This window comes from Lactuca serriola, chromosome 5 (genome assembly GCF_051521515.1).
Source record: "Lactuca serriola cultivar US96UC23 chromosome 5, Lser_US96UC23_V15, whole genome shotgun sequence".
In the NCBI taxonomy this organism is placed as follows: domain Eukaryota; kingdom Viridiplantae; phylum Streptophyta; class Magnoliopsida; order Asterales; family Asteraceae; genus Lactuca; species Lactuca serriola.
The window spans coordinates 213,551,474-213,623,562 of NC_136412.1; the positions used below are offsets into that span (position 1 = coordinate 213,551,474).

Consider the following 72,089-nt stretch of genomic DNA (forward strand, 5'->3'; position numbering starts at 1 on the left):
TTAAGTATTCTGTCAAATACAAATAATCAAAATCCCAAGATCATAAAAGCATTCTTCAGTGTGTATCGATCACGCCGGCGCCTTCCCACGGTCCTCGCTAGTACCTGAAATACATGCACATCAACTGTAAGCATAAATGCTTAGTGAGTTCCCCAATATACAACTTACGCACATACGCCTTTCCAGGCGCTGACCTTCCGGTCCATGTGTCTCAGGGGACTTCCGTCCCTGCTGGGTAAACCTTCCGGTCCTACCCACGCCGACCTTCCGGTCCATCACACGACATATCGCCTTCCGGCCCATAACATATTGCCTTCCGGCCCATAATATATTCGCCTTCCGGCCCATGACATACATAGAACATATAACAAATAACTTACCACATATAGCATACATATCACATATCATATCCGACCTTCCGGTCACACAGTCAAACCCTTCTGGGTACAGTATAGTGAGAAGACTCACCTCGTAAAAGCTGAAAGCTAGCAAATCCCGAAATGACTCGTGCACAATCCGACGAGCTACAACCTCCCTATAACATCACATATCTCATTAACACTTATATCTTCTAAGTGTGACTATCCCTAAGAAGTCAGACTTAGGTCAACTCTGGTCAACGGTCAACGGTCAACTCGACCGGACTCGGCGAGTGCCATGGCGACTCGGCGAGTCTAGACGTCCTCCAACTCTCTGAGATTCCCTATCTACTCGTCGAGTATCCTCCTCGACCCGACGAGTTACTCCTGGAAGAATCGCGGGGCCACCCCGACTCCACTCGCCGAGTCTGATGAACAACTCGGCGAGTCCCAGTGAATCTTCAAGCTACTCGCCGAGTCTGAAGAACAACTCGGCGAGTCCATGCCATGCAGACGAGCAACTGCTTCCTAAATTACGTATGGTCCCGAGATATACAATCATGGGACTTTCTGGACTTCTAAACATCTTATTACTGGGGGTATAAACGTCTGGGTAATAACATAATAACCCATCTAATCACTAAATGGGTTTCATAAACCCTAGATTCGTATACACATCAAAATAACAGAAATGGTCCGAGTATTACCTGAAAACGCACTCTCTGTGTCCCCCAAACCTCAGGACTCGATCCTCCTTGATATTCCTTTGGCCAAATTCTTCTTCTTCTTGCCTAACAAGTTCCTCCAAGTTCCAATAGCTTTCTCTCCTGCTCTAGACATCCACAACGATTAGGGTTCTTCTCAATCGACCAAAAGACGGGCAATGACGGCCTAAGAGGCGTTATATACGATCCAAAACTGAACGGTTAGGGTTTCTGCTGAATAGCATCGACTCGCCGAGTCCATATCTGGACTCGTCGAGTCCAGTCGCGAACCCGCGACCAAGTCTGCGATCCTACTCGGCGAGTCCAGGCTCCAACTCGCCGAGTCCCCTCTTAAATCACCCCCAAAAACATAATTTAATAATACCTGAGATTCCGGGCTGTTACAAGATTACTTACCAATTTGAAGCTTGAAAGGGGTGTTTTTTGATCAAAGTCAAGTTTCAGAGAGAGAGTAGTGAGAGAAAGTGTTTTAAGAGAGTGAAAAAGCTTCAAAATGTGGTCACTCAATCCCTTATATAGGGGTTGAGTTTATGGCCTGGAGGAAATCTACCCGATACTGACGTTAAACAAGGTTTATGGTCGTACCCGATTTAATTGTTGTAATTACAACATAGTCGTAACTAATTTTTTTTTCCAAATAAATAACAAGGGTATTTTTATACGTTGCTAATGGGTTTGGACACTCACGAGGTCATAACAAAAGTCTCAATTTAATTAACTTAACCCAAAAGTTAACGGAAAAAATTGAAATACAAACGGTTTTATTTAATGGGAACGGTTTACAATGACGGAATAATTTACGAGTTGTCACATTATCCCCCCGTTAGAGAGAATTTCGTCCCGAAATTCAAAATTAAGATACAATCATGGATTTGGAAAGAGATGCGGGTATTTCTGTTTCATCGCGTCTTCGTGCTCCCAAGTGAATTCGGGTCCCCGCTTGGCATTCCCGCGAACCTTTACTATCGGGATACGGCTTTGTTTCGTACGTTTGATCTCTCGATCCATGATTTTGATTGGTTCTTCCACAAAGTTCAGGTTCTCGTAATATCGATCTCATCAAGAGGGATTACTAGGGTTTCATCAGATAAGCACTTCTTAAGATTCGAAACGTGGAATACAGGATGGATGTTGCTAAGCTCTTGAGGTAATTGGAGTTTATAGGCTACAGGACCGATCCTAGCGAGGATCTCGAAGGATCCTATGTACCTCGGGTTAAGTTTTCCGCGCTTTCCAAAGCGTATCATGCCTTTCCAGGGCGAGACCTTCAACAGGACACGATCTCCAAACTGGAATTCCAAAGGTTTCCGTCGTTTATCGGCGTAACTCTTTTGTCGGTCTCGTGAAGCTTTCAGTCGTTCTCGGATTTGGATGATCTTCTCGGTTGTTTCGCCGATGATTTCAGGACCAGTGAGAGCACTGTCGGGGACTCGACTCTTGGCTAGCTGTGTGTCCCCTACCTCGGCCCAGCAAAGAGGGGATATGCACTTTCGATCGTAGAGGGCTTCGAACGGGACAGCCTTGATACTGGTATGGTAACTGTTGTTATACGAGAACTCGATCAAGGGTAGATGGGTATCCCACGACTTTCTAAAATCGATGACACTGCTCTCAGCATGTCTTCCAGGGTTTGGATAGTTCTCTCACTCTGTCTGTCAGTCTGAGGATGGTAAGTTGTACTCATATCCAGCTTGGTTCCAAGATATTTCTGAAGGGACTGCCAAAACCTTGAGGTAAACCTGCTATCTCGGTCAGAGATAATGGACACAGGTACACCATGCAATCGGACTATCTCTTGGATGTAGACTCCCGTGAGTCTTTCCGTCTTGAATGATTCTTTGATCGGAATGAAGTGAGCGGATTTTGTCAAACGATCAACAATTACCCAAATGGTGTCGTACCCACTCGGAGATTTGGGTAACTTTGTCACACCCCGAAAACCAAAGGCGGAAACGTTCCCGGGGTTGACTCCATGTTGTGTATCAAATCCAATGTACATAGTAATCACAGTAAACAACCATTACATTACATATATTTGAAAGTTTACATTTGGTTCAGAAGTAAGTTGTACAAAGTTATACATATATCATATGAACAAAAGAGACGAGTCTTCGGAGCACTCCATCTTCACCAAAAGATATCGCCGGGTACCTGTCTAACTTGGACCTGAGAATACAAGCGGTTTGAAAATCAGCATAAAGCTGGTGAGTTCATAAGCGGTTTTGTTTTGTGAAAATGTATCGATTTCCTTTAGTTTTCTGAAAAGATTTGATATCCAAGAAAATCCCATATTTTCTTATGTAAAGTAGTTAAGTTATCTTTCGTTACAGTTCTGTTATCAGATATAAGTTAACCCCAGGAAAATCCCATATTTTCCTAAATGCAAGATTGATAGAATAACACATAGTATAGTTTAATAAACAAAACTATAATTTAGAAGAACTGTAAATAGAAAGCATTTTGAAAACCTTGGGACTACATCCCGAACCAGTTATAAGATAATTCGATAAAAACCATGGGATCACTATCCCGAAAGTAGATATAAGATAGCTTGATAAACCATGGGATCACTATCCCGAAACTAGATATATGATAGATTAATAAAATCATGGGATTATCATGGGACTATCATCCCGAACGAGATATAGACTTAAAACCATGGGATTACCATCCCGAACGAGATATAGATTACAAAACCATGGGATTACCATCCCGAACAAGATATAGATTCTAAACGAAATCCTAACTGTGAATAAGTTTATATTAATACGTATTGTGAGTCGGGTAACCATACTGATACGACAACGAGACCTCCTTGACGTTAGTCAGACGTCGAATGATATCCAGAATTTGTCACCCCAGGCGTGCCCGCCCAACTGTAGCTAGCAGTTAAGGTGTGGGATTGTCAGTCCCGAATAGATCTATTCACAAACTCTTCGCTCTCCCTCCAGGAGACTCTGGTTACACTTCCGGAGAGGATTTACTTGATCATCCATAAAGGGTAGTGACTATCTCACAAGCTAGTATTAAACTATTCACAGGATTCACATACGATAACAAACATACAAAGACTTTAAGACATGATACAGTGAAAAATAGATACATACAATGAAACTATCTGGCAAAACATTCGAATGATACGGAGATAAACTGAATCAGACATAGTTTATCTAATAACTTAATACAGATATTAGTACACGATATAAAGAGAAACATAGAACCCCAAATTATTCCCATAATAATTTGATTAGTTTGGTTATTTTCTTAACTAAAATCCATTTAGTTGTAATTGATAAATCTTTCCTTATGCTCAACATAATACATAAGGAGTATAAGAATTTATAAGTTTGCCAGATATTATTTGAAACACATAAATGTTATGATTTGAAAACAGTTTTGGTTTGCTTGTATTCCCCCCCCCCCCCTGAAAACAGTTAAAAACAGTGAAAAAGGCGTAGGGGTATGAACTCACCGGACGAGAAGTATGACGATTTGGATGCTAAGAGTGGATCCGGGGCTTGTAAATACACGAGGTTCCTAATTATAATGTAAAGATACACATTTGTACCTAATTAGGACTTAGTTTATTCATTTGATAGGGACACTTGCTTCAAGTCGTGAAAACACTCCGATACGAGTGTTTGGAGGGACCCGGGTGGCGTTTAAGGATGAGAAATGACACTATGGACTTGGGACTCGAGTTTACTCCCCATGAGTAAACTTTTAAATGAGTTTACAACCACAAAACACACACATACATGAGTTTACGGCCGTAAACTCATGTGGGTGTGGTTTTGGGTGTTTAAATGGCTTAAATGGCTTACATGGACATGGGAAATGATTCTAGGCTTTGATCTAAATGCATGGAATGGATTAAAATCACCAAAATGATTAATTTATGGGAGTTTACGGCCTAGCATAGGCTCCTGGCCGTAAACTCCTTAATCCCTATGAAAATGATGCTAAATGGTGCTAGAACAAATCACATGTGATTCTAAAAATTCCCACAAGCCTAGAAATGAGTTTGCAAGGGATTTTTGGGGGATTTATGGAGTTTACGGCCCATGAAACCCCCTTCATGGCCGTAAACTCTTGTGGGTGGTGTTCCAAGGTGTTTCAAGGTCTAGAACATGCATGAAAGGACTTCTAAAATTCATCTAAGGGCCTTAGGGGTGTGTAGTTTGCATTCTAACACCAAAAATTTTAGAGTGTACGGCCCAAGAACAGGTCTTGGCCGTAAACTCTTAGAAATCCCATAAAAGATGTGTTTTAGGCCCTTAAAGTATTTTTGGTTGGTCCCTTGATTTATTCCAAGGCTTTTGGTGGTGTTGGATGGCTTTCTAACACCTTAGAATGAGATTTATGCCAAGTTTTGTGGAGTTTACGGCCCAAGAACTCTCCTTGGCTGTAAACTCATCTAAGTCCCTCAAAATTAATGTTTCAAGTGTCCAAATGCAAGAATCAAAGTCCTATAATTCATATCTAAGCTGTAGGGGTGATTCGGAAGGGTTTAAAGGCATGAAAAACACCATTTTCATGAGTTTACGGCCCAAGCTTATGCCTTGGCCGTAAACTCCTTCAAAGTCCACAAAATTATAGTTTTAGGTGTTCTAAGTCCATATCTTGAAGTCCCTTAGCCATATCTAAAGTCCAATTGAGTTAAGGAAGGAGTTTAAGGGCTAAAAACCCTTCAAAATGGTGTTTACGGCCTAGGCTGCCTCCTGGGCCGTAAACTCACATATATTGTCCAATTTCATGCTTAATTGTCTAATTTGGAAGCTAAACATGCTATAGATTAAGGCTAGGAAGGTACCTTAAGGATTTGAAGCCTTAAATTTGAGTTTTGGACACTTAATCCTTGGATTTAGGAGAGAGGTTAGAGAGAGAGTAGAGAGAGAAGGAAAAAGCTTCAAATGAGTGCTTAAACATGTTTATATAGTCCCTAAAACTTGGACACGGTGGAATTCTACCCGATACCGACCTTAAACGATGCTTTGGGTCGCACCCGATTGAGTTTTCGTCACCCGACGAGGATATTTCTAAACCTTCTGAAATAAATGTTTCGGGCTTAATTCATGAGTTCCTAAATGATTTGGACCCTCATTGACTGATAATAAACATATTATTTTAGTTAACTAAACCCAAAAACGATATCGGGACATTTCGATCTCCGACGAGTTATACGGGTAGAATGGGTTTTCGGCGATGAACAACTTCGGGTTGTTACAAACTTGGTGATGAAATCCATGGTAATCATCTCCCATTTCCATTCAGGTATCTCGGGCTGCTGGAGCAGACCCGAGGGCTTCGGATATTCAACTTTCACCTTGGCGCAAGTCAGACACTTGCCTATAAAGGTAGCGATCTCGGCCTTCATGTTTGGCCACCAATATTGCTTCTTGAGATCCAGGTACATCTTGTCCGAACCCGAGTGCATATAGTATTTGGTCTTATGAGCTTCGTTCATGACGGCATCTATGAAACCTCCGAACTTTGGAGTCCAGATTCGATCCATGAAAAAATAGACTCCATCACCTCTGATCTCAAGCTTCTTATCCATTCCCCTCAAGGCTTCGTTCGACACGTTCTCTGGTTTGAGGGCTTCTAACTAGGCTTCTCGGATCTGTGTGTATAAGTGGGAATGGATGGTCATCGTGAACGTCCTCACTTTGTTGCTTGAGCTTTCCTTTCGGCTGAGGGCATCTGCTACCACATTGGCCTTACCGGGATGGTAGAGGATTTCGCACTCGTAATCACTAAGCAGCTCTACCCATCGCCGTTGCCTCATGTTTAAGTCTTTCTGATCGAAGATGTGCTGCAGGCTCTTATGATCAGTGAAGATCGTGCACTTGGTTCCATAGAGATAATGTCTCCAAATCTTCAGTGCAAAGACTACTACTCCTAACTCCAAGTTGTGAGTGGTATAGTTAACTTCGTGTGCCTTCAGTTGTCTCGAACCATAAGCAATAACTTTTCCCCTTTGCATAAGCACACAGCCTAAGCCCTGATTGGACGCATCACAGTAGACAACGAAGTCCTCCGTCCCTTTGGGCAAGGACAGGATAGGTGTGCTGCACAAGGCTTGCTTTAACGTTTGGAACGCAGTTTCTTGCTTTTCACTCCAACAAAAGGGTACACCTTTCTGTGTTAAAGTGGTCAGGGGCTTCGTGATTCTGGAAAAATTTAGAATGAACCTGTGATAGTAGCCAGCGAGACCCAAGAATTGACGGATTTTTGTGGGTGTCTTCGGTGCTGACCAATTCTCTATCGCCTTGATTTTGGACGGGTCCACGTGTATACCCTCTTCGCTTACCACGTGACCAAGGAAAGCTACTTTCCGAATCCAGGATTCACACTTGGAGAATTTCGCGTACAACTTCTCCGTTCTAAGTGTTTCCAACACTAACTTCAAGTGTTGTTTGTGATCTTCTTCGCTTCGGGAATAGACAAGTATGTCATCAATGAACACGATGACGAACTTGTCCAGGAAGGGTGACACACTCGGTTCATCAGGTCCATGAACACAGCCGGTGCATTGGTTAGACCGAAGGGCATCACTACGAACTCGTAATGACCATACCGAGTCCTGAATGTTGTCTTGGAAACATACCCTTATCTGAGGTCTATCTTCGATAAGTAACTGGCTCCCTGAAGTTGATCGAAAAGGTCGTCTATTCGAGGGAGAGGATATCGGTTTTTGATGGTCAACTTATTCATCTCACGGTAGTCTATACACATCCGGAAGGATCCATCTTTCTTCTTTACAAACAATACCGGAGCTCCCCAGGGTGAGGAACTCGGTCTGATGAACCCTTTGTCGAGCAGCTCATTAAGCTGGCTAGATAACTCCAGCATTTCTGCTCGAGCTAAGGGATACGGAGACTTGGCTACAGGATTGGCTCCATGAATTAGGTCGATGCGAATATCGACTTGATGTTCGGGAGGAATTCCTGGAAGCTCTTCAGGAATGACATCGGGAAAGTTATAGACTTCGGGGATGCTCTCGAGGTATTTTACTTCCTGTTTCTCGTTGATTACATGGGCTAGGAATGCATGGCACTCCTTTCGCAGAAGCTTTTGAGATTTGATGCAGGAAATGATGCAAAGATTGGAGCTAAGCTTATCGCCATAGATCATGAGAGTCTGGCCAGAGGGGAGATTGAGACGGATGGCTTTTTCATAACAAAGGATATCAGCATGATTGGGACTCAGCCAATCCATGCCAATGATAACATCAAAGCTCTTTATGGAGACTGGCATAAGATCGATGGGAAAAGAATGGTCGTTCAAGGTAAGGATACAGCCTATGAATATATCGTTAGCGCTTTCTTTCTCACCGTTATCCATCTCGACAGTAAATGTTTCGATTAATGATTGGGGATTATGTTTAAGAAGGTCTTTGAATGAATGGCTAACAAAACTACGTTCAACACCAGAATCGAAAAGGATACTAGCATAAGAGTTGTCGAGAAGGAACGTACCCGAGACAACGGTGGGATCGTCGACTGCCTCCTCTCGTCCCAAAGCTAGGACTCTCCCAGTGTTACCAGTTGTTGCCGCCTTGGGGCAGTTCCTCTTAAAATGTCCAACTTCACCATATCCGTAGCAGGCCTGACCGACACCCGCTCCAGAAGTTTGAGTTGTTGATTGGGTTATATGCCCCTTTTTACCACAGTTGGAGCATGACAGTTCTCGGCATGGACCGGGGTTATGGTGGAAGTTACACTTGTCGCATCGGGGAAGGGTACCAGCATACCTACTGGTAGGTGCTTGTGCTGTAGAACCGACGACAGGAACAGCAGCAGGGGTAGTAGCAGCGCGGACTGCCACCGTTTGCCGCTTCTTCGAGGACTCCTGAGAAGGCTAACTCTTCTTCTTCTTCCAAAATTTTCTTTTCTCACCACTCCTCTTTGTCGGCTCAGGAGTGGTGGCTGCTTCCTCAAGGTCATCACTATGGTCAATCAAAGCTTGCACTAGGCATTTGGCGCTGTCGTAGGTATCCGGCTTCGCAACTAAAATGTTACCCTTGGTTGGCTGGGTCAACCCCCAGATGAAACTCTCAATCTTTTTACTCTCCGGGGTAACCATTCCCGGACAGAGTAGCGCCAAGTCATCAAATCTTGAAGTGTAAGTGGCGATATCGGAACCCTTCATCTTCAGGTTCCAGAGTTCATGCTCTAGCTTCTGCATTTCTCTCTGAGGACAGTACTCTGCAAGCAGAAGCTCCTTCATGACTTCCCAACCCATAGCATTGGCTACAGGTAGGGTTAGGGATTTGACTCGGCCGTTCCACCAAGTCAGGGCTTTATCGGTGAAGGTGCAGGCGGTGAACTTCACCTTATCAGATTCGGAGCAGGCACAGATTTCGAAAATAGATTCGATTTTCTCGAACCACCGAGTTAGGGTAATGACACCTCCAGTGCCATCGAAAGATGTGGGTTTCGCATTCATAAAGTCTTTATAGGAACACTATTTCCGATGTCCCTGGCTACCTTCCTGGTTTTGTGATTGGGTACCACCTCCTGAACCACCGGAGCCACCGGGGTTCGCTTGAGACATGGCGGCTGCCACTGTGGCAATAACAGCTGCCTGGAACATCACAGGATCAAATTGAGGAGGAGGTGGTGGTGGTGGAGGAGGATTGTTGTTCTTTGAGCTTAGTCTTTTCCTTGGAGGCATCTTGATCTAAAAATAGCCAAGAAGGAGAGGATCATAACTCCTCTGAATTGAATTAAGAGATATGGAACAAGAGATATCTCATTATGATAGATATAGGGTTCTATAAGCGATAAGCAGGAAAGAGTTATCAAAGCAGATAAACTATCTCTAAAGAAGGAACGAGTATCAATACTCGGAATGAATTTCTACAATGTATTCGGTTTTTGACTAAAATACTCCCATAGTATTTTATGTTTCGCTGCGACGACGACTCATTGTTTGGGTATTAGGTAAGTTTTAGGCATGCTGCACACCATAGTTACTCCCAAGCACATGTTGACCGTGTCTCGAATGAATATAGTTGATCAGGCTATATTGACCCTAGACACGACTACATAACTGCCCAGGTTTAACCGCAACGTACAACACCCAATTACTTATGTTTTGTTCTACTCGTAGTTACGGATTCCGGCGGTTAGGTATACTTGTATACTTTTGAAAAATACTTATATTTTAAAGTATACTTTTAGTTCAGAGAACTTCGGCCCCTTAGTGTTTATAGTCTTATACCATCTAAGGTTTGGTATACTTAGTTCACTATAAACAAGGGCTCTGATACCAATCTGTCACACCCCGAAACCGAAGGCGGAAACGTTCCGGGGCGGAGGTGACGTCATGTAGTATCACAACCAATGTACATAGTGAGCATAGTAAACACAACCATTACATTACATAGAAGTATTTACATTTGATTGAAAACAAAGTTATACATGTTTAAATATACATCCAAAATGAACAAAAGTTAAGACGTGACTTCTAAACGCTCCGTCTTCTCCAAAAGATTGCGAGGTACCTGTCTAATGCGAACCTGAGAATACAAGCAGTTTGAAAATCAGCATAAAGCTGGTGAGTTCATAAGCGGTTTGTTTTCTGAAAATGAACAAGTTTCCTTTGGTTTTCTGAAAAAGTTGTTATCCAAGAAAATCCCATATTTTCTTATAAGAAAAGTATAGTTATCCACTGGTTACACAACCTGATTAAGAAAGTCAAGTTATCCCAGGAAAAACCCTTATTTTCCTTAAAAGTTGGTTATCGATCCGGAATGAAGTGTACAAGTATCTACCATACTTGCAGTGTTAAGAGAAGTATTCTGAAAACCTGGTTATCCTTGTAAAGTACATTAGTTTTAACACGTATATAAAAACTAATAAGTAGGAAGTAAACTAGTTACTAGGTTCATTATTAGTAACAAGTAAATCTCTGTCATCCAAATTGCAAGTTCCATAACCATACGATAGACTAGATATGGCAATAAGAAGTCCAATATCATTTTATGACTTTTGTCACCCTTGGACCTTTTGATTCGACTGTAGCTAGCAGCCAGGTGCGGGGTAGTCAATCTCGTATAGATCTATACACTCAAGTCACGTTCTCCCTCCAGGAGATTCTGGTTTCAAGGGCGGTCCTCCACTCGCATATTGATGTGCACAAAAGTACTCACTAATTTTAATATTTATAACCTAACAAACTTAACTATCTATGCACTTATAGGCAGTGTACCTAGTCATATTACAGTATAGCTTGGGTAAGTCGGGTGTCGATCACAGGGAACGGTGTTCTAATTAATTTACTTACTATTAAATTAACCTAATTTATTAACAAATTTAATAAAGGGTTTTATCTGATTTTAAAAGATCAGATGAACTTAAATCCAATTCAATAAGTAAAAACACACACTCTTGTTTAGATTGAATCCACTTTTCCCTTATGGTTAGCTAACAATTACGGATTACTAAGTTGGTTTTTAATTATATTAGTAATTTAGTTCTATTTTACCAATATTTAACTAATTCATGTCAAACCATGTATGTTCACACATAATTAAACACAGAACTAATTATAGTTGTAAATATGCTATATAAGATTTGTTGTGTAAACGCAATTATGATCACAATTCTCGTTCTCTAGCACAGCTAAACTTTAATTTATTCTAATTACTAACTAAGATTGGTCAATCCTAGCTCTAACAATTCAATATTCACTAAATTATTAGGTAAACAGGTTCATGCAGTTTAATGGTCACCAAGCTACACAGAACATGTAATTAAGCAATTAGATAAACAAATATTAACATGCTAGGTCATGCAAATCAAACACAAGCAAATTTTCACCAACTAAGCTTAATCCATAATCATATAACTATTCATAAGTTCAAAGCTTCATCTAGCTAAACAAGAGTAGCTAGATTCAGCTGCTCATCTTAGTAATTAAACTAACACAGCTAAAACTAATGAAAGACATGTTCTAAAAAATAAACTTTTACTTCTTTTGGTGTTGAAAACCCTCTTCCAGAGCCTTTCTTTCGTTCTTATTCGTCTCCTGGAACTCTTTTTCTTCTGCCAAAAGTCTCTTTTTTCGTAATAACCAGGATAACTTATATAAGCCTTAAAAACTCGCGCCACGTCGTGGCCAGGTTGCGCCACGTCGTGGGCTTCAAGCAATCCGTATCCTTCAAGGAAATCCTCCGCGTCGCGGTGCTTGTCTTCTGGAACACCCATGCCACGTCGTGGGCTTCATCGCCACGTCGTGAATTTAGCTCTTATCATGAATTTATTATTTTCTTGTCTTCCAAGCCTCCCATGTTCCCCATTTTGTCACCTTTGGTCCCGAAAATCCTTTGTATTGACTGAAAATCGCAATTTAAACTCATAAGTATCATTATTCTAAACATATTATCAATTTATTAATAAAAATGTACTTAAATACTGCCTAAAAATAAGTGTAAATATGGCAATATCAAAATACCCCACACTTAGGCTTTGCTTGCCCTCAAGCAAATTTCAACTTAATTCTTAATTACTACAACTACACAGAACAATCCGACTCTAGTTCAGCCATTATGCCAAAACCTCAACGCATGCATTTGTGTCTAAAATTCTCCTAAAGTACCCCCCCATACTTTAAATACTCACAATCTTCATAAACACTCGCCCACTTTTTCCGAACAATGCTCATTTCATGCAACCCTCCGAATCCATCCGCAGAAAATCTCCTAACCTCAAGGTATTTTTAGTTGAGCAACCTAAGCATACATAATCTAGAATTACAATTTTCCGACACCACTATGGAGCTCTTTTGAATTCTTCATTTCTTTGACATTTTGATCTTTGATTTCTTTGAATTCACCCCCTTTGTTGATTTGATTTATGGTATCTTCAACTTTTTGGATTTCTTAAGAATTTTGATCTTTTGATCTTCACTTTATTTGCTCCAAAATTCTTCACACTTTTTTCGTAATTCTCTCTCTTTTTTTTCAAATCCCTTCATGCTTAAGCAGAGGCGCTCAACCTCAACCTTTATTGGTTAATGATAATAATTTTCCTGGATACATTTCAGGTTTAGGCTGCTAAACATATTGCATCCCTCAAACCAAGCGGGGTTATGTTTTTGTTCCATGATTTCACTAAAATAAGGGAGGCCACAAATGCATTATAACGTATATTGGCTCAACTAAACATTTGAACTTTCATCGGATCATTCCGCATAATACTAGCAATTATAGCTCAAATTATTATTACTAGATTCAATTAATTGTAATTTCAAGATTTTCTAGCAATTTACTTTTTCTACCCCTACCCCACACTTATTTCATACAATGCCCTCATTGTATGTATAAAACAAATCAAAATTAAAGACAAGGGAGAAAAAGGAACAGACTCCCCTGGGATAGTGGCGTGAGCATCTCCAAAAGCGTGGACAACGTACAATTGGACTTCCAAAAATAGAAACTCGGTGTAGAACTGGTTGAATACGTAAATAAACAACGAACCGAACTCGAAACGTTAATTCGTCAAAGTGTGTATTTGTAAGGAAAAATGTGGCAATGATAAACTGGATCACGTCGTGATATGGGTTGAAACCGCGAACACCAAAAAGCTAAACTACTATAAATTGCAAGAGCGCCACGACATGGCACAAGGAGTCCACGTCGTGGAAACTGAACCTCAGCAGAAAATGACTTGTTTGCTTTATTTACTCTAGCAGCTTGACCAATGGCTAACTGGTTTCTGACGCTTCTATGCAAATATATTTCCCAACTATAACCTCTCTCCTAATAGACCCCACACTTATCTTGAATTGTGGTTCCGACTCACGACTCTTAGCTTCTTTGACTAGACAAACACGACTCGAAAGTTAACCTTCTATGCTCCTTAGAATTCCAACGCTAAGCTGAAAAATTAGATCAACCCAAAAGAAAAATAAAGTAACATAATAGTCTGAATAAAGTTTTACATCACACACTAAAGTTAACATAAAAATACTCAAAAACAGAACAAAAGAAATAAAATCAATCATCATCTTGATCTTGTGCTCCACTCGGCCCCGCTCCATCATCTTGTGGGCGCCATAGCTCCTCCCATGTCGGAAAATAGGGATACTATGATGGCATAGAAGGTGGTCGGGTCACACCCAAATGTGAATAGATACCCTCAGTAAGTTGGGTATGGTAAATAGCATGACCTCGTAGATTATCCAAATACGTTCCCACCCGACTCTGAAAAGGGTCGGTGGGCACTCCCTGCACATACTGCGAAGCAGCACACTCTCGTTCGACCTCTCCTCTAGCCCGCACATTCCGACGCCTCGGCCTGGCTGGTGGCTGATGTCCCGGCTGCACTGCCTCCTGTTCGTCATCGATCGGTGGTATAACAAAGCGACCCCCGATATTCACCACCGCGCGCATCACACCCAAGACTTGAATGGTCAAGTCCGTGTCCGGGAATCGAGTGAGATTCCTCACAAAGTCATGGGTCAAAATTTGATATGACCTAGCCAGGCGAGTAACCAAATGCCCCCCAGTGATCGGGCTCCCAGGCCTAGAATTGGCCGCTTTCTTCCCCATAAACCTTGCCAACATATAAGGCAAATCACAACAAACCCCCGGGGTAATAAGTGTCCATAAATAAAATAGATTCTGGATGGGGACCTTATCACCATGATGCTTGTGATTGATTGAAAACGTGATAAGGCGGTGCAAAAATCGGAACACAGGATTCCGTATTTGTGACTCACTCGAGTCACGAGTGTTCTACTCATGGTTGGAAATGCCCCGCCAAAACTGCACATCCAAAGTACCCGGAGTAAAATCCCGCACACATCCAAGCAAGAAAGGAATAAAAAATGGAGATTGCGTCTCCACTTCCGTATAGAGCCCCATACGCCAAGCAAACTCCCGAAGACTACACTCACGATATACACCTCCAAGATGAAACACAAGTGCCCTATTGTAGGTGACATCAAGGGTGCGCTCTTCAAAACAAACGGTAGAGAAAAATTCTACCGACAATTCCCGGAACACGGGTTCTTGAATGGCGAATAAATTCCTCCACCCGTGACACGTGAACGAAAATTGATCTCCAACATAAGTCTTCGACCAATAATGGTCCAGCTCCACTACCATTCCCACTCTACCAAGCCATCCCCAATCACTCGAGTCACGAGTGTTTGGATGGGGACCTTATCACCATGATGCTTGTGATTGATTGAAAACGTGATAAGGCGGTGCAAAAATCGGAACACAGGATTCCGTATTTGTGACTCACTCGAGTCACGAGTGTTGTACTCATGGTTGGAAATGCCCCGCCAAAACTGCACATCCAAAGTACCCGGAGTAAAATCCCGCACACATCCAAGCAAGAAAGGAATAAAAAATGGAGATTGCGTCTCCACTTCCGTATAGAGCCCCATACGCCAAGCAAACTCCCGAAGACTACACTCACGATATACACCTCCAAGATGAAACACAAGTGCCCTATTGTAGGTGACATCAAGGGTGCGCTCTTCAAAACAAACGGTAGAGAAAAATTCTACCGACAATTCCCGGAACACGGGTTCTTGAATGGCGAATAAATTCCTCCACCCGTGACACGTGAACAAAAATTGATCTCCAACATAAGTCTTCGACCAATAACGGTCCAGCTCCACTACCATTCCCACTCTACCAAGCCATCCCCAATCAATAATTGGGGCTATTGCAAACTCCCTATTGTATAACCATCCAAGCCGATTCTCGTAGGTTGTTAGCAACGTTCGGGGAATGTTTTGAGGAAACTGGTATAGAGGATGTATGCTTGCTACATCTATCGGGTCCTCTTCCTGCTGGACAGCTCGTCGTGGTCCCATTCTGCAAACAAAAGCAAATCAAAGCAGCAAACAAATAACACATTAAAACTTATAAAAATTGTCTGCCAGAAGTCACGACGTGGCCAGGATGCGCCACGTTGTGGGTCACGTCGAACCCAGATTCTGAATCGGTCATGTTTATGTGCGGTTTCCACAAAAATAGTTCTTGGGGTTTGTTCCTATGGACTTTTAACTAACATGCAAACTAAAATCGGACACTAGATTCAACCAATTTCGTGAATCATTCAAACCCTAATCACGAAAACTTGAAATTGGAAGAAGTAATTGCAAAATAATGAGTAAAACACATACCAAATGGAGTAATTAGCAAGATCTTGCAATGAATTTGGAAGTATAATAAGAAATTGGCAGTAGGGTCGTGATGTTCCCGTGAGTGCGGCAGTCTTCCAAGTGGGGGATAAGGGGTTTCTCGGTCAAAGGGTTTTAAGCGATTGGTCCCCCCCTGATTTTTAAAGGCCACGACGTGGCGGGCGCTGCCCACGTCGTGGACCTTAAATTTCCTAAGATCACGAATTATAGTTAAGCCCACGACGTGGTTGGCTTTGCCCACGTCGTGGGAGCTGTCAGATGCCAAATTTTAATAATATTTATCTAATTAACTAATTTCTTTGCAAATCATTCATTATTTAAAGTCCCCTACAGCTATTTCTCTGCTTATTACCGGTTTTTAGATGATGAATTGATGTCTTTCCTAATTAAAAAGAAAATAAAAAGAAAAAATTGCAAACCAAACTCGGGTTGCCTCCCGAGAAGCGCTTCTTTTTCTTGGAGTCTTGAGCTGGACTCCGTGCCTTCTACATTGACTCTTCGGAAGAGTCTACCACCAGGATCTTTTGTTCCTTGAACCGCCGTTTATAAGCTTGAACTCTCCTTTTATACGCCTTCTTTGAATTTTCTTTTTTAGTTTTTCCATCTTCTTCATGCTTTCGTTTTGTGCCCTTTGTGTGTTCCTTGCTCTCCATAGCGTTCCCCTCTTCTTTCACCACCGGTCTTGTTACTTTTGAAGTGACTTCCTCTTCATCACTTGTCATTTCCTCGTCCTCTTTGCTCACCCAAGAAGGTGGGTTCTTGTAGGCTATGACTTCAATCAAATACGGAATAGATGCCCTTGGTTTTGTCCTCTTGTCTTGATGAACTACCTACATCTCTTCTTCCATAAGCTTTTCCAACTCTTCTAGTTCATTCTCTTCATTAATTGTGAACACCTCTTCTTTATCTTCTTGAAAGTCATTTCTTATCCCGAAGACTTCTTTCTCATCCCCAACCCTCAAAGTGAGCTTGGACTCGCGGATATCAACCAGGGCACCAACAGTGTTAAGCAATGGCCGACCAAGGATTATCGGAACATCCGTGTCTTCTTTCATGTCCAAGACTACAAAATCTATTGGAAAAACAAATTTTCCAATTTTCACCAAAATATCCTCCACTATGCCTCGGGGTTGTGTCACCGAACGGTTTGCCATGTGAATCTTCATTTTTGTAGCCTTCATCTTCTGAATCTCCAATTTTTGATAAAATGAAAAAGGCATTAGATTAATGCTAGCCCCGGAATCGGCTAAAGCATTAACCTACATTTTATTCCCAAACTCGCATGGAAGAGTGAGGCATCCAGGATCCCCCATCTTTTCTGGTGTTTCTCCCAGCACAACTTTTGAAATTTGCTCACTTAGAATCACTGTAGACTGTTTCTTTAATTGCCTTCGCGTATCTATCAAGTCTTGTAGTAATTTCTGGTTCTCGGAAGCTTTGGATAAGGACTCAACAAAGGGAGTATTAATTGGAATCCCTTTCACATGTTTCACAAACTCTAAATGTTCCTTCTCCAGTTGACTAAGTGCTGCACGGGTGGGAAATGGCATAGGTGGATGATAATCTGGAATAGGCTCAAAAGATTTTTGCTCAGACTTGCGCCATGTCGTGGCCAGAGGTGTGCCACGTCGTGGCGAGCCTGGTTCAGCATTCTCTCCATTTTCGATCCTTGATTTCTTGAGCTGTTGCGGTTCTTCTTCCAACGCCTCCAGGAACTCGGATATTGTATCTTCTTCAGTATCGATGGCCATTACATGAGATTGGGCTTTTACTTCGGGATTCTTCGGGGACAATTTTTCATGGACTAAAGTGGCTAGTTGACCAAATTGTACTTCAAGGTTATGGATGGAGGCTTGCTGTTTTTTTATCAATGTTTGTTGTTCCATGATAGCGGAATCCGTGGCATCATGTATCTTCTCCGAAGTCTCCATAAACTTCATCAAAATGGTCTCTAGGTCGGGTTTCTTCTCGATTGGTGGCTGCTCCTTTTGGTAAAAGCCTCGACCTGTCTGCCTATACTTCTCTTCTTTTTGCTTTTTATACTCTTCATGTGTGACAACCCGAAATTTCCATTGTACGAACCTCATCTATTCAATAGAAACTCGTTCAGTTTCAGTGATTTTCAAGCTTTTTCGAACAAGTTTGTGTACATTAGGATTATGTTTTAGATGATATCAGGAGAGTGGATACTCCTGGTTTTGTGAAACTTGGGCATTTCAAGTTTCATACTGTTACAGTCCAACATCAGGAATAAAAGTATTTTCTGTCAAAATATTCCAGGACTATAAATAGTTTTCTGAATTAAATTAATTCATTATTCACAATTCCAAATAGAGAAAAGCCATATTCTCTCTGACGGATCTTCGGGTTTTCATCCCAGATTGTGAGTCTACTTTTCTGTATGTGTTTCAATACTTGTTTAATGCTTGTTAACAACAATAAAATGTTTAGATTACAAGATCCGGGAGTTTACCGCCCAAGATCGTTCTTGGGGAGTAAACTCCAAAATGGAACATTATGGCTTCCTAGTCCCGATTCCTTGTTAGTCAACTTGTTTAGGAGATAGGGTATGATCTTTATAGGCCAAAAAGCATCCAAGAAACACAAGTTCTAGGAGTTTACGGCCAAGGAACTCCCTTGGGCCGTAAACCCCTTTTCAAGGGCAATTAGTGCCCTAAACTCCCCCTAATGCTTAAAGACCTTTACCCTAAATTGCTTATGCTTATTTTAGGCATCAAAAGACATCAAATACATAAGTTTCTAGGAGTTTACGGCCAAGGAACTCCCTTGGGCCGTAAACCCCTTTTCAAGGGCTTAAGTGCCCTAAAACTTTCCCCAAATGCTTAAGGACTTTAACTACTAGTACTTGTGCTTGTTTAGAACACAAAAAGCTCATCAAAATCACAAGTTAGTAGGAGTTTACGGCCAAGAACTCCTCTTGGGCCGTATACCCCTTTTTGTGGGACAAAAATCATTCCAATCACACCTAAGGCCTTAATACAATTTTCCTTGCACCCTTGGGACTAGAATGGAGAGTAGAACACATCTAAATCACTCCTTGGAAGGAGTTTACGGCCAAGGAACATGACTTGGGCCGTAAACTCCAAGTGAAGGCACCAAAGTGTGCCTCTTGTCCCCATTAGCCTTAGATAAATTCATGGATGCCATTCTTGATGTTTAAGTGCCTCAAATCAATTAAATTCCTAGAGTTTACGGTCGTAAACTCTAAGGTGAAGGACCTTAGGCCGTAAACTCCCTTATGGAGTGTTCTAAAGCCTTAAACTACTTCATGTGTTATTCCAACAAAGCTAGGAGTGTTCTAGATGCAAAATAACACCATAAAACACCCAAAAACACCATTTGAGGAGTTCACGGCCATAAACCTATGAGTTTACGGCCGTAAACTCCAAGGTGTGGGGTTTGTTGGTTGGTGAACTCCTATACAAGGCTATTTGATGTTTCAAACCCTTTTGCCTTGTCCCGTAGCAACTTAGATGCAACCATTTGAACCTTAAACACAACCATTTGAACCTTAAACACTCATAAGAGTGTTTAAATGTTTTCTAAGTGTCTTAACTTATTTATTTAAGTTATTATATGTCTAATTAGTTATATATATGTTTATTATATGATAACTAGGCTCGTGCGTGTAAACCCGTCTCCGTTTGCCACCTAACACGGTAGCCGACACTGCAATTCAAACGACTCACCACAAGTGATTTCATACCCCTTGAATCAACCTTTGAAATGATTTTAAGTGTTTTAAATACTTTATGGGGGGATGCAAGTCAAATACTTATAGTTATTGCTTCAATCACATGTGATTGCATTTAATCACATGTGATTAATAACTAGGAAAACAACGATTTTTACCACTGTTCAAACTGTTTTTCAAACTGCTTTACTATTGAAATGTTTTACAAACTGTTTTACTATCCGAACTTATTTATAGACTGTGATTCAACAAATGCTTCTTATACTTAAACTGTGTTATCAACTTATGCCTTTAAAATGTTTTATAGATCGACATCAAGTCGATTTTCTCTTGAAATTATATTACTGCTTCTAATGTTTTATGAAAACTTATTTATGCTTTTATATATCCAATTTCATGCCCATATATGTATAGATATATAAATAATGTTTAAAGGGCTTAGAAAGGCCATCCGCCCTATTTCCTTTTCCTCGATTTGGATGTGGTCTGGTGGGATTTCGGGTGACCATCCGAAGGTCGTTTCCATATTACTTATATATCATATATACATGTATAGACATAAAGGTACTTCCATATTCATATTCATCAGTACATCATTAGCTGGTTACCATCGGGGTAACGCAGGACAATACATATACAGAAATACGAGAAACAATACATATACAGAAATACTAGAAACAATACATATACAGAAATACGAGAAACAATACATATACAGAAATACTAGAAACAATACTTATACAGAATTACTAGAAACAATACATATACAGATATACTAGAAACAATACATATACAGATATACTAGAAACAATACATATACAGATATACGAGAAACAATACATATACAGATATACGAGAAACAATACATATACATGAACACTTAACAATTGTGATCCACTGTATCGGGCATGCCTTAAATGTCATGGCCCGAGTTGTAGCCAGAATTCTCTTGGAGGGAGAGCATGAGTTTGCGTATAGATCTATACTGGATTGACTATCCTACACCTTGCTGCTAGCTACAGCCGGACCTGCAGGTCTGCGGGTGCCAAACGTCATTTCTTATTACGACCGTTCAGTATGTCGTTGATTATTAGTCGATAGCATGGTGCAATTAATCACAATAAGCCTTAATATAAATCCGGTTTAAGGTAGTAGTATTTAGTACAGCAGTAGTCTTATTATACAAAGCTTCAGTACTACAATGATTCACCCATTACATATTTTAGTGATAACCTCACTTAAGCATAAATGTACAAAATATATTTTTAACAAATGATAGTTATATTTGGGTAATCACACATTTGAAAACAGACAAGTTTACAAAACAGCCTAGCCTTGGTAGAAGGTTACTTTTATAGAAAATATAGGATTTTCTGAGTGATTCAAACTTTTACAAACACTTTCAAACATTTACTTACATTTTTACAACTTATACATTGAGACAGGTTCCAACGTTTTTACAAGAAACATTGACACTAAAATACTTATGAACTCACCAGCTTAATGCTGATAAACTCTTTCAAAATAACTTGTATTCTCAGGTCATCAGTAGACAGGTACCGAGGCCAGCTTTTGAGAAGATGGAGTGCATTCAAGACTCAACTCATATTATTTTGTGTCTCATTATTTTTGGTGTCTATAACTGTACAGAACACGCTTGTATTGAAATTATATATTTAATGCAATGGATGATGTTGTTTGCTTATTTACATTTACGGTGTTGTGATACTGTACATGACGTCCTCCGCCCCGGAACGTTTCCGCCGTTCTTGGTTTTGGGGTGTGACAGATTGGTATCAGAGCATTGTTTAGAGTGAATCAAGTATATCAACCCATAAAAGATATACTAATCTATAAACCCAAAAGGGACTAAAACACTCTGACCAAGAGTCTATACTTTAAATAATAAAATATTTAATTAAGTATACTAGTCTACATTCATACTAAAATCAGTGTCACAATGACAAGAACAAAAGTATTACGATTGTTGAATATCACAGGTGAGCTCGGGGATGTATGGTCAGTCCTGGGAATGGCATAGCCTGATCAACTATGCTGGTCCTAGGAGTGATTAGCATATGCCCTAGAATGGTTGTGATATGTTAGCAAGTCTAAAAACTTACCAACAATACCACAAGAAGATTAGTAGAACTTAGAACTTAAAATACTATAGGAGTATTTTGTGCTACTAGTTACACGTATACTATATTCTTATACCTCTCTTCTCGCGTAGATCTAAATGGCTGGATTCCATCATGGCGACCCGTGCTTTCCCAATGAAGGCAATGCCGGGTGGATCGATGAAGAGCCCGAAGATGACCATCCAATCCCTTTGGATGATCACCTCGCGGAAGGCTTTTCAGATGGATCCGACTCCGAGCCTGAAGTCAACAACCTACTGATTGTAGGTCAAGCCCCGAACAACAACCCTCGACCAGCGTTTCCAGGTCCTACTCCCATGTGGGCAAACAATCTGAATCGCTGGAGTGATGAGCAGGGTCAGCCCTTGCCATACTTTGGGGACCGAACCTTTTACAACATTAGCGATGGTGGCTCTGCTGACAGAGCTCTGCCGGTAATCGTCCGCAGAATAGCTCGTAATGTCAAGCAAGGTCGAGCAGCCATCGACCGGGTCATGGAGATTGATGCCAATTCAGGCGTCAATACAGTCCGCATCCTCTGTCTTGAAGAAGACATGGAACGGACCCGGAGAACCAACGAAACTCTGCAGCAACAGCTGGCTGCCTCACGTGCTGAAGTCTTAGAACTTCGAGCTCGTCAAAGAGCTCAGGACCGACACCTTCAAGAGGTGTTTCGCCAAGTATCCAACCTCAGGGATCGCCCGAGGAATTCCCATCGCCATTAGATGATGTCTGGTACATCTCTGTCTTTTGATTTAGGGATAGCCTTGAACTTATGTGCTCTAAGTGGCACTTGTCTGTAAAATATTCCTAACTTTCGGCACTCTAATTAGGAATCTAGGACTGTCAGTATTGTCCTTATGGTATGATGTAAGACCTACTGTTAGGTCGGTTTTCCTTGAACTTATTACATCAGTAATACCTGTACTATTGAAATCTATCTAATCTGTGGGAAAAATTTGTACACTTGTGTATTCCTACTAATATTTCTTATTGTGATTTCAAACACTCATTCAAACGGTTGGGCTATGGTTATTTAGTCCATGGGTCACTCTCACTTTGCTTACAAATTGATTCTTATCATCCTTCTTGTTTTTATAAACTTATAGCTGAAGGATGCCTCCTCGCAAATCTCCCCGGAATAGGAATAATCCTGTACCTCCGCCGCCTCCACCACCTGCAGTCATCGATACTGCAGCCCTGAATGCTGCCGTAGCTGCAGCAGTGGCAACTGCCATGGCTCAGTATCACTCATCGGATGCTAGCAGAGGTGGAACCCCTGTTGAATCTATCCCAGTTGAAATCCCTGCGCGCTCGAGGGAGTGCTCTTACAAGGATTTTACAAACTGCAAGCCGAAGCCTTTCTATGGCACCGGCGGAGTCATTGCTCTCTCGCAATGGTTCGAGAAGACTGAATCGGTCTTCGAAATCTGTTCGTGCCCTGCAGCATTCAAAGTAAAATATGCCACGTGCACCTTCGAGGATAAAGCCCTAACGTGGTGGAACGGCCACGTCAAAGCCCTAACTCTCGTCGTGGCTAACGACATGGGCTGGGCAACGATGAAGGACCTCATGACTGAGGAGTACTGCCCTAGGGGCGAAGTCCAGAAGTTAGAACATGAACTCTGGAATCTGACTATGAAGGGCACCAACGTGATCGCTTACACTGCCCGCTTTAGCGAATTGGTGGCCCTATGCCCCAACATGGTTCCCACTGAAGGGAGAAAGATTGAACGGTATGTATGGGGGCTAGTGCCTCCGTACCAGGGGAACGTCTTAGCATCCAACCCTGCTACTTTCGACAGTGCCAAGCGATTGGCACAAAGACTTATTGACCATGGAGTCAAGACCCCTGCAACTACAACCACCCTGGCCATCCCAGAACCCTCCAAACCCGCTGGCAACAAGCGGAAGTTTTGGGATGAGAAGAAGAAGCAGCGTGCTTCAAAGAAACAGCAAATCGTAGCAGTACATGCTGCGGTAGCCCCTACTGTTGTTACTGCTCCGGGGAAGCAGTATTCTGGAAGTTTGCCAAAGTGCAATAAATGCAACTTCCACCACAACGGCGCCTGCCGTGAAATGCAGTGTACTAACTGCCATAGGAAAGGACACACCGCCCGATTCTGTAAGTTCCCGGCGCAACCGATCTCCCAAGTTCCTGGCTCAGGCGCGAGCCCAACTTGCTATGGATGTGGCGAACCGGGCCACTTTAAAAGGGACTGCCCTAAAGCGAGGAATACTGGAGGAGCAGGGAGGGTACTAGCAATAGGCCACGGGGAAGCAGTTGCTGACCCGACAGTGGTGACCGGTACGTTCCTCCTTGATAACTCCTATGCATGCATTCTGTTCGATAGTGGAGCGGAGCGAAGCTTCGTAAACCACAAATTTGCTCGCATGCTTAAGCAACAACAACACACACTTAATGAACAATTCACAGTAGAAATGGCCAATGGGAAGACTGAAAGTACTAATAGCATATACTTAGGTTGTCTTCTAACCTTAGATAACCATTCATTCCCAATCGACCTTATGCCGGTCTCAATAAAAAGTTTTGACGTTATTATCGGCATGGATTGGTTAAGTCTTCATCGCGCCGACATCATGTGCTACGAGAAAGCAGTCCGTTTAAACCTCCCATCTAACGAAACCCTTATAGTCTACGGCGACAAACCTGGCGCGAGTCTTCGCATTATTTCTAGTATTCAGGCACAGAAATATCTGCGCAAAGAATACCACGCATTCCTTGCTCACGTCGTCGACACGAACCTAGAAGCGAAAGAACTAAAGAACCTCCCAGTAGTGAGCGACTTTCCCGACATTTTCCCAGAAGAACTACCTGGGTTACCTCCGCAACGACAAGTCGAGTTCAGAATCGATTTGGTCCCAGGAGCTACCCCAGTAGCCAAGTCGCCCTACCGTTTAGCACCAGCCGAGATGCAAGAACTCTCTGGTCAACTTAACGAACTGCTCAACAAGGGCTTTATAAGACCAAGTTTCTCACCTTGGGGAGCACCGGTCTTGTTCGTTAAGAAGAAAGACGGATCATTCCGTATGTGTATTGACTACAGGGAACTCAACAAATTGACGATAAAGAATCGTTATCCTCTGCCACGCATAGATGATCTATTCGACCAACTGCAAGGGGCGAGCTATTTTTCCAAGATTGATCTGAGATCCAGATATCACCAGTTACGAGTGCTAGAAGAGGATGTCCCAAAGACAGCCTTCCGAACTCGTTACGGACACTACGAGTTCGTGGTGATGCCATTCGGATTGACCAATGCGCCCGCAGTCTTCATGGATCTGATGAATAGAGTATGCCGACCTTACTTAGATCAGTTCGTCGTCGTTTTCATTGACGACATCCTGATCTACTCCAGAAGCAAGAAAGAGCATAGTGATCATCTGCGACGAGTTCTAGAGATACTACGGAAAGAGAAACTTTATGCGAAGTTCTCGAAATGTGAATTTTGGATCCGCAGGGTCGAATTCTTAGGACACGTGGTGAGCGAAGAAGTAATCCACGTGGACCCATCCAAAATAAAAGCCATTGAGAACTGGTCAGCACCAAAGACACCTACAGAAATTCGCCAATTTCTAGGTCTCGCTGGCTACTACCGCAGGTTCATTCAGAACTTCTCCCGAATAGCAAAGCCTCTTACGACCCTGACCCAGAAAGGTGTGGCCTTTGACTGGGAAGAGAAGCAAGAAAGAGCGTTCCAAACGCTCAAACGAGCCTTGTGCACCGCACCAATACTATCCCTTCCGGAAGGAATAGAAGACTTTGTAGTCTATTGCGATGCATCCAATCAAGGACTCGGATGTGTTCTGATGCAGCGAGGTAAGGTCATCGCCTACGCCTCGAGACAGTTGAAGACACACGAGGTTAACTACACGACCCACGATCTTGAACTAGGAGCAGTAGTGTTTGCTCTGAAGATCTGGAGACATTACCTGTATGGACCGAAGAGCACTATCTTTACCGACCACAAGAGTTTACAGCACATTTTCGATCAGAAGGAACTCAACATGAGACAACGACGGTGGGTCGAACTACTCAGTGACTACGAATGCGATATTCGTTATCATCCGGGTAAAGCCAACGTAGTAGCAGACGCCCTAAGTCGGAAAGAATACTCTGGTCGCAAAGTCAAGTCATTATCAATAACCATCCATTCACACCTGACTAAACAAATTCAGGCGGCTCAACTTGAGGCCATGAAACCTGAAAATGTGTTGAGTGAATCCCTTAGGGGAATGGACAAGAACTTCGAAGCCAAGGGTGACGGAGCTTTATATTTCATGAACCGGATCTGGACACCGAAACACGGTGGTTTCCGAGACTTGGTCATGACCGAGGCTCACAACACTCGGTATTCCGTCCACCCAGGTTCAGATAAGATGTATCTGGATCTTAAAAAGCTATACTGGTGGCCTAATATGAAAGCAGAGGTTGCTACCTTTGTGAGTAAATGCCTTACTTGCGCGAAGGTTAAGGTCGAGTACCAGAAGCCCTCTGGTTTACTGCAACAACCAGAGATCCCGGAATGGAAGTGGGAGCGGATCACTATGGATTTCATAAACAAGTTGCCCAAGACGACGGGTGGACTTGACACCATATGGGTCATCATTGATAGACTGGCCAAGTCTGCACACTTCCTGCCTATCAAAGAAACCGACAAGATGGAGAAACTTACGAGAACATACATTAGGGAAATTGTACGGTTGCATGGTGTACCTATTTTCATTATATCCGATAGAGATAGTAGGTTCACTTCCAGATTTTGGTGATCCCTACAACATTCCCTAGGAACGAGGCTGGATATGAGCACAGCCTACCATCCACAGACCGACGGACAGAGTGAGAGGACCATCCAAACATTGGAAGATATGTTGCGGGCCTGTGTGATTGATTTTGGGAAGGCATGGGATACTCATTTACCCCTTGTCGAATTTTCCTATAATAACAGTTGTCACACGAGCATCAAGGCTGCTCCATTCGAAGCTCTCTACGGCCGCAAGTGCAGATCCCCTCTGTGCTAGGCTGAGGTTGGTGATACCCAATTAGCGAGAGGGCAAGCTTCCGACAGTACTCTCACTGGTCCAGAAATCATTCGGGAAACGACAGAGAAAATCATTCAAATCCATGAACGATTGAAAGCCTCTAGAGACCGACAGAAGAGCTACGCCGATAAACGAAGAAAACCTTTGGAATTTCAGGTAGGAGACCGAGTCCTTCTCAAAGTCTCACCCTGGAAAGGCTTGATACGCTTCGGCAAGCGTGGGAAGCTTAATCCGAGGTACATAGGGCCTTTCGAGATTCTTGCCAGAGTCGGCCCAGTAGCTTACAAACTTGATCTACCTGACACACTGCATAACGTACATTCTACATTCCACGTATCTAACTTGAAAAAGTGTCTGTCCGATGAGACTCTCGTAATCCCACTCGACGAGATCGTGATCAACGAGAGCCTCAACTTCGTGGAAGAACCTGTAGAAATCATGGACCGTGAGGTCAAGCAGACGAAACAAAGCCGTATCCCTATCGTGAAGGTTCGCTGGAACGCCAAGCGAGGACCGGAATTCACTTGGGAACGCGAGGATCAGATGAAGTTGAAATACCCTCATCTTTTCGCTTGATTGTTTGTAACTTTTATTTGCTTAAATTCTAATTTCGGGACGAAATTCCCTCTAACAGGGGGATGATGTGACAACCCGAAATTTCCATTGTACGAACCTCATCTATTCAATAGAAACTCGTTCAGTTTCAGTGATTTTCAAGCTTTTTCGAACAAGTTTGTGTACATTAGGATTATGTTTTAGATGATATCAGGAGAGTGGATACTCCTGGTTTTGTGAAACTTGGGCATTTCAAGTTTCATACTGTTACAGTCCAACATCAGGAATAAAAATATTTTCTGCCAAAATATTCCAGGACTATAAATAGTTTTCTGAATTAAATTAAATCATTATTCACAATTCCAAATAGAGAAAAGCCATATTCTCTCTGACGGATCTTCGGGTTTTCATCCCAGATTGTGAGTCTACTTTTTTGTATGTGTTTCAATACTTGTTTAATGCTTGTTAACAACAATAACATGTTTAGATTATAAGATCCGGGAGTTTACCGCCCAAGATCGTTCTTGGGGAGTAAACTCCAAAATGGAACATTATGGCTTCCTAGTCCCGATTCCTTGTTAGTCAACTTGTTTAGGAGACAGGGTATGATCTTTATAGGCCAAAAAGCATCCAAGAAACACAAGTTCTAGGAGTTTACGGCCAAGGAACTCCCTTGGGCCGTAAACCCCTTTTCAAGGGCAATTAGTGCCCTAAACTCCCCCTAATGCTTAAAGACCTTTACCCTAAATTGCTTGTGCTTATTTTAGGCATCAAAAGACATCAAATACATAAGTTTCTAGGAGTTTACGGCCAAGGAACTCCCTTGGGCCGTAAACCCCTTTTCAAGGGCTTAAGTGCCCTAAAACTTTCCCCAAATGCTTAAGGACTTTAACTACTAGTACTTGTGCTTGTTTAGAACACCAAAAGCTCATCAAAATCACAAGTTAGTAGGAGTTTACGGCCAAGAACTCCTCTTGGGCCGTAAACCCCTTTTTGTGGGACAAAAATCATTCCAATCACACCTAAGGCCTTAATACAATTTTCCTTGCACCCTTGGGACTAGAATGGAGAGTAGAACACATCTAAATCACTCCTTGGAAGGAGTTTACGGCCAAGGAACATGACTTGGGCCGTAAACTCCAAGTGAAGGCACCAAAGTGTGCCTCTTGTCCCCATTAGCCTTAGATAAATTCATGGATGCCATTCTTGATGTTTAAGTGCCTCAAATCAATTAAATTCCTAGAGTTTACGACCATAAACTCTAAGGTGAAGGAACTTAGGCCGTAAACTCCCTTATGGAGTGTTCTAAAGCCTTAAACTACTTCATGTGTTATTCCAACAAAGCTAGGAGTGTTCTAGATGCAAAATAACACCATAAAACACCCAAAAACACCATTTGAGGAGTTCACGGCCATAAACCTATGAGTTTACGGCCGTAAACTCCAAGGTGTGGGGTTTGTTGGTTGGTGAACTCCTATACAAGGCTATTTGATGTTTCAAACCCTTTTGCCTTGTCCCGTAGCAACTTAGATGCAACCATTTGAACCTTAAACACTCATAAGAGTGTTTAAATGTTTTCTAAGTGTCTTAACTTATTTATTTAAGTTATTATATGTCTAATTAGTTATATATATGTTTATTATATGATAACTAGGCTCATGCGTGTAAACCAGTCTCCGTTTGCCACCTAACACGGTAGCCGACACTGCAATTCAAACGACTCACCACAAGTGAGTTCATACCCCTTGAATCAACCTTTGAAATGATTTTAAGTGTTTTAAATACTTTATGGGGGGGGGGATGCAAGTCAAATACTTATAGTTATTGCTTCAATCACATGTGATTGTATTTAATCACATGTGATTAATAACTAGGAAGACAACGATTTTTACCACTGTTCAAACTGTTTTTCAAACTGCTTTACTATTGAAATGTTTTACAAACTGTTTTACTATCCGAACTTATTTATAGACTGTGATTCAACAAATGCTTCTTATACTTAAACTGTGTTATCAACTTATGCCTTCAAAATGTTTTATAGATCGACATCAAGTCGATTTTCTCTTGAAATTATATTACTGCTTCTAATGTTTTATGAAAACTTATTTATGCTTTTATATATCCAATTGCATGCCCATATATGTATAGATATATAAATAATGTTTAAAGGGCTTAGAAAGGCCATCCGCCCTATTTCCTTTTCCTCGATTTGGATGTGGTCTGGTGGGATTTCGGGTGACCATCCGAAGGTCGTTTCCATATTACTTATATATCATATATACATGTATAGACATAAAGGTACTTCCATATTCATATTCATCAGTACATCATTAGCTGGTTACCATCGGGGTAACGCAGGACAATACATATACAGAAATACGAGAAACAATACATATACAGAAATACTAGAAACAATACATATACAGAAATACGAGAAACAATACATATACAGAAATACTAGAAACAATACATATACATAAATACTAGAAACAATACATATACAGATATACTAGAAACAATACATATACAGATATACTAGAAACAATACATATATAGATATACGAGAAACAATACATATACAGATATACGAGAAACAATACATATACATGAACACTTAACAATTGTGATCCACTGTATCGGGCATGCCTTAAATGTCATGGCCCGAGTCGTAGCCAGAATTCTCTTGGAGGGAGAGCGTGAGTTTGCGTATAGATCTATACTGGATTGACTATCCTACACCTTGCTGCTAGCTACAGCCAGACCTGCAGGTCTGCGGGTGCCAAACGTCATTTCTTATTACGACCGTTCAGTATGTCGTTGATTATTAGTCGATAGCATGGTGCAATTAATCACAATAAGCCTTAATATAAATCCGGTTTAAGGTAGTAGTATTTAGTACAGCAGTAGTCTTATTATACAAAGCTTCAGTACTACAATGATTCACCCATTACATATTTTAGTGATAACCTCACTTAAGCATAAATGTACAAACTATATTTTTAACAAATGATAGTTATATTTGGGTAATCACACATTTTACAACAGACAAGTTTACAAAACAGCCTAGCCTTGGTAGAAGGTTACTTTTATAGAAAATATAGGATTTTCTGAGTGATTCAAACTTTTACAAACACTTTCAAACATTTACTTACATTTTTACAACTTATACATTGAGACAGGTTCCAACGTTTTTACAAGAAACATTGACACTAAAATACTTATGAACTCACCAGCTTAATGCTGATAAACTCTTTCAAAATAACTTGTATTCTCAGGTCATCAGTAGACAGGTACCGAGGCCAGCTTTTGAGAAGATGGAGTGCATTCAAGACTCAACTCATATTATTTTGTGTCTCATTATTTTTGGTGTCTATAACTGTACAGAACACGCTTGTATTGAAATTATATATTTAATGCAATGGATGATGTTGTTTGCTTATTTACATTTACTGTGTTGTGATACTGTACATGACGTCCTCCGCCCCGGAACGTTTCCGCCGTTCTTGGTTTTGGGGTGTGACATCATGTGGCAGCCACTCCCTCTTTGGTTTCCTCCAGTCGTCATCAAATTTATCCCCACTAGAGTAGCACACTTGAGCTTTTCTGTTCCCAAACTCATCCATATTGCAGTCCTTGGTCAAGTGTGGGCCACTGCATCGCTCGCACCCCACTCTTATGGCATGTATTGACTGGTCCATTTGTGTTATCCGGCGATCCGTGTTATTTAGCATGGCCATGACAGCTGCAATGTCTTCAGTTTGGGCTCCTCCACCGCCTTTACTTCCGTCTTGCCTCGGGTTATGGTATTCGCGGGAGTGTTTCGCGAATTCTTCGATGAGCTCCTTGACTTCCCTTGGATTTTTCTTTGTCAACGGTCCTTGAGAATCAAGGAGTTGTCTTGTCATTACATTGATCCCATCATAAAAGATTGACATCTCTTGCTGCACATTTAGGTCATGTTGAGGGCAATTTCTGAGTAAGCCCTTGTACCGCTCCCATGCTTCGTATAGTGACTCCCCCGGTTGTTGCTCAAAGTTAGCTATCGCCTTCTTGAGTTTGGCTATTTTGGATGGCGGGCAGAACTGGTCCAGTAATTGCTCACGCATTTGAGCCCATGTGGTGATTGTACCTGGTGGGAGTGCTTTTAACCACTCCTTAGCAGCTCCTTTGAAAGTGATGGGAAGCATCCTAAGCAAGACTGTATTCCTGGTGACATTTGGGACATTGAAGTAATCCGCAATGTCGTTGACTTCGTCTAGATGCTTAAAAGCATCCTCATGATCCTTCCCGAAAAATGGGATGTCCTTCAGTGCTGTCAATATGTGTCCCTTCAGCTCAAATGTGGCAGTGGCAGGAATTGCGGGTTGGACTAGCCCAGGACCCATATCATCTTGGATCCGCTTTTTGTATGCTCCCATGGACATTTCTTCAATCGCTGCCATCTCGTTCCTTGGCTCGTTCTCGGGTTCACTTGTCTGTTCTTCAAATTCTGGCTCGGTATCGCTTTCGGACTCGGTTTGCACGGGTGTGTGATCCAAATGCTCAAGATTGCTCTTGTGCTTCGCTGATGAGCTGGACTCTCCTGTCTTCTTTCCCGACTTCCTAGAAAAGGCTGACTTCAATTCTTGCAAGGGCGTCTTTTTCTTGTGAAGTGCAGATTCGGGGTCTTCCAGTGGTGGCACCAAGTGTGTGTTTGAGCTTTTGGTCATGAACTCCTGCAACTTGCTAAACTAAAACGTAAAACTGAACTAAAATAAGAAAAAATAACTACCAACTAAAAAAAAATTTAAAAATTTTTGCCTGTCCACGTCGTGGCAAGTATGTGGCCACGTCGTGGACTCTTTGAAAAAAAAAATTTGTTTTGCTGAAAAATTAACTTTTTTGTGGTTGTAACTCCACAAGAAGGATCGATTAATTTAATGCAAATAAATAAACTAAAAACTAAGCCGCTTCCCCGGCAACGGCGCCAAAAACTTGATGTGCACAAAAGTACTCACTAATTTTAATATTTATAACCTAACAAACTTAACTATCTATGCACTTATAGGCAGTATACCTAGTCATATTACAGTATAACTTGGGTAAGTCGGGTGTCGATCATAGGGAACGGTGTTCTAATTAATTTACTTACTATTAAATTAACCTAATTTATTAACAAATTTAATAAAGGGTTTTATCTGATTTTAAAAGATCAGATGAACTTAAATCCAATTCAATAAGTAAAAACACACACTCTTGTTTAGATTGAATCCACTTTTCCCTTATGGTTAGCTAACAATTACGGATTACTAAGTTGGTTTTTAATTATATTAGTAATTTAGTTCTATTTTACCAATATTTAACTAATTCATGTCAAACCATGTATGTTCACACATAATTAAACACAGAACTAATTATAGTTGTAAATATGCTATATAAGATTTGTTGTGTAAACGCAATTATGATCACAATTCTCGTTCTCTAACACAGCTAAACTTTAATTTATTCTAATTACTAACTAAGATTGGTCAATCCTAGCTCTAACAATTCAATATTCACTAAATTATTAGGTAAACAGGTTCATGCAGTTTAATGGTCACCAAGCTACACAGAACATGTAATTAAGCAATTAGATAAACAAATATAAACATGCTAGGTCATGCAAATCAAACACAAGCAAATTTTCACCAACTAAGCTTAATCCATAATCATATAACTATTCATAAGTTCAAAGCTTCATCTAGCTAAACAAGAGTAGCTAGATTCAGCTGCTCATCTTAGTAATTAAACTAACACAGCTAAAACTAATGAAAGACATGTTCTAAAAAATAAACCTTTACTTCTTTTGGTGTTGAAAACCCTCTTCCAGAGCCTTTCTTTCGTTCTTATTCGTCTCCTGGAACTCTTTTTCTTCTGCCAAAAGTCTCTTTTTTCGTAATAACCAGGATAACTTATATAAGCCTTAAAAACTCGCGCCACGTCGTGGCTAGGTTGCGCCATGTCGTGGGCTTCAAGCAATCTGTATCCTTCAAGGAAATCCTCCGCGTCGCGGTGCTTGTCTTCTGGAACACCCATGCCACGTCGTGGGCTTCATCGCCACGTCGTGAATTTAGCTCTTATCGTGAATTTATTATTTTCTTGTCTTCCAAGCCTCCCATGTTCCCCATTTTGTCACCTTTGGTCCTTTTCTTCGAAAATCCTTTGTATTGACTGAAAATCGCAATTTAAACTCATAAGTATCATTATTCTAAACATATTATCAATTTATTAATAAAAATGTACTTAAATACTGCCTAAAAATAAGTGTAAATATGGCAATATCAAAATACCCCACACTTAGGCTTTGCTTGCCCTCAAGCAAATTTCAACTTAATTCTTAATTACTACAACTACACAGAACAATCCGACTCTAGTTCAGCCATTATGCCAAAACCTCAACGCATGCATTTGTGTCTAAAATTCTCCTAAAGTACCCCCCCCCCCCCCCCCCATACTTTAAATACTCACAATCTTCATAAACACTCGCCCACTTTTTCCGAACAATGCTCATTTCATGCAACCCTCCGAATCCATCCGCAGAAAATCTCCTAACCTCAAGGTATTTTTAGTTGAGCAACCTAAGCATACATAATCTAGAATTACAATTTTCCGACACCACTATGGAGCTCTTTTGAATTCTTCATTTCTTTGACATTTTGATCTTTGATTTCTTTGAATTCACCCCCTTTGTTGATTTGATTTCTGGTATCTTCAACTTTTTGGATTTCTTAAGAATTTTGATCTTTTGATCTTCACTTTATTTGCTCCAAAATTCTTCACACTTTTTTCGTAATTCTCTCTCTTTTTTTTTCAAATCCCTTCATGCTTAAGCAGAGGCGCTCAACCTCAACCTTTATTGGTTAATGATAATAATTTTCCTGGATACATTTCAGGTTTAGGCTGCTAAACATATTGCATCCCTCAAACCAAGCGGGGTTATGTTTTTGTTCCATGATTTCACTAAAATAAGGGAGGCCACAAATGCATTATAACGTATATTGGCTCAACTAAACATTTGAACTTTCATCGGATCATTCCGCATAATACTAGCAATTATAGCTCAAATTATTATTACTAGATTCAATTAATTGTAATTTCAAAATTTTCTAGCAATTTACTTTTTCTACCCCTACCCCACACTTATTTCATACAATGCCCTCATTGTATGTATAAAACAAATCAAAATTAAAGACAAGGGAGAAAAAGGAACAGACTCCCCTGGGATAGTGGCGTGAGCATCTCCAAAAGCGTGGACAACGTACAATTGGACTTCCAAAAATAGAAACTCGGTGTAGAACTGGTTGAATACGTAAATAAACAACGAACCGAACTCGAAACGTTAATTCGTCAAAGTGTGTATTTGTAAGGAAAAATGTGGCAATGATAAACTGGATCACGTCGTGATATGGGTTGAAACCGCGAACACCAAAAAGCTAAACTACTATAAATTGCAAGAGCGCCATGACGTGGCACAAGGAGTCCACGTCGTGGAAACTGAACCTCAGCAGAAAATGACTTGTTTGCTTTATTTACTCTAGCAGCTTGACCAATGGCTAACTGGTTTCTGACGCTTCTATGCAAATATATTTCCCAACTATAACCTCTCTCCTAATAGACCCCACACTTATCTTGAATTGTGGTTCCGACTCACGACTCTTAGCTTCTTTGACTAGACAAACACGACTCGAAAGTTAACCTTCTATGCTCCTTAGAATTCCAACGCTAATCTGAAAAATTAGATCAACCCAAAAGAAAAATAAAGTAACATAATAGTCTTAATAAAGTTTTACATCACACACTAAAGTTAACATAAAAATACTCAAAAACAGAACAAAAGAAATAAAATCAATCATCATCTTGATCTTGTGCTCCACTCGGCCCCGCTCCATCATCTTGTGGGCGCCATAGCTCCTCCCATGTCGGAAAATAGGGATACTATGATGGCATAGAAGGTGGTCGGGTCACACCCAAATGTGAATAGATACCCTCAGTAAGTTGGGTATGGTAAATAGCATGACCTCGTAGATTATCCGAATACGTTCCCACCCGACTCTGAAAAGGGTCGGTGGGCACTCCCTGCACATACTGCGAAGCAGCACGCTCTCGTTCGACCTCTCCTCTAGCCCACACATTCCGACGCCTCGGCCTGGCTGGTGGCTGCTGTCCCGGCTGCACTGCCTCATGTTCGTCATCGATCGGTGGTATAACAAAGCGACCCCCGATATTCACCACCGCGCGCATCACACCCAAGACTTGAATGGTCAAGTCCGTGTCCGGGAATCGAGTGAGATTCCTCACAAAGTCATGGGTCAAAATTTGATATGACCTAGCCAGGCGAGTAACCAAATGCCCCCCAGTGATCGGGCTCCCAGGCCTAGAATTGGCCGCTTTCTTCCCCATAAACCTTGCCAACATATAAGGCAAATCACAACAAACCCCCGGGGTAATAAGTGTCCATAAATAAAATAGATTCTGGATGGGGACCTTATCACCATGATGCTTGTGATTGATTGAAAACGTGATAAGGCGGTGCAAAAATCGGAACACAGGATTCCGTATTTGTGACTCACTCGAGTCACGAGTGTTGTACTCATGGTTGGAAATGCCCCGCCAAAACTGCACATCCAAAGTACCCGGAGTAAAATCCCGCACACATCCAAGCAAGAAAGGAATAAAAAATGGAGATTGCGTCTCCACTTCCGTATAGAGCCCCATACGCCAAGCAAACTCCCGAAGACTACACTCACGATATACACCTCCAAGATGAAACACAAGTGCCCTATTGTAGGTGACATCAAGGGTGCGCTCTTCAAAACAAACGGTAGAGAAAAATTCTACCGACAATTCCCGGAACACGGGTTCTTGAATGGCGAATAAATTCCTCCACCCGTGACACGTGAACGAAAATTGATCTCCAACATAAGTCTTCGACCAATAACGGTCCAGCTCCACTACCATTCCCACTCTACCAAGCCATCCCCAATCAATAATTGGGGCTATTGCAAACTCCCTATTGTATAACCATCCAAGCCGATTCTCGTAGGTTGTTAGCAACGTTCGGGGAATGTTTTGAGGAAACTGGTATAGAGGATGTATGCTTGCTACATCTATCGGGTCCTCTTCCTGCTGGACAGCTCGTCGTGGTCCCATTCTGCAAACAAAAGCAAATCAAAGCAGCAAACAAATAACACATTAAAACTTATAAAAATTGTCTGCCAGAAGTCACGACGTGGCCAGGATGCGCCACGTTGTGGGTCACGTCGAACCCAGATTCTGAATCGGTCATGTTTACGTGCGGTTTCCACAAAAATAGTTCTTGGGGTTTGTTCCTATGGACTTTTAACTAACATGCAAACTAAAATCAGACACTAGATTCAACCAATTTCGTGAATCATTCAAACCCTAATCACGAAAACTTGAAATTGCAAGAAGTAATTGCAAAATAATGAGTAAAACACATACCAAATGGAGTAATTAGCAAGATCTTGCAATGAATTTGGAAGTATAATAAGAAATTGGCAGTAGGGTCGTGATGTTCCCGTGAGTGCGGCAGTCTTCCAAGTGGGGGATAAGGGGTTTCTCGGTCAAAGGGTTTTAAGCGATTGGTCCCCCCCTGATTTTTAAAGGCCACGACGTGGCGGGCGCTGCCCACGTCGTGGACCTTAAATTTCCTAAGATCACGAATTATAGTTAAGCCCACGACGTGGTTGGCTGTTCCCACGTCGTGGGAGCTGTCAAATGCCAAATTTTAATAATATTTATCTAATTAACTAATTTCTTTGCAAATCATTCATTATTTAAAGTCCCCTACAGCTATTTCTCTGCTTATTACCGGTTTTTAGATGATGAATTGATGTCTTTCCTAATTAAAAAGAAAATAAAAAGAAAAAATTGCAAACCAAACTCGGGTTGCCTCCCGAGAAGCGCTTCTTTTTCTTGGAGTCTTAAGCTGGACTCCGTGCCTTCTACGTTGACTCTTCGGAAGAGTCTACCACCAGGATCTTTTGTTCCTTGAACCGCCGTTTATAAGCTTGAACTCTCCTTTTATACGCCTTCTTTGAATTTTCTTTTTTAGTTTTTCCATCTTCTTCATGCTTTCGTTTTGTGCCCTTTGTGTGTTCCTTGCTCTCCATAGCGTTCCCCTCTTCTTTCACCACCGGTCTTGTTACTTTTGAAGTGACTTCCTCTTCATCACTTGTCATTTCCTCGTCCTCTTTGCTCACCCAAGAAGGTGGGTTCTTGTAGGCTATGACTTCAATCAAATACGGAATAGATGCCCTTGGTTTTGTCCTCTTGTCTTGATGAACTACCTACATCTCTTCTTCCATAAGCTTTTCCAACTCTTCTAGTTCATTCTCTTCATTAATTGTGAACACCTCTTCTTTATCTTCTTGAAAGTCATTTCTTATCCCGAAGACTTCTTTCTCATCCCCAACCCTCAAAGTGAGCTTGGACTCGCGGATATCAACCAGGGCACCAACAGTGTTAAGCAATGGCCGACCAAGGATTATCGGAACATCCGTGTCTTCTTTCATGTCCAAGACTACAAAATCTATTGGAAAAACAAATTTTCCAATTTTCACCAAAATATCCTCCACTATGCCTCGGGGTTGTGTCACCGAACGGTTTGCCATGTGAATCTTCATTTTTGTAGCCTTCATCTTCTGAATCTCCAATTTTTGATAAAATGAAAAAGGCATTAGATTAATGCTAGCCCCGGAATCGGCTAAAGCATTAACCTTCATTTTATTCCCAAACTCGCATGGAAGAGTGAGGCGTCCAGGATCCCCCATCTTTTCTGGTGTTTCTCCCAGCACAACTTTTGAAATTTGCTCACTTAGAATCACTGTAGACTGTTTCTTTAATTGCCTTCGCGTATCTATCAAGTCTTGCAGTAATTTCTGGTTCTCGGAAGCTTTGGATAAGGACTCAACAAAGGGAGTATTAATTGGAATCCCTTTCACATGTTTCACAAACTCTAAATGTTCCTTCTCCAGTTGACTAAGTGCTGCACGGGTGGGAAATGGCATAGGTGGATGATAATCTGGAATAGGCTCAAAAGATTTTTGCTCAAACTTGCGCCACATTGTGGCCAGAGGTGTGCCACGTCGTGGCGAGCCTGGTTCAGCATTCTCTCCATTTTCGATCCTTGATTTCTTGAGCTGCTGCGGTTCTTCTTCCAACGCCTCCAGGAACTCGGATATTGTATCTTCTTCAGTATCGATGGCCATTACATGAGATTGGGCTTTTACTTCGGGATTCTTCGGGGACAATTTTTCATGGACTAAAGTGGCTAGTTGACCAAATTGTACTTCAAGGTTATGGATGGAGGCTTGCTGTTTTTTTATCAATGTTTGTTGTTCCATGATAGCGGAATCCGTGGCATCATGTCTCTTCTCCGAAGTCTCCATAAACTTCATCAAAATGGTCTCTAGGTCGGGTTTCTTCTCGATTGGTGGCTGCTCCTTTTGGTAAAAGCCTCGACCTGTCTGCCTATACTTCTCTTCTTTTTGCTTTTTATACTCTTCATGTGGCAGCCACTCCCTCTTTGGTTTCCTCCAGTCGTCATCAAATTTATCCCCACTAGAGTAGCACACTTGAGCTTTTCTGTTCCCAAACTCATCCATATTGCAGTCCTTGGTCAAGTGTGGGCCACTGCATCGCTCGCACCCCACTCTTATGGCATGTATTGACTGGTCTATTTGTGTTATTCGGCGATCCATGTTATTTAGCATGGCCATGACAGCTGCAATGTCTTCATTTTGGGCTCCTCCACCGCCTTTACTTCCGTCTTGCCTCGGGTTATGGTATTCGCGGGAGTGTTTCGCGAATTCTTCGATGAGCTCCTTGACTTCCCTTGGATTTTTCTTTGTCAACGGTCCTTGAGAATCAAGGAGTTGTCTTGTCATTACATTGATCCCATCATAAAAGATTGACATCTCTTGCTGCACATTTAGGTCATGTTGAGGGCAATTTCTGAGTAAGCCCTTGTACCGCTCCCATGCTTCGTATAGTGACTCCCCCGGTTGTTGCTCAAAGTTAGCTATCGCCTTCTTGAGTTTGGCTATTTTGGATGGCGGGCAGAACTGGTCCAGTAATTGCTCACGCATTTGAGCCCATGTGGTGATTGTACCTGGTGGGAGTGCTTTTAACCACTCCTTAGCAGCTCCTTTGAAAGTGATGGGAAGCATCCTAAGCAAGACTGTATTCCTGGTGACATTTGGGACATTGAAGTAATCCGCAATGTCGTTGACTTCGTCTAGATGCTTAAAAGCATCCTCATGATCCTTCCCGAAAAATGGGATGTCCTTCAGTGCTGTCAATATGTGTCCCTTCAGCTCGAATGTGGAAGTGGCAGGAATTGCGGGTTGGACTAGCCCAGGACCCATATCATCTTGGATCCGCTTTTTGTATGCTCCCATGGACATTTCTTCAATCGCTGCCATCTCGTTCCTTGGCTCGTTCTCGGGTTCACTTGTGTGTTCTTCAAATTCTGGCTCGGTATCGCTTTCGGACTCGGTTTGCACGGGTGTGTGATCCAAATGCTCAAGATTGCTCTTGTGCTTCGCTGATGAGCTGGACTCTCCTGTCTTCTTTCCCGACTTCCTAGAAAAGGCTGACTTCAATTCTTGCAAGGGCGTCTTTTTCTTGTGAAGTGCAGATTCGGGGTCTTCCAGTGGTGGCACCAAGTGTGTGTTTGAGCTTTTGGTCATGAACTCCTGCAACTTGCTAAACTAAAACGTAAAACTGAACTAAAATAAGAAAAACTAACTACCAACTAAAAAAAATTTTAAAAATTTTTGCCTGTCCACGTCGTGGCAAGTATGTGGCCACGTCGTGGACTCTTTGAAAAAAAAAATTTGTTTTGCTGAAAAATTAACTTTTTTGTGGCTGTAACTCCACAAGAAGGATCGATTAATTTAATGCAAATAAATAAACTAAAAACTAAGCCGCTTCCCCGGCAACGGCGCCAAAAACTTGATGTGCACAAAAGTACTCACTAATTTTAATATTTATAACCTAACAAACTTAACTATCTATGCACTTATAGGCAGTGTACCTAGTCATATTACAGTATAGCTTGGGTAAGTCGGGTGTCGATCACAGGGAACGGTGTTCTAATTAATTTACTTACTATTAAATTAACCTAATTTATTAACAAATTTAATAAAGGGTTTTATCTGATTTTACAAGATCAGATGAACTTAAATCCAATTCAATAAGTAAAAACACACACTCTTGTTTAGATTGAATCCACTTTTCCCTTATGGTTAGCTAACAATTACGGATTACTAAGTTGGTTTTTAATTATATTAGTAATTTAGTTCTATTTTACCAATATTTAACTAACTCATGTCAAACCATGTATGTTCACACATAATTAAACACAGAACTAATTATAGTTGTAAATATGCTATATAAGATTTGTTGTGTAAACGCAATTATGATCACAATTCTCGTTCTCTAGCACAGCTAAACTTTAATTTATTCTAATTACTAACTAAGATTGGTCAATCCTAGCTCTAACAATTCAATATTCACTAAATTATTAGGTAAACATGTCCATGCAGTTTAATGGTCACCAAGCTACACAGAACATGTAATTAAGCAATTAGATAAACAAATATTAACATGTTAGGTCATGCAAATCAAACACAAGCAAATTTTCACCAACTAAGCTTAATCCATAATCATATAACTATTCATAAGTTCAAAGCTTCATCTAGCTAAACAAGAGTAGCTAGATTCAGCTGCTCATCTTAGTAATTAAACTAACACAGCTAAAACTAATGAAAGACATGTTCTAAAAAATAAACCTTTACTTCTTTTGGTGTTGAAAACCCTCTTCCAGAGCCTTTCTTTCGTTCTTATTCGTCTCCTGGAACTCTTTTTCTTCTGCCAAAAGTCTCTTTTTTCGTAATAACCAGGATAACTTATATAAGCCTTAAAAACTCGCGCCACGTCGTGGCCAGGTTGCGCCACGTTGTGGGCTTCAAGCAATCCGTATCCTTCAAGGAAATCCTCCGCATCGCGGTGCTTATCTTCTGGAACACCCATGCCACGTCGTGGGCTTCATCGCCACGTCGTGAATTTAGCTCTTATCGTGAATTTATTATTTTCTTGTCTTCCAAGCCTTCCATGTTCCCCATTTTGTCACCTTTGGTCCCTTTCTTCGAAAATCCTTTGTATTGACTGAAAATCGCAATTTAAACTCATAAGTATCATTATTCTAAACATATTATCAATTTATTAATAAAAATGTACTTAAATACTGCCTAAAAATAAGTGTAAATATGGCAATATCACGTATCTCTGTGGAGTGTTTCAAAGGACGTGTCTCCAATTTTTAAGAATAACAAATTTACAAGTAATAATGCAAAATTTTTGTTACAAAAGGTGGTCCTCTACTCGCGTATATTTGTGGAGTGTTACCGAGGACGAAATCAAAAGTACTAAGCTAATGCTTTTAACAGTAATGACATGGAAAAATCATTTGTGAAATATAAGATATGACATTTTATAACAAGTTTCACAAACAATTTGAAAACTAACTCTGCAAGTTAAACGGTTGGTTAATACGGTTTCCAATGTTAAAAGCATACGAAATATGAACATTTCAAATGAAATAATAAGTTTGAGTACAAGATATTCTTGTACTTTTGCTTGTATTCCCCCCCTGAAAACATTGAAAAACACGGAAAAAGGTGTAGGGGTATGAACTCACCAGACGAGAAATGTGTCGGATAGGAAGCTAAGTGTCAGTTCGGGGTTTGAAAACTCGCGAAGTTCCTATGTAATATGAAGAGATACATAATTGTATCTAATTAGACCTTGAACTACTAATTAGATAAGAATAAACACTCCGAGGCACGAAAACACATCATTTCAAGTGTTAGGAGTGATCTGGGTAGCATCTAAGGATGTATAGGGCCTAGATAAGGAGTTTACTCTTCAAGAGTAAGCCCTTAGGGGAGTTTACGGTCCAATGACCATATCCCCATGAGTTTACAGTTGTAAACTCATGGGTGGTGTGTTCTTGGATGCTTAAAGGTCTTACAATGCACAAAGTAAGGTTCTAGGGTTGATTCCATGGCTTAGGAAGTGATCGGGACTTGAATTGATCTTGGAAAAGGAGTTTATGGTCTATGAAGGTGTTCTTGGTGAGTTTACTACTGTAAACACATGAGTTTACGGCCGTAAACTCATGTTTGCCCATAATTAATGTGATTTGGTGGTTTTAGGTTAAGCATGCTAAGTTCTAGACCCAAATCTAAGCCATACAAGGTGTTAGGGGGCACTTTTACACCCTTTGGAAGTGTTTATGGTCTAAGAAGAGGAGTTTACAGTCCAAGAATGTTCTTGGGCCGTAAACTCAAGTTTACTCCCCAATTGGTAAGATTTTGATGTTCTAAGTCCATTCCTGCAAGTCCAAAGGTCTTAACTAAACACTAGAAGTGATTTGGAAGGGTTTTGGATCAAAGTCGAGTTTTAGAGAGAGAGTAGTGAGAGAAAGTGTTTTAAGAGAGTGAAAACGCTTCCAAATGTGGTCACTCAATCCCTTATATAGGCGTTGAGTTTATGACCTGGAGGAAATCTACCCGATACTGTCGTTAAACGAGGCTTATGGTCGTACCCGATTTAATTGTTGTAATTACGACTTAGTCGTAACTAATTTTTTTTTTTTGCAAATAAATAACAAGGGTATTTTTATGTGTTTCTAATGGGTTTGGACACTCAAGAGGTCATAACAAAAGTGTCAATTAAATTAACTTAACCGAAAAGTTAAACGGAAAAATTTGAAATACAAACGGTTTTATTTAACGGAAACGGTTTACAATGACAGAATAATTTACGGGTTGTCACAAAGACAAATAAAAATAAGTGAACATATATGAACATAAATATACATATAAACAGTAAACAAATAAACGAATGCAAATAGGCGTAAACATCGTAATGAACAATAATAAAACTTGATCACCAACACTTTGATATGTTGATCGTACTTAGTGGTGCTGCATTTGACAGTTTTACCAAATCCACAAAATATAAAACCTATGCTAATTTTAAAAACCCCACGTCAGCAAAGGCCCTGGTTATTGTCTGAGTTATAGGTCCATGCATAACTCAGAAGTAATTATGATATATATATATATATATATATATATATATATATATATATATATGTGTGTGTGTGTGTGTGTATGTGTGTCTGTGTACATGTAATTAATCATGTATAACTTACATAGTAATTAAAAAATATACATAATTAATTACAAAGTTGAACTCTTTAATTTTTAAGAACATAAACAGTTACGAATCCGAAACATTATAAATTTGAATGAACATTCCCAACATATTTCATAATCCATTCTAAAAAAGCACCATATTTTATAAAATAATGGCAAGACTTACATTCTCACTGTTTTTCTTGTGCCTCATTATGTGAACCAATTCCGTGCAAGTAAGATATATATATAAAAAAAACTCATTATTATTGTACTAACAACTTAAAATGTATTTTAGATTGGAAAATATTATGCAAATATTTAATGGGATTATGATGTTTTTTTGTTGTTGTTTTGATAAAGGATTGGGGAAAACATGGTGTGTAGCTCAAAGCCAGGCTACCGAACCGAAGTTGCAACTTGACTATCTTTGTGGACAATTCGACTGCAAGGAGATTCAACCTGGAGGATCGTGCTTTAACCCTAACACTATGCGAAATCATGTGTCTTATGCTATTGATCTTAACTTTCAAATTAATGGTGTATGCGATATTAGTTACGCTACTCCTGCTGTCACAGATCCACGTAAGTTTCTTTTTCTATTGGAATATTTTCTAAAGAAATGCTCTGGCACATCAAATATCGGGTGATAGGTGTACAAATTGAAACTAATTTTGTGTTGTTTTATGTAGCTTTCGGGACATGTGTCTACGCCTAAGTGATGAAAAATTCGTAATCGAACGACACGTTGAAGGGAAGATCATATTTTTTTCAAATTCTTGAAGGGTGAAAAGAATGTATAAAACAATCTAATAAGTGGAAATAAAATGTTCTTTTACTCGTTACATGTTGTTTGATATATTATAATGTGTGTATGCTTAGAACATCATATGCCATTTTAAGAAAGTAACGTTATTCTTCATTTTCAAAATATACGTACTCGTTTGATTTCTTTTGAGTTTAAGTGAAATGTTTTATTATATGCTAAATATGATTTGATGGAATTTGAAAATAAATTAGAAAAAAGACTGAAATTAAGTTTATGATGTTATCCTTTTTTCGATTAAACATCGATGATATGATTTTTTGTAAGACTTCTGTAAAGTTTATTTACTTTCATTAATTTGCAATAATGTGTATACTACTCAAATGATTATTGAATTTGATTCGACCTTCAAATAGTTTGGAGGGTTATTTATGAAAATTAACATTTTCTTTTTATGTATATAAGAAAGCTACTGTATCCTTTAAATATTACAAACTAAGTAACCAAGCCCGAAAATGTTATGTCTTTTAGAAATTTGAACTTATTTAGTGGTTATCGATATATAACACATGAAATAACTTGGAGCGAAATTTTTCACTGAACTAATTATTGAATTCTCTCAAGAACGTTTTCAGATCCAAAAATATGTTTAATAATCTTCAAATCAAGAAAAAAAAAACATATAAATCTTCTACTCTCTCTTCTTTTAATTATATTATACAGTTTTCGATCTTTTTAATCCCAAAAAAAATCCATCTATGGAAAACATATCGTTTGATTTCTTTTGAGTTTAAGTGAAATGTTTTATTGTTGGTTATATATGATTTGATGGATTTTGAAAATAAATTAGAAAAAATATTGAAATTAGGTCCATCTATAGAAAAAAAATTTGATTTCTTTTGAGTTTAAGTGAAATGTCTTATTGTTGGTTAAATAAGATTTGATGGGTTTGAAAATAAATTAGAACAAAGATTGAAATTAAGATTATGATGTTATCCTTTTTTCAGTCCCTAAATAAAGTCCATCTATGGAAAACAAATCGTATTGTTCAATTATGTACAAAATCCGTGTAGGAAATCATTTTCACTATAAGAATTACCTTTTAACATGTTCAAAATTTTAAGCGTGTTTCACAATCATGTGTTCAAAACTTTTTCTAAGCATTATGATGTTTGGAAGTAAGGACTTTATATTACAATTTTTCTATATCCCAATTTAGTGAATGGTTGTCGTGAACCATAAGATTTTGGGTGAAATGCTAGTGTAAATCCTTGGATCCCAGATTACGAATTATGTACCAAGTTGGCTTTTGACTGAAACTCACATTGGGAATCGTGAGTGTACTTCCTTTGAAGGGTATAGATTAAAGACACTTTGATGAGAACCATAATATTTAGCCGTAAATAATATTGCTAACTTGACATGATACAGTTTTGGTCGGTGATTATCGGTTTTATTAGTTTTTCTTTATGTAATTTTCTTGGTTCATAATTTTTGTATTGTACTTAGGTGTAGGTCACTATACTTGTTTTTGTGTTGATGTCATGTATGTGGTTTAATTAATTAAAAAATAGGTAACAAATATGAAAAAAAAACATTGGGATTCTGATACTTTCTCTGAAATATGTAATTTTAACTCTATTAGTTTTGGATTGCACTAAACATATGTATATATTTTTCTATGTTCTAGAAGCTCATAATTCACAGAAATACATGCTTTTATAAGCTAGGGAAATGCCCTAGGGACCCAAGAAGGACACTGCCCTTAGACTTGAAATCATCTAAAGAGTGTATGAATTATGCACCTCCTAACCATTTCAAACTAAATTTGGCTCAATATGTAATAGAATAGTTCTAATCACAAGATTTTCTTCCTACAACTATTTTTAGTTATGAGGGTAAGTAGCGTATTTATTCGAGAATAAGTTTCTTGTCCAATTTGTTCCAATTATCTGGGTGGGAAAATAAGTGGCAATATTTGTAGCATGACACTGATTTTGGCTCGACTATTGGTCTAATGCACTAATGACATGCCCTATGGTTTATAATAAATGGGATCTTAAACATTTTCTTGAATTGGCCAATACCCACATGACATATATAAGTCGGATCCTAACAACTTGTTTTTAAACTAACATAAATGATTGTGTTCATCTTCTTTCGTTTATGTTTTTTAATCAAACTAAGTTAAAGAAGCATAAACAATTGAAGACAAATAAAAATAAGTGAGCATATATGAACCTAAACATACATATAAAAAGTAAACAAATAAACGAATGCGAATAGTCGTAAACATCGTAATGAATAATAATAAAACTTGATCACCAACACTTTGATATGTTGATCATACTTAGTGGTGCTACATTTGATATTTTTACCAAATCCACAAAATATAAAACCTATGCTAATTTTAAAAACCCCACGTCAGCAATGGCCTTGATTATTGTCCGAGTTAATGGTCCATGCATAACTCAGAAGTAATTATGATATATATATATATATATATGTGTGTGTGTGTGTGTGTGTGTGCATGTAATTAATCATGTATAACTTACGTAGTATTAAAAAAATATACATAATTAATTACAAAGTTGAACTCTTTAATTTGTAAGAACATAAACAGTTACGAATCCAAAACATTATAAATTTGAATGAACATTCCCAACATATTTCATAAACCATTCTAAAAAAGCACCATATTTTATAAAATAATGGCAAGACTTACATTCTCACTGTGCTTCATTGGTTTTTTCTTGTGCCTCATTATGTACATCAATACTGTGCAAGTAGGATATATATATATAAAAAAACTCATTATTATTGTACTACCAACTTAAAATGTATTTTAGATTGGAAAATATTATGCAAATATTTAATGGGATTATGATTTTTTTTGTTTTTTTGATAATGGATAGGGGAAAACTTGGTGTGTAGCTCAAAGCCAGGCTACCGAACCGAAGTTGCAACAAGTTCTTGACTATCTTTGTGGACAAGTCGACTGCAAGGAGATTCAACATGGAGGATCGTGCTTTAACCCTAACACTGTGCGAAATCATGCGTCTTATGCTATTGATCTTAACTTTCAAATTAATGGTGTATGCGATATTAGTTACGCTACTCCTGCTATCACAGATCCATGTAAGTTGCTTTTTCTATTGGAATATTTTCTAAAGAAATGCTCTGGCACATCAAATATCGGGTGATAGGTGTACAAATTGAAACTAATTTTGTGTTGTTTTATGTAGCTTTCGGGACATGTGTCTACGCCTAAGTGATGAAAAATTCGTAATCGAACGACACGTTGAAGGGAAGATCATATTTTTTTCAAATTCTTGAAGGGTGAAAAGAATGTATAAAACAATCTAATAAGTGGAAATAAAATGTTCTTTTACTCGTTACATGTTGTTTGATATATTATAATGTGTGTATGCTTAGAACATCATATGTCATTTTAAGAAAGTAACGTTAGTCTTCATTTTCAAAATATACGTACTCGTTTGATTTCTTTTGAGTTTAAGTGAAATGTTTTATTATATGTTAAATATGATTTGATTGAATTTGAAAATAAATTAGAAAAAAGACTGAAATTAAGTTTATGATGTTATTCTTTTTTAGATTAAACATCGATAATATGTTTTTTTGTAAAACTTCTGTAAAGTTTATTTACTTTCATTAATTTGCAATAACGTGTATACTACTCAAATGATTCTTGAGTTTGATTCGACCTTCAAATAGTTTGGAGGGTTACTTATGAAAATTAACATTTTCTTTTTATGTATATAAGAAAGCTACTGTATCCTTTAAATATTACAAACTAAGTAACCTAGCTCGAAAATGTTATGTCTTTTAGAATTTTGAACTTATTTTAGTGGTTATCGATATATAAGACATGAAATAACTTGGAGCGAAATTTTTCACTGAACTAATTGTTGAATTCTCTCAAGAAAGTTTTCAGATCGAAAAAATATGTTTAATAATCTTCAAATTAAGAAAAAACAACATATAAATCTTTTACTCTCTCTTCTTTTAATTGTATTATACAGTTTTCAATCTTTTTAATCCCTAAATAAAGTCCATCTATGGAAAACATATCGTTTGATTTCTTTTGAGTTTATGTGAAATGTTTTATTGTTGGTTATATATGATTTGATGGATTTTGAAAATAAATTAGAAAAAAGATTGAAATTAAGTCCATCTATAGAAAAAAAAATTTTGATTTCTTTTGAGTTTAAGTGAAAAGTTTTATTGTTGGTTAAATATGATTTGATGGGTTTTGAAAATAACGTAGAACAAAGATTGAAATTAAGGTTATGATCTTATCCTTTTTTAGATTAAACATCGATAATATGGTTTTTTTGTAAGACTTCTGTAATGTTTCTTTGCTTCCATTAATTTGCAATTATGTGTATACTATTCAAATGATTCTTGAGTTTGTGGCGACCTTCAAATACTTTGGAGGGTTATTCATGAAAATTAACATTTTCTATTTATGTAAATAAGAAAGCTATTGTATCCTTTAAATATTACAAACTAAATAACCTAGCCCGAAAATGTTATGTTTTTAAAAATTTTGAACTTCTTTTAGTGGTCATCGATATATAAGACATGAAATAATTTGGAGCGAAATTTTTCACTAAGCCAATTATTGAATTCTCTCAAGAACGTTCGAAAAAATATTTTAAATAATCTTCAAATAAAAAAAAACATATAAAACTTCTACTCTCTCTTCTTTTAATTATATTACATGGTTTTTGATGTTTTTAGTCCCTAAATAAAGTTCAACTATGGAAAACAAATCGTATTGTTCAATTATGTATAAAATCCGTGAAGGAAATCATTTTCACTATGAGAATTTCCTTTTAACATGTTCAAAATTTTAAGCGTGTTTCACAATCATGTGTTCAAAACTTTTTCTAAGCATTATGATGTTTGGAAGTAAGGACTTTATATTATAATTTTTCTATATCCCAATTTAGTGAATGGTTGTCGTGAACCATAAGATTTTGGGTGAAATGCTAGTATAATTCCTTGGATCCCAGATTACGAATAATGTACCAAGTTGTCTTTTGATTGAAACTCGCATTGGGAATCGTGAGTGTACTTCCTTTGAAGGGTATAAATTAAAGACACTTTGATGAGAACCATAATATTTAGCCGTAAATAATATTGCTAACTTGACATGCTACAGTTTTGGTCGGTGATTATCGGTGTTATTAGTTTTTCTTTATGTAATTTTCTTGGCTCATAATTTTTGTATTGTACTTAGGTGTAGGTCACTATACATGTTTTTGTGTTGATGTCATGTATGTGGTTTAATTAATTAAAAAAACAGTTAACAAATATGAAAAAAAAATGGGATTTTGATACTTTCTCTGAAATATGTGTCACACCCCGAAAACCGAAGGCGGAAACATTTTCGAGGTTGACTCCACGTTGAGTATCAAATCCAATGCACATAGTAAGTACAGTAAACAACCATTACATTACATTTATAAAGGTTTACATTTGTTTGAAAGTAAAGTTGTACAGATGTGATACATAGTATATATGAAAAAAAGTAAGACGAGTCTTCAACGCATTCCGTCTTCGCCAAAAGGAATCATCGGGTACCTGTCTAATGCAGACCTGAGAATACAAGCAGTTTGAAAATCAGCATAACGCTGGTGAGTTCATAAGCGGTTTGTTTTCTGAAAATGTACAAGTTCTTTTCTGTTTCTGGAAATGATACACACCAAGAAAATCCTATATTTTCTTAATAATTGGTTATTGAATCCCAAAATGTAATGTAAAAGATGTACACTGAAAACATGTTTACTCTTGTGAACTGTAAAGTTTAGTTATCTGAAATGTTACACGATTCTGGTTATGTACAAATGTTACCCCAGGAAAATCCCATATTTTCCTAAATGTTGGTTACCAATTGTGAAAGATGTATACTGAAAACTTGGTTGTCCTTGTGAAATGTATTAGTTTTAACACGTATATAAAACTAATATATACAAAGTAAACATAGTTACTTTATTCATTATTACTATTTAGTAAATCTCTGTTATCCAAATTGCGAGTTCCATAACCATACGATAGACTAGATATGACAATAAGTAGTCCACATCACCTTATGACTTTCGTCACCCTTGCACCTTTCGGTTCGGCTGTAGCTAGCAGCCAGGTGTGGGGTAGTCAGCCCCGTATAGATCTATACACTCAAGTCACGCTCCCTATCTAAGAGATTCTGGTTACGGGTGCGGTCCTCCACTCGTGTATCTCTGTGGAGTGTTTACCGAGGACGTGTCTCCAATTTATAGGAATAACAAATTTACTAGTAATAATACAGAAAGATCCTGTTACAAACAATGATCCTCCACTCGCGTATTTCTGTGGAGTGTTACCGAGGACAAAACAGTGTACTAAGTTTCATGTTCAAGGTTCAAATGTCATGCTTTTAACTGATATATAATATGGAAAACCATTTGTGAAAATATAAAATACAACATTTTATAACGTATTTCACAAATAATCTGAATAAATGTTCTTCAAGTTCAAATGGTTATCTGTTATGATTATCAGTATTAAAAGCATATGTAATATGAAACACAACACATGTAAAACAAGTTTTGAGTACATGTATCCCTTGTACTTTGCTTGTATTCCCCCTGAAAACAGTGAAAAACATTGAAAAAGGGTAGGGGTATGAACTCACCAGACGAAAACACGTGTTGGTTAGGATGCTAGTTGTCAGTTCGGGCCTGATTACGCGCAAGGTTCCTATATAGTATGAAATGATATACAAATGTATCTAATTAGACTTTGAACCACTAATTAGACGTGAATATGCACTCCAAGACATGAAAACACTTCAATTCAAGTGTTAGGAGTGATCCGGGTAGCATCTAAGGGTGTGTAGGGCCTAAATATGGAGTTTACTCTTCAAGAGTAAACTCCTTGAGGAGTTTACGGCCCATTGACCATATCCCCATGAGTTTATGGCTGTAAACTTATGGGTGGTGGGTTCTTGGATGCCAAATGGTCATACAATGCACACGGGAAGGTTCTAGGGTCGATTCCATGGCTTAGGAAGTCATCGGGACTTGAAATGGCCTTGGGAAATGAGTTTACGGTCTAAGGAGATGTTCTTGGGGAGTTTACTACCTTAAACTCATGAGTTTACAACCGTAAACTCATATTTGTCGATGAATCAAGGGCTTTGGTGGTTGTAATTCAATCACATGTGATTCTAGGTGCAAAACCAAGCTATTCAAGGGGTTAAAGGCACCTTAACACCCTTTGAGGGGTGTTTACAGCCTAAGGAGGTGGGTTTACGGTCCAAAAATGTTGTTGGGCCATAAACTCAAGTTTGATGCCTTTGAGGATGTTTTGGTGCATCACATGAAAGATTATGAGGTTCTACACTCCCATGGAAGCATTTAAAGGTGTTTAAGGGCATTTTGACTCACTAACATGAGTTTATGGTCCATGAATGAGGGTTTACGGTCCAAGAACATGCTTGGACCGTAAACTCATGTCCACACATCATATGATACGATTTTAGGGTCCTAAGCTCATACATGCAAGTTTCTAGTCCGAATCTAAGCCCTAGAAGTGTTTTGGAGGGGTTTTGAGGCTTCAAAACCCATATATGAGGTGTTCATGGTTTTGGGAGGGTCCCCAAACCGTAAACACATGTTCATATGTGTTTTGGGTAGATTAAACACAAATTTGAGTGATAAACAAGCTTAGAAACATGCTAGGATAGATTTCTTACCAAAATGAAGCTTGAAATGAGGTTTTTGGGCCAATTTCAAGTTCTAGAGAGAGAGTGTAGAGAGAGAAAGTTTTTATAGAGAGACAAAAAGCCTCAAAATGATGTCAATCAATCCCTTATATAGGGGTTGAGTTTGTGGCTCGGTGGTATTCTACCCGATATTGCCGTTAGACAGTGCTTTTGGTCTTACCCGATAAATTAGCCGTAATCACGACTTTGATGAAAATAATAATTTTCCAAACAAATATGGAAAATATTTTAATGATCATGACACATCCCGACACTTACGAAAATAAAATAAAAGTCGCGATAAAATTTATTTAACGCAAAGGTTAACGGAATGAATTGAATACGACGGTTTTTATTCGACGGGAACGGTTTTAGTGACGGAATAAATTATAGGTTGTCACATTATCCCCCCGTTACAGGGAATTTCGTCCCGAAATTCAAAACTTAGATACAAATCATGGATCTGGATAGAGATGTGTTCATCTTCTTTCGTTTATGTTTTTTAATCAAACTAAGTTAAAGAAGCATAAACAATTGAAGACAAATAAAAATAAGTGAACATATATGAACATAAACATACATATAAACAGTAAACAAATAAACGAATGCAAATAGGCGTAAACATCGTAATGAATAATAATAAAACTTGATCACCAACACTTTGATATGTTGATCGTACTTAGTGGTGCTACATTGGATAGTTTTACCAAATCCACAAAATATAAAACCTATCCTAATTTTAAAAACCCCACGTCAGCAAAGGCCCTGGTTAGTGTCTGAGTTAATGGGCCATGCATAACTCAAAAGTAGTTATGATATATATATATATATATATATATATATATATATATATATATATATAAGTGTGTGTACACGTAATTAATCATGTATAACTTACGTAGTAATTAAAAAATATACATAATTAATTACAAAGTTGAACACTTTAATTTGTAAGAACATAAACAGTTACGAATCCGAAACATTATAAATTTGAATGAACATTCCCAACATATTTCATAAGCCATTCTAAAAAAGCACCATATTTTATAAAATAATGGCAAGACTTACATTCTCACCGTGCTTCATTGGTTTTTTCATGTGCCTCATTATGTGCACCAATTCCGTGCAAGTAAGATATATATAAAAAAAACTCATTATTATTGTACTAACAACTAAAAATGTATTTTAGAGTGGAAAATATTATGCAAATATTTAATGGGATTATGATGTTTTTTTTGTTTTGATAATGGATAGGGGAAAACTTGGTGTGTAGCTCAAAGCCAGGCTACCGAACCGAAGTTGCAACAAGTTCTTGACTATCTTTGTGGACAACTCGACTGCAAGGAGATTCAACCTGGAGGATCATGCTTTAACCCTAACACTGTGCGAAATCATGCGTCTTATGCTATTGATCTTAACTTTCAAATTAATGGTGTATGCGATATTAGTTACGCTACTCCTGCTGTCACAGATCCATGTAAGTTTCTTTTTGTATTGGAATATTTTCTAAAGAAATGCTCCGGCACATCAAATATCGGGTGATAGGTGTACAAATTGAAACTAATTTTGTGTTGTTTTTATGTAGCTTTCGGGACATGTGTCTACCCGTAACTGATGAAAAATTCGTAATAGAACGACACGTTGAAGGGAAGATCATATTTTTTTCAAATTCTTGAAGGGTGAAAAGAATGTATAAAACAATCTAATAAGTGGAAATAAAATGTTCTTTTACTCGTTACATGGTGTTTGATATATTATATTGAGTGTATGCTTAGAACATCATATGCAATTTTAAGAAAGTAACGTTATTCTTCATTTTCAAAATATAAGTACTCGTTTGATTTCTTTTGAGTTTAAGTGAAATGTTTTATTATTTGTTAAATATGATTCAATGGAATTTGAAGATAAATTAGAAAAAAGACTGAAATTAAGGTTATGATGTTATCCTTTTTTAGATTAAACATCGATAATATGTTTTTTTGTAAGACTTCTGTAAAGTTTATTTCCTTTCATTAATTTGCAATAATGTGTATACTACTCAAATGATTCTTGAGTTTGATTCGACCTTCAAATAGTTTGGAGGGTAACTTATGAAAATTAACATTTTCTTTTTATGTATATAAGAAAGCTATTGTATCCTTTAAATATTACAAACTAAGTAACCTAGCCCGAAAATGTTATGTCTTTTAGAATTTTGAACTTATTTCAGTGGTCATCGATATATAAGACATGAAATAACTTGGAGCAAAATTTTTCACCGAACTAATTATTGAATTCTCTCAAGAACGTTTTCAGATCGAAAAAATATGTTTAGTAATCTTCAAATCAAGAAAAAAAAACTTATAAATCTTCTACTCTCTCTTCTTTTAATTATATTATACAGTTTTTGATCTTTTTAATCCGTAAATAAAGTCCATCTATGGAAAACATATCGTTTGATTTCTTTTGAGTTTAAGTGAAATGTTTTATTGTTGGTTATATATGATTTGATAGATTTTGAAAATAAATTAGAAAAAACATTGAAACTAAGTCCATCTGTAGAAAAAAATTTTGATTTCTTTTGAGTTTAAGTGAAATGTTTTATTGTTGGTTAAATATGATTTGATGGGTTTTGAAAATAAATTAGAACAAATATTGAAATTAAGGTTATGATGTTATCCTTTTTTAGATTAAACATCGATAATATGGTTTGTTTGTAAGACTTCTGTAACGTTTCTTTGCTTCCATTAATTTGCAATAATGTGTATACTATTCAAATGATTCTTGAGTTTGAGGCGACCTTCAAATACTTTGGAGGGTTATTCATGAAAATTAACATTTTCTCATGATGTATATAAGAAAGCTATTGTATCCTTTAAATATTACAAACTAAATTACCTAGCCCGAAAATGTTATGTTTTTTAAATTTTGGACTTGTTTTAGTGGTCATCGATATATAACACATGAAATAATTTGGAGCGAAGTTTTTTACTAAGCCAATTTTTGAATTCTCTCAAGAACGTTCGAAAAAATATTTTAAATAATCTTCAAATAAAAAAACATATAAAACTTCTACTCTCTCTTCTTTTAATTATATTACACGGTTTTTGATCTTTTTAGTCCCTAAATAAAGTTCATCTATGGAAAACAAATCGAATTGTTCAATTATGTATAAAATCCGTGAAGGAAATCATTTTCACTATGAGAATTTCCTTTTAACATGTTCAAAATTTTAAGCGTGTTTCACAATCATGCGTTCAAAACTTTTTCTAAGCATTATGATGTTTGGAAGTAAGGACTTTATATTATAATTTTTCTATATCCCAATTTAGTGAATGGTTGTCGTGAACCATAAGATTTTGGGTGAAATGCTAGTGTAAATCCTTGGATCCCAGATTACGAATTATGTACCAAGTTGGCTTTTGATTGAAACTCGCATTGGGAATCGTGAGTGTACTTCCTTTGAAGGGTATAAATTAAAGACACTTTGATGAGAACCATAATATTTAGCCGTAAATAATATTGCTAACTTGACATGATACAGTTTTGGTCGGTGATTATCGATTTTATTAGTTTTTCTTTATGTAATTTTCTTGGCTCATAATTTTTGTATTGTACTTAGGTGTAGGTCACTATACTTGTTTTTGTGTTGATGTCATTTATGTGGTTTAATTAATTAAAAAAACAGGTAACAAATATGAAAAAAAAATGGGATTCTGATACTTTCTCAGAAATATGTAATTTTGACTCTATTAGTTTTGGATTGCACTAAACATATGTATACATTTTTCTATGTTCTAGAAGCTCATAATTCACAGAAATACATGCCTTTATGAGCCAGGGAAATGTCCTAGGGACCCAAGAAGGACACTGCCCTTAGACTTGAAATCATCTAAAGAGTGTATGAATTATGCATCTCCTAACACATTCAAACTAAATTTGGCTCAATATGTAATAGAATAGTTCAAACCACACGATTTTCTTCTTACAACTATTTTTAGTTATGAGGGTAAGCAGCGTATTTATTCGAGAATAAGTTTCTGGTCCAACTTGTTCCAATTATCTGGGTGGGAAAATAAGTGGCAATATTTTTAGTATGACACTAATTTTGGCTAAACTATTGGTCTAATGCACTAATGACATGCCCTATGGTTTATAATAAATGGGATCTTAAACATTTTCTTGAATTGGCCAATACCCACATGACATATATAAGTCGAATCCTAACAACTTGTTTTTAAACTAACATAAATGATTGTGTTCATCTTCTCTCGTTTATGTTTTTTAATCAAACTAAGTTAAAGAAGCATAAACAATTAAAGATAAATAAAAATAAGTGAACATATATGAACATAAACATACATATAAACAGTAAACAAATAAACGAATGCAAATACGCGTAAACATCGTAATGAATAATAATAAAACTTGATCACCAACACTTTGATATGTTGATCGTACTTAGTGGTGCTACATTTGATAGTTTTACCAAATCCACAAAGTATAAAACCTATGCTAATTTTAAAAACCCCATGTCAGCAAAGGCCCTGGTTAGTGTCAGTTATTAGTCCATGCATAACTCAGAAGTAATAATGATATATATATATATATATATATATATATATATATATATATATATATATGTGTGTGTGTGTGTACATGTAATTAATCATGTATAACTTATGTAGTAATTAAAAAATATACATAATTAATTACAAAGTTGAACTCTTTAATTTGTAAGAACATAAACAGTTACGAATCCGAAACATTATAAATTTGAAAGAACATTCCCAACATATTTCATTAACCATTCTAAAAAAGCACCATATTTTATAAAATAATGGGAAGACTTACATTCTTAGTGTGTTTCATTGGTTTTTTCTTGTGCCTCATTATGTGCACCAATTCCGTGCAAGTAAGATATATATAAAAAAAACTCATTATCATTGTACTAACAACTTAAAATGTATTTTAGATTGGAATATATAATGCAAATATTTAATGGGATTATGATGTTTTTTTTTGTTTTGATAATGGATAGGGGAAGACTTGGTGTGTAGCTCAAAGCCAGGCTACCGAACCGAAGTTGCAACAAGTTCTTGACTATCTTTGTGGACAACTCGACTGCAAGGAGATTCAACCCGGAGGATCATGCTTTAACCCTAACACTGTGCGAAATCATGCGTCTTATGCTATTGATCTTAACTTTCAAATTAATGGTGTATGCGATATTAGTTACGCTACTCCTGCTGTCACAGATCCGTGTAAGATTCTTTTTGTATTGGAAGATTTTCTAAAGAAATGCTCCGGCACATCAAATATCGGGTGATAGGTGTACAAATTGAAACTAATTTTGTGTTGTTTTTATGTAGCTTTCAGGACATGTGTCTACCCCTAAGTGATGAAAAATTCGTAATCGAACCACACGTTGAAGGGAAGATCATATTTTTTTCAAATTCTTGAAGGGTGAAAAGAATGTATAAAACAATCTAATAGGTGGAAATAAAATGTTTTTTTACTCTTTACATGGTGTTTGATATATTATATTGTGTGTACGCTTAGAACATCGTATGTCATTTTAAGAAAGTAACGTTATTCTTCATTTTCAAAATATACGTACTCTTTTGATTTCTTTTGAGTTTAAGTGAAATGTTTTATTATTTGTTAAATATCATTCGATGGAATTTGAAGATAAATTAGAAAAAAGACTAAAATTAAGGTTATGATGTTATCCTTTTATAGATTAAACATTGATAATATGTTTTTTTGTAAGACTTCTGTAAAGTTTATTTGCTTTCATTAATTTGCAATAAGGTGTATACTACTCAAATAATTCTTGAGTTTGATTCGACCTTCAAATAGTTTGGAGGGTTATTTATGAAAATTAACATTTTCTTTTTATGTATATAAGAAAGCTACTATATCCTTTAAATATTACAAACTAAGTAACCTAGCCCAAAAATGTTATGTCTTTTAGAATTTTGAACTTATTTTAGTGGTCATCGATATATAAGACATGAAATAACTTGGAGCGAAATTTTTCACTGAACTAATTATTGAATTCTCTCAAGAACGTTTTCAGATCGAAAACATATGTTTAATAATCTTCAAATCAAGAAAAAAACATATTAATCTTCTACTCTCTCTTCTTTTAATTATATTATACAATTTTCGATCTTTTTAATGCCTAAATAAAGTCCATCTATGGAAAACATATCGTTTGATTTCTTTTGAGTTTAAGTGAAATGTTTTATTGTTGGTTATATATGATTTGATGGATTTTGAAAATAAATTAGAAAAAATGATTGAAATTAAGTCCATCTATAGAAAAAAAAATCATTTCTTTTGAGTTTAAGTGAAATGTTTTATTGTTGGTTAAATATAATTTGATGGGTTTTGAAAATAAATTAGAACAACGATTGAAATTAAGGTTATGATGTTATCCTTTTTTAGATTAAACATCAATAATATGGTTTTTTTGTAAGACTTCTGTAATGTTTCAAAGAATTCAATTAATTTCCAATTATGTGTACACTACTCAAATGATTCTTGAGTTTGAGGCGACCTTCAAATACTTTGGAGGGTTATTCATGAAAATTAACATTTTCTCATGATGTATATAAGAAAGCTATTGTATCCTTTAAATATTACAAACTAAATTATCTAGCCCGAAAATGTTATGTTTTTTAAAATTTTGAACTTGTTTTAGTGGTCATCGATATATAACACATGAAATAATTTGGAGCGAAATTTTTCAGTAAGCCAATTTTTGAATTCTCTCAAGAACGTTCGAAAAAATATTTTATACACTCTTCAAATAAAAAAAAACATATAAAACTTCTACTCTCTCTTCTTTTAATTATATTACACAGTTTTTGATCTTTTTAGTCCCTAAATAAAGTTCAACTATCGAAAACAAATCGTATTGTTCAATTATGTATAAAATCCGTGAAGGAAATCATTTTCACTAAGAGAATTTCCTTTTAACATGTTCAAAATTTTAAGCGTGTTTCACAATCATGTGTTCAAAACTTTTTCTAAGCATTATGATGTTTGGAAGTAAGGACTTTATATTATAATTTTTCAATATTCCAATTTAGTGAATGGTTGTCGTGAACCATAAGATTTTGGGTGAAATGCTTGTGTAAATCCTTGGATCCCAGATTACGAATTATGTACCAAGTTGGCTTTTGATTGAAACTCGCATTGGGAATCGTGAGTGTACTTCCTTTGAAGGGTATAAATTAAAGACACTTTGATGAGAACCATAATATTAGTCATAAATAATATTGCTAACTTGTCATGATACAGTTTTGGTCGGTGATTATCGGTTTTATTAGTTTTTCTTTATATAATTTTCTTAACTCATAATTTTTTTATTGTACGTAGGTGTAGGTCACTATACTTGTTTTTGTGTTGATGTCATGTATGTGGTTTTATTAATTAAAAAAACAGGTAACAAATATGAAAAAAAACAATGGGATTCTGATAATTTCTCTGAAATATGTAATTTTGACTCTATTAGTTTTGGATTGCACTAAACATATGTATACATTTTTCTATTTTCTAGAAGCTTATAATTCACAAAAATACATGCCTTTATGAGCCAGGGAAATTCCCTAGGGACCCAAGAAGGACACTGCCCTTAGACTTAAAATCATCTAAAGAGTGTATGAATTATGCACCTCCTAACCCATTCAAACTAAATTTGGCTCAATATGTAATAGAATAGTTCTAACAACACGATTTTCTTCCTACAACTATTTTTAGTTATGAGGGTAAGTAGCATATTTATTCGAGAATAAGTTTCTGGTCCAACCTGTTCCCCCAATTATCTGGGTGGAAAAATAAGTGGCAATATTTGTAGTATGACACTAATTTCTGCTCGAATATTGGTCTAATGCACTAATGACATGCCCTATGATTTATAATAAATGGGATCTTAAACATTTTCTTGAATTGGCCTATACCCACATGACATATATAAGTCGGATCCTAACAACTTGTTTTTAAACTAACATAAATGATTGTGTTCATCTTCTTTCGTTTATGTGTTTTAATCAAACTAAGTTAAAGAAGCATAAACAATTGAAGACAAATAAAAATAAGTGAACATATATGAACATAAACATACATATAAACAGTAAACAAATAAACGAATGCAAATAGGCGTAAACATCGTAATGAATAATAATAAACTTGATCACCAACACTTTGATATGTTGATCGTACTTAGTGGTGCTACATTTGATAGTTTTACCAAATCCACAAAATATAAAACCTATGCTAATTTTAAAAACCCCACGTCTGCAAAGGCCCTAGTTAGTGTCTGAGTTATTGGTCCATGCATAACTCAGAAGTAATTATATATATATATATATATATATATATATATATATATATATATATACTAGTTGTGAAACCCGTATGTTATACGGGTTGATTAAAACAAAATGTTAAGTACGAACGATTAAATAGAAATTTTATTTGAATTTGAAATTGAAATAAGTGAAAATTATGAGAAAAAAACATGCAAAAAATAAATTAATTAAAATTATGTGTTAAGTGTGCTAAACGAGTTAATTATAACAAAATGTTAAACATAAAGGTTTAAACTGTAAATTTATTTGAAATTTAATTTAAAATTTATAATTTATAATTTAAAATTAATAGTCACTATGGTAGGTTTAATTTATGAAAACTAAATTAATCATAAATTAAAGCAATGACAAGTGGAAAATAAATATATATCTCAAAATTATAACAAAATTACATATGGCTAATTTTATGAGAGAATGACATGTGGCAAAGTCATTTTCATTTATTAGGGTATATATATATATATATATATATATATATATATATATATATATATATATAAGTGTGTGTGTGTTTGTACATGTAATTAATCATTTATAACTTACGTAGTAATTAAAAAATATACATAATTAATTACAAAGTTGAACTCTTTAATTTGTAAGAACATAAACAGTTACGAATCCAAAACATTATAAATCTGAATGAACATTCCCAACATATTTCATAAACCATTCTAAAAAAGCACCATATTTTATAAAATAATGGCAAGAATTACATTCTCACCGTGCTTCATTGGTTTTTTCTTGTGCCTCATTATGTGCACCAATTCCGTGCAAGTAAGATATATATATAAAAAAGTCATTATTATTGTACTAACAACTTATAATGTATTTTAGATTGGAAAATATTATGCAAATATTTAATAGGATTATGATGTTTTTTTTTTTGTTTTTTTATAATGCATAGGGGAAAACATGGTGTGTAGCTCAAAGCCAGGCTACCGAACCGAAGTTGCAACAAGTTCTTGACTATCTTTGTGGACAACTCGACTGCAAGGAGATTCAACCTGGAGGATCATGCTTTAACCCTAACACTGTGCGAAATCATGCGTCTTATGCTATTGATCTTAACTTTCAAATTAATGGTGTATGCGATATTAGTTACGCTACTCCTGCTGTCACAGATCCATGTAAGTTTCTTTTTCTATTGGAATATTTTCTAAAGAAATGCTCTGGCACATCAAATATCGGGTGATAAGTGTACAAATTGAAACTAATTTTTTGTTGTTTTTATGCAGCTTTCGGGACATGTGTCTACCCCTAAGTGATGAAAAATTCGTAATCGAACGACACGTTGAAGGGAAGATCATATTTTTTTCAAATTCTTGAAGGGTGAAAAGAATGTATAAAACAATCTAATAAGTGGAAATAAAATTTTCTTTTACTCGTTACATGGTGTTTGATATATTATACTGTGTGTATGCTTAGAACATCATATGCCATTTTAAGAGAGTAACGTTATTCTTCATTTTCAAAATATACGTACTCGTTTGATTTCTTTTGAGTTTAAGTGAAATGTTTTATTATTTGTCAAATTTGATTCGATGGAATTTGAAGATAAATTAGAAAAAAGACATAAATTAAGGTTATGATGTTATCCTTTTTTAGATTAAACATCGATAATATGTTTTTTTGTAAGACTTCTGTGAAGTTTATTTGCTTTCATTAATTTGCAATAACGTGTATACTACTCAAATGATTCTTGAGTTTGATTCGACCTTCAAATAGTTTGGAGGGTTATTTATGAAAATTAACATTTCTTTTTATGAATATAAGAAAGCTACTGTATCCTTTAAATATTACAAACTAAGTAACCTAGCCCGAAAATGTTATGTCTTTTAGAATTTTGAACTTATTTTAGTGGTCATCGATATATGAGACATGAAATAACTTGGAGCAAAATTTTTCACTGAACTAATTATTGAATTCTCTCAAGAACATTTTCAGATCCAAAAAATATGTTTAATAATCTTCAAATCAAGAAAAAAAAAACATATAAATCTTCTACTCTCTCTTCTTTTAATTATATTATACAGTTTTCGATCTTTTTAATCCCTAAATAAAGTCCATCTATGGAAAACATATCGTTTGATTTCTTTTGAGTTTAAGTGAAATGTTTTATTGTTGGTTATATCTGATTTGATGGATTTTGAAAATAAATTAGTAAAAAGATTGAAATTAAGTCCATCTATAGAAAAAAAATTTGATTTCTTTGAGTTTAAGTGAAATGTTTTAAATATGATATGATGGGTTTAGAAAATAAATTAGAATAAAGATTGAAATTAAGGTTATGATGTTATCCTGTTTTAGATTAAACATCGATAATATGGTTTTTTTGTAAGACTTCTATAATGTTTATTTGCTTCCATTAATTTGCAATTATGTGTATACTATTCAAATGATTCTTGAGTTTGAGGCGACCTTCAAATACTTTGGAGGGTTATTCATGAAAATTAACATTTTCTCATGATGTATATAAGAAAGCTATTGTATCCTTTAAATAATACAAACTAAATAACCTAGCCCGAAAATGTTATGTTTGTAAAAATTTTGAACTTGTTTTAGTGGTCATCGATATATAAGACATGAAATAATTTGGAGCGAAACATTTCACTAAACTAATTTTTGAATTCTCTCAAGAACTTTTTCACTTCGAAAAAAATATTTTAAATAATTGTCAAATAAAAAAAACATATAAATCTTCTACTCTCTCTTGTTTTAATTATATTACATAGTTTCTGATGTTTTTAGTCCCTAAATAAAGTCCATCTATGGAAAACAAATCGTATTGTTTAATTATGTATAAAATTCGTGTAGGAAATCATTTTCACTATAAGAATTTCCTTTTAATATGTTCAAAATTTTAAGCGTATTTCACAATCATGTGTTCAATACTTTTTCTAAGCATTCTGATGTTTGGAAGTGAGGACTTTATATTATAAATTTTCTATATCCAAATTTAGTGAATAGTTGTCGTGAACCATAAGATTTTGGGTGAAATGCTAGTGTAAATCCTTGGATCCCAGATTACGAATTATGTACCAAATTGGCTTTTGATTGAAACTCGCATTGGGAATCGTGAGTGTACTTCCTTTGAAGGGTATATATTAAAGACACTTTGATGAGAACCATCATATTTAGCCGTAAATATTACTGCTAACTTGACATGATGCAGTTTTGGTCGGTGATTATCGGTTTTATTAGTTTTTCTTTATGTAATTTTCTTGGCTCATAATTTTTGTATTGTACTTAGGTGTAGGTCACTATACTTGTTTTTGTGTTGATGTCATTTATGTGGTTTAATTAATTAAAAAAAAGGTAACAAATATGAAAAAAAAAATTGGGATTTCTGATACCTTCTCTAAAATATGTAATTTTGACTGTATTAGTTTTGGATTGCACTAAACATATGTGTATATTATTCTATGTTCTAGAAGCGCATAATTCACAGAAATACATGCTTTTATGAGCCAGGGAAATGCCCTAGGGACCCAAGAAGGACACTGCCCTTAGACTTGAAATCATCTAAAGAGTGTAGGAATTATGCACCTCGTAACCCATTCAAACTGAATTTGGATCAATATGTAATAGAATAGTTCTAATCACACGATTTTCTTCCTACAACTATTTTTAGTTATGAGGGTAAGTAGTGTATTTATTCGAGAATAAGTTTCTGGTCCAACTTGTTCCAATTATCCGGGTGGGAAAATAAGTGGCAATATTTGTAGTATGACACTAATTTTGGCTCGACTATTGGTCTAATGCACTTATGACATGCCCTTTGGTTTATAATAAATGGGATCTTAAACATTTTCTTGAATTGGCCAATACCCACATGACATATATAAGTCGGATCCTAACAACTTGTTTTTAATCTAACATAAATGATTGTGTTCATCTTCTTTCGTTTATGTTTTTTAATCAAACTAATTTAAAGAAGCATAAACAATTGAAGAAAAATAAAAATAAGTGAACATATATGAACATAAACATACATATAAACAGTAAACAAATAAACGAATGCAAATAGGCGTAAACATCGTAATGAATAATAATAAAACTTGATCACCAACACTTTGATATGTTGATCGTACTTAGTGGTGTTACATTTGATAGTTTTACCAAATCCACAAAATATAAAACCTATGCTAATTTTAAAAACCCCACGTCAGCAAAGGCCCTGGTTAGGTTAGTGTATGTGTTATTGGTCCATGCATAACTTAGAAGTAATTATGATATATATATATATATATATATATATATATATATATATATATATATAAGTGTGTGTACATGTAATTAATCATGTATAACTTACGTAGTAATTAAAAATAATACATAATTAATTACAAAGTTGAACTCTTTAATTTGTAAGAACATAAACAGTTACGAATCCGAAACATTATAAATTTGAATGAACATTCCCAACATATTTCATAATCCATTCTAAAAAAGCACCATATTTTATATAATAATGGCAAGACTTACATTCTCACTGTGCTTCATTGGTTTTTTCTTGTGCCTCATTATGTGCACCAATTCCGTGCAAGTAAGATATATATATAAAAAACTCATTATTATTGTACTAACAACTTAAAATGTATTTTAGATTGGAAAATATTATGCAAATATTTAATGGGATTATGATATTTTTGTTTATTTTTTGGTAATGGATAGGGGAAAACTTGGTGTGTAGCTCAAAGCCAGGCTACCGAACCGAAGTTGCAACAAGTTCTTCACTATCTTTGTGAACAACTCGACTGCAAGGAGATTTAACCTGGAGGATCATGCTTTAACCCTAACACTGTGCGAAATCATGCGTCTTATGCTATTGATCTTAACTTTCAAATTAATGGTGTATGCGATATTAGTTACGCTACTCCTGCTGTCACAGATCCGTGTAAGATTCTTTTTGTATTGGAAGATTTTCTAAAGAAATGCTCCGGCACATCAAATATCGGGTGATAGGTGTACAAATTGAAACTAATTTTGTGTTGTTTTTATGTAGCTTTCAGGACATGTGTCTACCCGTAACTGATGAAAAATTCGTAATCGAACGACACGTTGAAGGGAAGATCATATTTTTTTCAAATTCTTGAAGGGTGAATAGAATGTATAAAACAATCTAATAAGTGGAAATAAAATGTTCTTTTACTCGTTACAAGGTGTTTGATATATTATACTGTGTGTATGCTTAGAACATCATATGCCATTTTAAGAACATAACATTATTCTTCATTTTCAAAATATACGTACTCGTTTGATTTCTTTTGAGTTTAAATGAAATGTTTTATTATTTGTTAAATATGATTTGATGGAATTTAAAGATAAATTAGAAAAAAGACTGAAATTAAAGTTACGATCTTATCCTTTTTTAGATTAAACATCGATAATATGTTTTTTTGTAAGACTTCTGTAAAGTTTATTTGCTTTCATTAATTTGCAATAACGTGTATACTACTCAAATGATTCTTGAGTTTGATTCGACCTTCAAATAGTTTGGAGGGGTATTTATAAAAATTAACATTTTCTTTTTATGTATATAAGAAAGCTACTGTATCCTTTAAATATTACAAGCTAAGTAACCTAGCCCGAAAATGTTATGTCTTTTAGAATTTTGAACTTATTTTAGTGGTCATCGATATATAAGACATGAAATAACTTGGAGCGAAATTTTTCACTGAACTAATTATTGAATTCTCTCAAGAACGTTTTCAGATCGAAAAAATATGTTTAATAATCTTCAAATCAAGAAAAAAAACATATAAATCTTCTACTCTCTCTTCTTTTAATTATATTATAAAGTTTTCGATTTTTTTAATCCCTAAATAAAGTCCATGTATGGAAAGCATATCGCTTGATTTCTTTTGAGTTTAAGTGAAATGTTTTATTGTTGGTTATATATGATTTGATGGATTTTTAAAATAAATTAGAAAAAAGATTGAAATTAAGTCCATCTATAGAAAAAAAAAAGATTTAATTTCTTTTGAGTTTAAATGAAATGTTTTATTGTTGGTTAAATATGATTTGATGGGTTTTGAAAATAAATTAGAACAAAGATTGAAATTAAGGTTATGATGTTATCCTATTTTAGATTAAACATCGATAATATGGTTTTTTTGTAAGACTTCTGTAATGTTTCTTTGCTTCCATTAATTTGCAATTATGTGTATACTACTCAAATGATTCTTGAGTTTGAGGCGACCTTCAAATACTTGGGAGGGTTACTCATGAAAATTAACATTTTCTCATGATGTATATAAGAAAGCTATTGTATCCTTTAAATATTACAAACTAAATTACCTATCCCGAAAATGTTATGTTTTTTAAAATTTTGAACTTGTTTTAGTGGTCATCGATATATAACACATGAAATAATTTGGAGCGAAATTTTTCACTAAGCCAATTTTTGAATTCTCTCAAGAACGTCCGAAAAAATATTTTAAATAATCTGCACATAAAAAAAACATATAAAACTTCTACTCTCTCTTCTTTTAATTATATTACACGGTTTTTGATCTTTTTAGTCCCTAAATAAAGTCCATCTATGGAAAACAAATCGTATTGCTCAATTATGTATAAAATCCGTGTAGGAAATCATTTTCACCATAAGAATTTCCTTTTAACATGTTCAAAATTTTAAGCGTGTTTCACAATCATGTGTTCAAAACTTTTTCTAAGCATTATGATGTTTGGAAGTAAGGACTTTATATTATAATTTTTCTATATCCCAATTTAGTGAATGGTTGTCGTGAACCATAAGATTTTGGGTGAAATGCTAGCGTAAATCCTTGGATCCCAGATTACGAATTATGTACCAAGTTGGCTTTTGATTGAAACTCGCATTGGGAATCGTGAGTGTACTTCCTTTGAAGGGTATAGATTAAAGATACTTCGATGAGAACCATAATATTTAGCCGTAAATAATATTGCTAACTTGACATGATACAGTTTTGGTCGGTGATTATCGGTTTTATTAGTTTTTCTTTATGTAATTTTCTTGGCTCATAATTTTTGTATTGTACTTAGGTGTAGGTCACTATACTTGTTTTTGTGTTGATGTCATGTATGTGGTTTAATTAATTAAAAAACAGGTAACAAATATGAAAAAAAACATTGGGATTCTGATACTTTCTCTGAAATATGTATTTTTAACTCTATTAGTTTTGGATTGCACTAAACACATGTAAATATTATTCTATGTTCTAGAAGCGCACAATTCACAGAAATAGTTGCTTTTATGAGCCAGGGAAATGCCCTAGGGACCCAAGAAGGACACTGCCCTTAGACTTGAAATCATCTAAAGAGTGTAGGAATTATGCACCTCGTAACCCATTCAAACTGAATTTGGATCAATATGTAATAGAATAGTTCTAATCACACGATTTTCTTCCTACAACTATTTTTAGTTATGAGGGTAAGTAGCGTATTTATTCGAGAATAAGTTTCTGGTCCAACTTGTTCCAATTATCTGGGTGGGAAAATAAGTGGCAATATTTGTAGTATGACACTAATTTTGGCTCGACTATTGGTCTAATGCACTTATGACGTGCCCTTTGGTTTATAATAAATGGGATCTTAAACATTTTCTTGAATTGGCCAATACCCACATAACATATATAAGTCGGATCCTAACAACTTGTTTTTAATCTAACATAAATGATTGTGTTCATCTTCTTTCGTTTATGTTTTTTAATCAAACTAAGTTAAAGAAGCATAAACAATCGAAGACAAATAAAAATAAGTGAACATATATGAACATAAACATACATATAAACAGTAAACAAATAAACGAATGCAAATAGGCGTAAACATCGTAATGAATAATAATAAAACTTGATCACCAACACTTTGATATGTTGATCGTACTTAGTGGTGTTATTTTTACCAAATCCACAAAATATAAAACCTATGCTAATTTTAAACACCCCATGTCAGCAAAGGCCCTGGTTAGGTTAGTGTCTGAGTTATTGGTCCATGCATAACTCAGAAGTAATTATGATATATATATATATATATATATATATATATATATATATATATATATATATAAGTGTGTGTGTGTACATGTAATTAATCATGTATAACTTACGTAGTAATTAAAAAATATACATAATTAATTACAAAGTTGAACTCTTTAATTTCTAAGAACATAAACAGTTACGAATCCGAAACATTATAAATTTGAATCAACATTCCCAACATATTTCATAAACCATTCTAAAAAAGCACCATATTTTATATAATAATGGCAAGACTTACATTCTCACTGTGCTTCATTGGTTTTTTCTTGTGCCTCATCATGTGCACCAATTCCGTGCAAGTAAGATATATATAAAAAACTCATTATTATTGTACTAACAACTTAAAATGTATTTTAGATTGGAAAATATTATGCAAATATTTAATGGGATTATGATATTTTTTTGTTTTGGTAATGGATAGGGGAAAACTTGGTGTGTAGCTCAAAGCCAGGCTACCGAACCGAAGTTGCAACAAGTTCTTGACTATCTTTGTGGACAACTTGACTGCAAGGAGATTCAACCTGGAGGATCATGCTTTAACCCTAACACTGTGCGAAATCATGTGTCTTATGCTATTGATCTTAACTTTCAAATTAATGGTGTATGCGATATTAGTTACGCTACTCCTGCTGTCACAGATCCATGTAAGTTTCTTTTTCTATTGGAATATTTTCTAAAGAAATGCTCTGGCACATCAAATATCAGGTGATAGGTGTACTAATTGAAGCTAATTTTGTGTTGTTTTTATGTAGCTTTCGGGACATGTGTCTACCCCTAACTGATGAAAAATTCGGAATCGAACTACACGTTGAAGGGAAGATCATATTTTTTTCAAATTCTTGAAGGGTGAAAAGAATGTATAAAACAATCTAATAAGTGGAAATAAAATTTTCTTTTACTCGTTACATGGTGTTTGATATATTATACTGTGTGTATGCTTAGAACATCATATGCCATTTTAAGAAAGTAACGTTATTCTTCATTATCAAAATATACGTACTCGTTTGATTTCTTTTGAGTTTAAGTGAAATGTTTTATTATTTGTTAAATATGATTCGATGGAATTTGAAGATAAATTAGAAAAAAGACTGAAATTAAGGTTATGATGTTATCCTTTTTTAGATTAAACATCGATAATATGTTTTTTTGAAAGACTTCTGTAAATTTTATTTGCTTTCATTAATTTGCAATAACGTGTATACTACTCAAATGATTCTTGAGTTTGATTCGACCTTCAAATAGTTTGGAGGGTTATTTATGAAAATTAACATTTTCTTTTTATGTATATATGAAAGCTAATGTATCCTTTAAATATTACAAACTAAGTAACCTAGCCCGAAAATGTTATGTCTTTTAGAATTTTGAACTTATTTTAGTGGTCATCGATATATAAGACATGAAATAACTTGGAGCGAAATTTTTCAGTGAACTAATTATTGAATTCTCTCAAGAACGTTTTCAGATCGAAAAAATATGTTTAATAATCTTCAAATCAAGAGAAAAAAAACATATAAAACCTCAACTCTCTCTTCTTTTAATTATATTCCACGGTTTTTGATCTTTTTAGTCCCTAAATAAAGTTCGTCTATGGAAAACAAATCATATTGTTCAATTATGTATAAAATCCGTGAAGGAAATCATTTTCACTATGAGAGTTTCCTTTTAACATGTTCAAAATTTTAAGCGTGTTTCACAATCATGTTTTCAAAACTTTTTCTAAGCATTATGATGTTTGGAAATAAGGACTTTATATTATAATTTTTCTATATCCAAATTTAGTGAATGGTTGTCGTGAACCATAAGATTTTGGGTGAAATGCTAGTGTAAATCGTTGGATCCCAGATTACGAATTATGTACCAAGTTGGCTTTTGATTGAAACTCGCATTGGGAATCGTGAGTGTACTTCCTTTGAAGGGTATAAATTAAAGACACTTTGATGAGAACCATAATATTTAACCGTAAATAATATTGCTAACTTGACATGATACAGTTTTGGTCGGTGATTATCGGTTTTATTAGTTTTTCTTTATGTAATTTTCTTGGCTCATAATTTTTGTATTGTACTTAGGTGTAGGTCACTATACTTGTTTTTGTGTTGATGTCATGTATGTGGTTTAATTAATTAAAAAAAAAAAACAGGTAACAAATATGAAAAAAAAAATGGGATTCTCATACTTTCTCTGAAATATGTAATTTTGACTCTATTAGTTTTGGATTGCACTAAACACATGTATATATTTTTCTATGTTCTAGAAGCTCAAAATTCACAAATTTACACGCCTTTATGAGCCAGGGAAATGCCCTAGGGACCCAAGAAGGACACTGCCCTTAGACTTGAAATCATCTAAAGAGTGTATGAATTATGCACCTCTTAACCCATTCAAACTAAATTTGGCTCAATATGTAATAGAATAGTTCTAACCACACGATTTTATTCCTACAACTATTTTTAGTTATGAGGGTAAGTAGCGTATTTATTCGAGAATAAGTTTCTGGTCCAACTTGTTCCAATTATCAGGGTGGGAAAATAAGTGGCAATATTTGTAGTATGACACTAATTTTGGCTCGACTATTGGTCTAATGCACTAATGACATGCCGTATGGTTTATAATAAGTGGGATCTTAAACATTTTCTTGAATTGGTCAATACCCACATGACATATATAAGTCGGATCCTAACAACTTGTTTTTAAACTAACATAAATGATTGTGTTCATCTTCTTTCGTTTATGTTTTTTAATCAAACTAAGTTAAAGAAGCATAAACAATTGAAGACAAATAAAAATAAGTGAACATATATGAACATAAACATACATATAAACAGTAAACAAATAAACGAATGCAAATAGGCGTAAACATTGTAATGAATACTAATAAAACTTGATCACCAACACTTTGATATCTTGATCGTACTTAGCGGTGCTACATTTGATAGTTTTACCAAATCCACAAAATATAAAACCTATGCTAATTTTAAAAACCCCACGTCAGCAAAGGCCCTGGTTAGTGTCTGAGTTATTAGTCCATGCATAACTCAGAAGTAATTATGATATATATATATATATATATATATATATATATATATATATATATATAAGTGTGTGTGTACAAGAAATTAATCATGTATAACTTACATAGTAATTAAAAAATATACATAATTAATTACAAAGTTGAACTTTTTAATTTGTAAGAA

At 36.4% G+C, this 72,089-nt stretch overlaps 2 non-coding genes and 2 pseudogenes across 2 annotated transcripts; all 4 read left to right on the forward strand.

Annotated features, from left to right (window-relative positions):
- Positions 1 to 31,681: 31,681 nt before the first annotated feature.
- Positions 31,682 to 31,788, forward strand: LOC145055843 (small nucleolar RNA R71). The gene has a single exon (XR_013685392.1). It is a non-coding gene; the product is annotated as a small nucleolar RNA R71 (small nucleolar RNA).
- A 7,915-nt stretch (positions 31,789 to 39,703) lies between these two features.
- LOC145055844 (small nucleolar RNA R71) lies at positions 39,704 to 39,810 on the forward strand. Its single transcript, XR_013685393.1, has one exon. It is a non-coding gene; the product is annotated as a small nucleolar RNA R71 (small nucleolar RNA).
- Positions 39,811 to 53,568: 13,758 nt separating this feature from the next.
- On the forward strand, positions 53,569 to 54,125 carry LOC145050147 (major pollen allergen Ole e 10 pseudogene; annotated as a pseudogene).
- A 7,448-nt stretch (positions 54,126 to 61,573) lies between these two features.
- Positions 61,574 to 62,135, forward strand: LOC145050148 (major pollen allergen Ole e 10 pseudogene; annotated as a pseudogene).
- Positions 62,136 to 72,089: the final 9,954 nt, after the last annotated feature.